The sequence below is a fragment of the Parasteatoda tepidariorum genome, chromosome 5 (genome assembly GCF_982258835.1).
Source record: "Parasteatoda tepidariorum strain Cologne lab strain chromosome 5, Ptep-v5.0, whole genome shotgun sequence".
NCBI lineage: Eukaryota > Metazoa > Arthropoda > Arachnida > Araneae > Theridiidae > Parasteatoda > Parasteatoda tepidariorum.
In genome coordinates, this window is record NC_141759.1 from 115277801 (window position 1) to 115349889 (window position 72089).

General features: G+C 28.0%; 1 protein-coding gene across 24 annotated transcripts; it reads left to right on the top strand.

Annotated features, from left to right (window-relative positions):
* Positions 1-455: 455 nt before the first annotated feature.
* LOC147810038 (uncharacterized) lies at positions 456-57706 on the top strand. Of its 24 annotated transcripts, XR_015434065.1 has the most exons (12): positions 456-609; positions 1577-1676; positions 6354-6461; positions 9459-9542; positions 16938-16999; positions 28307-28493; positions 31286-31403; positions 33385-33473; positions 39222-39351; positions 41335-41436; positions 51515-51658; positions 56671-57706. XR_015434065.1 is itself a non-coding variant. In XM_087164858.1 (11 exons), exons 9-11 carry the CDS (start codon positions 33468-33470, stop codon positions 45554-45556), a joined length of 324 nt encoding a protein of 107 aa, XP_087020984.1. In that variant the 5' UTR covers positions 456-609; positions 1577-1676; positions 5015-5312; positions 6354-6581; positions 9459-9542; positions 16938-16999; positions 28307-28493; positions 31286-31403; positions 33385-33467; the 3' UTR covers positions 45557-45565. The 24 variants fall into 24 exon arrangements, 16 of the variants coding, with proteins under 16 accessions (XP_087020984.1, XP_087020983.1, XP_087020988.1 ...); XR_015434066.1 differs by lacking the exon at positions 39222-39351 and having other exon boundaries at positions 33385-33477; XR_015434068.1 differs by lacking the exon at positions 31286-31403.
* The last annotated feature ends 14383 nt before the right edge of the window (positions 57707-72089 follow it).

Genomic DNA, 72089 nt, shown 5'->3' on the forward strand with positions numbered 1-72089 from the left:
TACGTTTTATAAAATTTGAATTCCAAGAAAAAACTGTCCCGCAGTGGACTGATCATTAAGACACGGTTCCCAGCAGATCACCGAAGTCAAGCATCACTGGCTGCTGTCAGTGTGCGGGTGGGTGACCCACTTGGATCAGTCTGCGTAGGGACCGAGGGTGTGCGGTATTGGTCCTCGTTAAACTGTGCTACCGTAAAGTGCTCGACTTAGCGTGCAGGTCGTCGGGCTACCGACGCCGGGGTGCAATCCCCTCTGCAGAGGATCAAAATTGTGATGGCATGTCTTCGGATCATCCTCAGGGATGTTTCCCAGACCGTCGCCAATAGCCCATTGTGCAGCTCTAGTGCGACATAAATGAACTACAACAACAACCAAGAAAAAACTAATAATGGATAGAAAACTAGTAAGCTATAAGCGTAAAAATATTTTCTCACAATCCTTCGAAACTGGCTTAATGTAAACAATTTTTTTTATTTATTAGCATTTGAACATCTTAGATACTCTAAACTCCATGCATTTGAATTGTTGATATTATTACGAAAAGAGAATTTTTAAATTAAAAAAATTCGACTAAAATAAAAAAAGTTCTTTGAAACTACAAATTTCGGGGTGCACAACCTTTTTTAATACTTGCTCTGCATGTTGACTAGTGATAGGTTGCATGTTCTAGTATTTTGTTATAGTAATTTTTATATAAATATTGCATCCAGAACCGAAATTATCTGCAGAAAATAGTATTTCAATTTTTGCTTTATTTGGGTCGATAGTTCACTTGTTATTATTGAGCTAGTTTTAGTTTAAAATATAAAAGCTCTCTTTTATTGTGAAGTTTTATTTGGAGAAAAATTATTGAATTGTGTAGGATATTGTAAATGGCGTAAACCTATTTGGTGTAGTAAATATATCTTATATAGTTCTGTAACGAAGTAAACAAGAAATTTACTCATTAGTAAGAGTTAAAAAAACTGAAATAATTCATTTGCTAGTTTAAAACAGTGCTTAACATTCAAGAAACCAGTTTATTTATTTTCTTGATAAATTTGTGTATATTGTGTAATACTTAGCTTTGTTTATCTGAAATATTCCAATGTTTTTAAACATTACTTCTCAGAATTCCAATTGCTGTTTTCAATTGGAATATTATCTTTATTTCATTGTTTTGTAACTTTTGTATTAAGATATAAAGTCTGTGGTGCTCATTCTAGACCTTCAAAAGGGCATTAGAAACTGTATAGAGCCCCTAAAAAAAGGGCACCCATCATACAAATATTTGCTTGACTTTTAAGACACCCAAATTATACAAAGTTTTTAATTTTATCACTAAAAATTTTTTTCTTTGAGATAATTAGTTTAAATTTAAAAAAATTATTCCCTAGTTAAATTGGTACATTCCAAAAATTGGTTTTAAAGTGAACTTAATTATCAAAGTTTGAAGCTCATGAAAAAATGTCTATATGGTTTGAGAGTTGCTGTGAAATTTACATTTTTGTAAAATCATCATATTGTTTTTCTTTTCATGTTGATAACTATGCTTATTCCTGCACTTAATTAAAAAAAATTTTGCTTTCTTATCTAGAACATCCTTGAAATATTTTTAGAAGCTGAAGATTGCAAACATAAAAGAATTGATGGACATTGGTAGTTAAAAATCTAAGAAGCTATCAGCTGATCTAATGGTAATTAAAAAATAACCTAAGCCAATAATTCTCTTTCTTGTGTGTTTCAAAATTTATAATAACTACTGAAACCAAACTTTAAGTTTATCAATTGATAAATCATGTCAATTGATCATGTGCCTACAATATGAATTTTTAACATGTGGTGTCAGCACTGTAAAATACATATTTATCAACTAGCTTAATTTAATAGAATATTATTACCCCATATCTGTTAAATATGCTACAGCAGATACGATGCTGTAAAATTTGTATTTCACCATTTGTTAGGCTAAATTTTAGTGTTATTGTTTTATTTTTTAATTGTTTATTGCATAAACTAATGTTAACAAATTTGTATTGTAATATAAATATTTAATATGCATAAAATGAATATTTATCAACTAGCTTAAATAATTAAGTAATTTCAGGCTTGATCTGTGTACTGTAAAATTTCTATTCAAAATTAGTTACTTATAAGTTGTATTTTCCTACATTTAGATATTATATTACATTTAGATATTATATTACATTTAGATATTATATTACATTTAGATATTATATTATATAATACTCTGGATATTTACCCAGGTAAATAGTTAAAATTCATAAATACCTGGGTATTTCTGAATTTTATTGAAAATTCTATGATCATGTTCTTTTGGGTGTTAAAAAATTATTTATATTTAAGGTACAATTAAGTTTTACTTAGATGGTCAGAAGTTAATTAGTTCTTAACTAAGAAGAAAAATTCCTTCATAAATTATTAAAATCATTGTATTTTAGTTTTTATTTGAAAGTGGCTATGGTTTAATCATCCTGAAGTTCACAGTTTGATTAATAATTTCCAATATTATTGGTTTCTCATCTTAGAAATATATTTTTAAAATGTAAAATATTTTTCAGATTTTAAGTAATTTATTTTAGAAAATTTATCATACAAAAATTTCTCTGCATATGAATACTATGCAATCTAACTCCGATCTATATTTAGTTGTAAAAAAAAAAAAAAACTGTTTCTTAAAAAACAGCTTGAAAGCTTTTTTCTATAACTCGAACAGAAAATTATTAGAAAATAAGCATTTAGTGGAGCATTTTTTAAAAATAAAGTATTTAATTAAAAAATAACTTTAAAATCGCATAAAGAAAGTCATTAATATTCCCTATTCGGAAAAAGAGATACTTATACAAATTTTACCATTGTGTAATTGTCATTTATTTCTCTTTAAAATGGAATATGAATAAATAGGCAGTGCTTTTAAGGGATGGTGGCTATTTTTACAGAACAGGTAAAGAGGGTGCATTTATAGAGATCAAAGGGTAGACAGGGCTTCTGAAATCGTTTAAGGAAAACACTGCATAAATCCTACATACTAATATAAATACATACTAACATGAGATATAAATATATACGGATCACATGACACCCCCTAAAAAGTGCATCCCTAAAAAAGTGTTAGACTTCCATAATTCTATAAACAAACATTGAAGAAAAACTTATCTTAAAAAACTAATTAAATTTTTAATATTGTCCATTGCACTGTATTTTTATTACAACTCACCAAAGAGTTTAATTTAAAGAAATATTTAATTAAAACTTAATGCTGTAAATTTAATTAAAAACTCATAACAATGTTAATAATCAATGTTTTATATAAAACTGAAAATTAAATGAAAATGAAACTTATGAAACATTACCTCACTTGCCCAGACAGCAGTGTCAGATGCTTAAATATTTATTAGTCTAAATTTTTTTTTTTTTTTTCATTAAATCGCATTAAGTTTTAAACTTTTAGTTCTATTGACCTGTACAAATTAGAACAACACCTCCCCATCTAGAGAGCAAAGTTATAAGTTTTGCACCACTCTGTAAATTTAAGATAGCTGCAAAAGCTCACTTTGAAATTAAAATATCGACATTTTGCTTTAAACTATATCTTCTGAAACAATTAACAGCCTTCCTCTAAATATTTTCCTGCTCACTTATTTTGATAGATTTTTTTGTATAATTTTTTTCTTCAAATTCTAAGTAATAAAGGCTCATAGTTTTACTAGTTCCTTAGTTTTGTGATTAAAGGAGTAAATGAGATGTAAGTACTAATTTTTCCATACATGAAAGTTATTTTAAATTTGTTATTATATTTATATAAATGAATATGAATGTCTTTGGGCTAAGTCTGTGTGCCAAATACGATGAAATTTGGCATAATAATTCAAAGCACTGAGACGATCATTGTCAGTGTTATAGCATTTTGTGATGAATTGTTCAAGCAGGATAGGCAAACAAAGAAATAGAATTTTCTGACTAGTTAAGCATTACCCATTATTTTGAATTTAACTTTTGACAGTTCGACTTTTCAACTATTTTAAATATGACACCTGTTGTAATATTTGTACTTAAGGCATATCAAAGATAATTTCTTTGATTTGTAGCTTACAGATCTATTTGTAAGAAAGAATAAGGAGTTTACTGCTAGTACATTGAATTATTTTTTAATTGCTATAGAATAATCATTCAGAATAAATTTAATCATGACTAAAATTTTTGAGAATGATGCCCATCACTCAAACCTTATATGCTATTAGTTTATGTAAAAGTGAATATTAAATTTAGTTTATGATTTTTATTCTTCATAACATGAACTACTCATTCCATCAGGGTATGTAAATGTTAAAATACTTGTCTGGATTTTAGTGATTTGATTGAAAACTATAAGTATAAAGTCTGTCTTCATGCTGAACAGTTTATAATAAAATCTGTTATGTACTTACAACAAACATCAACCCTATTTAGGAAATACAAAGCTTATTAAACATGAACTATTCCTTGTTATGTTAAATTCGAAAAGTGAAATTTCAATGCAAAAATTTAACATTTAAAAGTTTATTTACAAATACCTTACTATACAATAATGGAAGATAAACAAGGCAATGAAATTGATCTTGTTTATCTTCCATTAACTGTTTTTTCATATTTCTTAGTTTACATGAATTAAGTACATTTCATTTACCTCTATTTCATTTGGTATTTCTCATATTGCAGGTTTTATTAAAAAAAGAATTTTAAAAAAAAGCATGTTTTTTTTTTATAAAATTTTAAATTAGATAACTTCTGGTACTTGTATCAGAAACATTACCAACCATACCATCGATTTAGTTACACTTGAAATTCATGTTTAAGAAAGTATTTTTAAAAATGCTTGACACATCTCTATTGGAATCACATTACACTTTTTGAAGTAAGTTTTGAAACAAATGTTTTTATTTTATTCACAAAATTTACATTATAGTTAATTTTTTAAGTATTTATTTCTTTGCTTCAGTTAACAGAATAAAAATTTTACTATGGTATGTTTCAGTTATTGTTTCCACATGAAGAAGATGAAATAATATCCCGTGCAAAACTTTTAGACAACTTAAAAACTGCAATAAGGATGCAACTGTAGGTAAAAGTTAAAATCCTTTTTGCACAAGTATTGTAGTGATATGTAATGGCCCAGAAGCAGAAAGTGCCTAAAACTGTGACGTACAGTGCAGAACAAATGAAGTCCTGCAGAACAATTTGTATCTTGAATACTTCTGTAACCATTTTTATCAAGAGAGCTTCTAAAGCAAGCCGTAGAAGAATTAAATTCAGAGATTTCAAATTTCATAAAGGTTATGAATTTTTATATTTTCTATTCCCATTTCAGAAACAATTTGCGAATCGTGGGGATCCACAATTGACGGAATTGTTTCTAAAAGACCAATATAATACCATTAGTAAAATATAATAAGTATTTTAATGATTAACTAGAGCATCTTCAATAAATCCCAAAAGGGTGTTTGACCTCTTTAGTAATTTTGTTCTAATTTTGAAAATTTATGGGTTGTAGCACATTCTTAAATTGCTCCAACGTGGATTTAAATTCATTTCATTACATTTTTTATTCTTATGATTTATAATTTGTTCCCAAATGAAAATGTTTTTTGTGAATACAATAAATACATAGTAAAAGCTTGATTAGCCAGAATGTGTGTGAATTCTGAAAATTATGATTACTTGAGATAAATTAAGGTAAGTAAGGCAAAGTCCATGTATATAATATGAAACAAGTTGTTTTGCTACCACCATCCTTAATAAATTTGTACATATAGAATTCTTACAAGAAATTAATTGAAAAATAGAGGTTGAGATGGGTTAGGCTTTTGTGGTTGGAAAGTAATAGTATTTAGTTCGGAGAAAGGAAGATTGTAATCAAAACCTGACAAATTATTAACAAAGAATGCAAGATTAAAGACGTAACTTGTTGAGTTAACAGAGAATTTATAAGAAGAACGGAATTTGAAAAATAATTTTTCAAATTTCATCAAACAATGAAACTACTTGTATTTTTTTTTTTTTATCCTGCCTTCATAAACTGTTATTCATCAGATTTTTTTATAGCATTTATCAAGAATTCCAAAAATATGAATTATGAAGGATCATTAGATAATACTGTTATCAACTACCTTTTAATTTTTCAAACTTTCATTAATTTAATTTTTTTCTTTCAATATTCACTATTGTAATATTCTTTTATAATCTCATAATAATGGTAATACAATCTGATAATAATGCTAATATAATCTGATAATGATTTATGTTTATTAAATTGCTTAGAAAAACTAATTTTTTTCTAAATTATCATTTAGTTTTAAATATAATTTTATTTGCAGCTTTGTGATGAGGTTTTTAGAACAAAATGGATTGTCTGGATTATTGAACTTCTTACTCAGTATGGATTACAACACAACAGAAAGTCTTATTCACACCTCACTAATAGGGCGAGTGAAAACACTCATGAATAATTCTAAGTATATTGTGTATTTTAACATTTCAAGAAAGTTGAATAAAAAGTTCAACTGCTGAAGAGACTGGAGCATATTTTTTAATACCAATCAAAAGTATAAATAAATCTATAATATTTTACAAACAGATCATCTTTTCATGAAATGTTTTACGGAGCTTTTTGAGTAGGCATGTGGAAAAATCTTATAACTTATTGACTAGAGTTTAGTCCTCTAAAGTGTTAATTATTTTGGAAATAGTCATTGTTAATAAAGGTACCTAAATATTAAGGCAGAAATACTTCTTTTCCACAAAAAATATATAATTTTGAAAGTATTGGATTAGTACAGATAAATAAATTTTCTTCTATTGCAATGAAAGCAAAAAAAAAGAAAAATTTATGTTTGCAAGTGATTGTATTATTTGATAATTTTAACAAGCTCTTAGTAATTAAAACATGTTAAAAATTAAAATGGTTTTTACTATATAATAATTGATTTAAACAATCTATATGTAATTTATAGAAAAATTCAGAAATTGAATTAAAAAAAATTTTTTTGTCTGAAAAGACTAAAAAAAGCAACTATTTTCAGGAAAAGGAGACTATTAGGAGACTTTTCTGTACTCCTAGCAGTGTTTTTAGCATAATTGGGTTGAAAACCTGCAGCCTGCAAAATCTTCTGAAGACACTGAGTTTCTTTTCTTAGGAAATGTAAAATAAAAATAATAAAATTAAAAAAAATTAAATAAATAATTAAAGCATTAAAAAATAAAAAGTTTTCGATTGCAAATTTGAGTCATCACTTTTTAATGCGTTCAATTTGCATAGATTCTAAGTCTATTTCATTTCTCGATTGCCTTTTGAACGGTTATTGCTAAGAAATTCTGCATGATTTGAAAGATCCCAATTTTTAATACAGTGTATGAATTTTGAATTTGAGTAATCACTTTTCACAATATATATATATATATATATAAATATATATATATATATATATATATATATATATATATATATATATATATATATATATATATATATATATATATATATATATATATATATATATATATATATATATATATATGAAATTTCTTAGAAAAAGTGTGTGTGTTTTTTTTAATGAAAAAGTTTTTTTTGAATGAATTCTAGTAATTAAAAGTATTTAATTTTCTGCAAATATGCAAATTTTTTTATATGAAAATTTAGTGCTAGAACACTAACGTTGACATAAAGATTATCGTATTTGCCACCAACTTGACTAAATGTATCATGGAATATGACAATTAAGTCATTTAATAAAATTTTAGTCTTATTTTTGCTGAATTTTTGTTCTTATTTAGGCAACTATTTTCATGTTTTAGGCTACTAAAAGCAACTATTTTGTTCATTTTTTTCTGTGGCAACCCTGTTTTAATAATTTAAGAAGGAAAATACTAAGTATTAAAGTTTCTATTTAATAATTTTGATGCATATCTCTGTTGGTACCTTGAAGCCCACCCAGCTTAAAATTGAAGGGATCCAGATTGTCTAGGAGGTGAATGCATGCGCAATGCTGTCCAAATTGCCTCCATCATGCTATCGATCACAAAATTTTCGATTCTTAACAATCATCATCGCCTTGTTCACGACCAATGTCAGTGGAAAATGTTTTTTAATTTCTTATCTTAAATCTATTAAGTTGCTATTGTGTGTAATTTAAGTTACCAAAAAATCTAATTTTTAAGATGGAATTTACCTCCTCCCCCGAGTTTCATGGTGTTCGGAATGTCTGAATTTGTAACAACATCCCCGCTCACATATTTGATTAAAATATAAAATGTTTTTATCTGTGTTCTTTAAAAATTATGGTGTTCTTTCAGAAAATGAAAGAAAAAAACTTTTCTAGAGGGAATTATCTTTTAAACTTCTGATTGCAGAATTTTTGTTATTATTTTTTATTCCGAAACGAGAGCAGAAAAATCAGGAGTATTTCTTTCCTTTCCAATGAACAAGAAAAGTATCTGCAGAAAAAAAAAATTGCTTTTGGATTTTTTTGCAGTTATTATATTGCTTCAACTCTTTCTTTACTATTTTTTTAATTTCAAAATCTATAAATATTAAGATGCAGAGTGTAACAGTTTTATTTTTGTACTATAATTTTAAATTTTTGAAAAAATGTCTTTGTGATTTTGTTTTTAAAAGAAACAGCTACTAATAGCTATGTAACTATGTCAAATATTTTCACTGTACACTTTAACTATTATTTTTGCATAATACTTTGAAGAACTTTAATTTAAACCTGTAGTTTTTTTTAGTTATAAAAATATTGAGAATATTTATTTAGAACATTTTTTTAAAAAAATTTCAGTTATGGTTAAATAATGTAATGAGCAGTTAGTTTTTTTTATTTTGATTTATTATTGATTAATGTTGATTTTAAAGTATTAAGAGTACCATGTTTCTAGAAAAAACAACTATTTCAATAATTTTGCCTATTTTTTTATAGCTGATATATATTGTGAATCATCATGTATATAATAAAAGTATTGTGCATGATTTAATATCTAATAAAATTTACCCAATGACAAAAAAGAACTTGCCACAGGTTTTTGACAGTTTATAATGCTTATTAATTATGATAATGCTTTATATCACAACGGGAAATAAATATATCTTATATATCTTAACTAAAATATTTATTGAAAGTAAATTAGTTTGAAATTTACTGTTTTCCTCTTAAATAATTTTTCTCTTTTATATAACCATAGCTTGACACTTTTCCTTAGGCCTTCATAAATGTGCTCTTCAAATTACTTTCACTGACTAGTGTAGTTATTGTTAATGCTATTATCTTTAATTACTGCAAATTAAATTTTTATTACTTCTTTTATTATCCTAGTAATCTAATTTTAAGGACCTTTTGTTTTAAATAAGTTGCTTAATAATACAGTCAAAGTTTAATTAGGCCTTAGTTTTGCTGGAATTGAAACATTCGTTTATTTTGTTTTAGCTGATGCAACAGAAGAAAAAGATATGAAACTCTTAAGAATGAGTTTGTGAAAGTATCTGAAGAAGAGTCTCTATATTCAAAAAGGTAATATTGATTAAAATTGCATTGCTTGCATAATGACCGCATTTTATCATTGTTCATTTAAATGAGAAAATTTATGAATCATATTTTTATTCATGAATTGATCCTTTTAGTTTGTGGTTTCATTGCTATGTTAATTTTTTCAGTCAAAATTTTCAGTCTTGAATTAGATGGATACTTATTATTTTGAAACTAAGATTTTTCCTTTTCTAATTGTTACAATTGCTGTAAATATTTTGGGTTCTTCTTTATTTATTAATAAGCATGTTATAACTGAATAATTAAGGAAGAGTTGAGCCAGTCCCACTTTTACTTGAAGAAACTGTTGATGTCAGAATAATCTAAGACCTGATCAGGTGCTAGCAATTAAAATAAACCCTTTTATTTCACTTTCTATTTTTTTCAGTCTTTGCTCGAAAAAGCCACCAATACAATGAAGTGAAATGGTGGTATTTTTTAGTAAACTTGTTTTGTTCTGAAATTTATTCCCCTGTGCCATTTTTACTTGCAACTTTCTTTTTTCCTGTTTGGAAATTGAACATAGAAAAAAAATTAATTGTTGTGGAGTTGCATTGATTATGTGATTGAATTTTAAATTCTTACTTTTCTAATAGGATTATTGGGAAGTTTTTAAATTTATTTGAAATTGTTCCTTAAAGAAATGTGCATTTATCTTAAGGCCTGGCTTTCAAATAAAATCCTAGATTGGCGCTTGAGGTTTTTGTTTCTTTCTTGTTTTTGGTTTCTTTTATTTCTTTTAAAAGTAAATTATCATTTTGTAATATTGCTGTTTTTGTGGTTGTGTGTTTAATTTTTTTAAATAAATATTTAATGCCTTTTGTTCAAGGTTAAGAGGATGAGATATACCGCAGAATGATTAAAGAAATTGTATCAACAGGCTTGTAGGGAGAATACACCAATCGAGAGTTTTAGGAAAAGTTTAATCTGATACAATGTATTTAAAATATAAGGTTTCAGTATTGCACTTAAATTATTCCGCAGGAAGGCAAAAAGCCGTTAAATTTTTCACATATTGCTATGGAATAAAAAATGAAATATGTAAATTGATGCTCTTGAGTTATTTGCAAATAACAGAATTTCTATTTTAAATGGGTAATAATTTTTAAATCCTCCAATCAATTTTAAAATCACTTAAGTTAAGGTATTGTAAAACAATTTATCTATGAAAGTAACTAGTTAAATTGACTTCTCTCTAATTGTTAAATGAATTATGTAAAAAAAAAATTATAAATTTTTTTGTCCTACCAAAAATGTTATTTACAAACATAATTCAAACTTCTGTATTTTAGGAAGGTTGTTTGTAATTTCTTTATATTTTGTAAGTCTTTTATTGTTTCTGAATGAAGATAGTTGTTTTGAAACTATAAAATAAATAGTTTATGATGATAGATATGTTTATGAGAATGAAGTGTTTGCATCTTTAAACTTATTAATAAAGTAAAACAAGTTTCTTAATGATAATGTTTGCTAACAAAAAGCAGTATTGCCATTTTGTTTAACTAACATATTCAGCTTTTAGTACCTACCACAGGTATTATATACAGTTATTTAAGTTATGAGTTTCAGTTCTGTTGCTGTTATTTTTTATCCATTTCTTTTACTTAAAATGAAGTTGGTATCATTTCCTTAGTACTAAATTTACATTTATTTTTACCAATTCTTATAAGATAAACATGAAAATATACCAAGCAAAAGCTCTGATTTTTTTAAAATAAAGAGTGGGGTAAAAACACTTTGTTTCTTTTATTTATTTTTTAAAAATAACTATTAATTTATATCATAATTTATAAACAGAATTGTGAGTAACATGGTTTTACCACAATTTAAATTGTTAGTTGCATTTGATTCACTATCTTTTCTTAACCATTAGTGTTGAATTATTGTTTTAGGATTTTGAAATATAATCTTATTTGTGGTTCATGAGCATTGGAAAGTAGATGAAAGAGTTTTTTTGTCTTAAGTAATTACAAACTCTTTTGACTATTTCTGTTAAAAGAATGACATTGAATGTTTGAAAAACATATTGATACTAGCTAAATTAGAATAAAACATTTAAAAGCACACCAAAGGCTTAAATCATTGATTTATTTTTACAATCTAAAAGTACCAATATAATAAATATATTACATTGCACCCATGTTCATAAATTACTAATTAAAAAGAAGGATACTGTTTTACTGGTTTGCAAATATTTTGCTTCTCCTACAGTCATATATTTTGTAAGTAGATATGACATAGCATGGTTGCTATTATGAATTTGTTCAGCTTTTTTTCTTAATGGATAAAATTATTTTTCAAAGGTATTTTTGTAGTTCTTAAAACTTAATGAGAACAATATTTGATTATCACTATATTAATAAAAGAATTATTTGTTCAGAACAATAAGTGAATATTTATATTTCATTTCAGTGTTTTATTTTCAGAAAGTTTTTCTTTCGATTTAACTTTTAATTTTTTTAAGAGATATTTAAGTCATATGTTCCGAAAAGTCAAAAGTTCATCAATCAAAGTTTTTTTTTTGTTGTTTCTTCTAAATATTCTTTCATATTTTCTGTTTATGGTTATGGTTTGATTTGTTTAGGTAATGTTCTCTGGCATAATTTAGAACCTCTAACTCAAAACTTTTAATAATAATAAAACATTCCTTATTTTATTAAAAAAATATGCATCACAAAAAAGTTTCTGTTTTATTATAAATTTAAATTTATGTCAAGGTGTTGGTCTTAGTTGTAAAATTTGCAAATCCGTGTTATTGTTTCTCAGTTCACAAAATATTTTAAGAGTAGAAGAAAGCATTCTACTTTTAGTAGGATATTAGTATATCTTCAAACCTTTATACATTTTTGCTTTAGAATCTGTTTTTTCAAATCAAGTCTATAATTTGTTGGCATTTCTTTCTTTTAAAGAATGAAGGTGCTGACAGTAACTTATTAAGAATATGATGTTCTGACTTAGGGTTGCACAACCTGTGGCCTCTAACTGTTGATGTGTAATCCGTTCCCCTCCCCCAAATTTCATGGCGTTCTGAATATCTGAATTTGTAAAAGAATTTCCACTCACAGTCATGTTTTATTAAAATATAAAATGTTTTAATCATGTTCTTTAAAAATTATGGTGTTCTTTCAAAAAATTAAAGAAAAAACATAATTTCTAGAGTGAATTATCTTTTAAACTTCTGTGATTTCAGAATTTTTATTATTATTACTATTTTTTTTTTGTCAATTTAAAATTCTAGTTGAATCAAGCCAGTCATTGGCGAATTTTTTTTAAATCCGAAATTAGAATGGAAAAATCAGGAGTATTTCTTTCCTTCCCGATGAACAGGAAAAGTATCTTTAGATTATAATTCTGTAGAAAAAAAAATTATTTGCTTTTGCATTTTTTTCAGCTATTTTATTGTTTCAACTATTTTTTTTATGTTTTTTAAATTTAAAATCTACAAATATGAAGATGCAGACTATAACTGTTTTGGTTATACCTATCATTTAAATTAATGTTATTATAATGCTTTTTAAATTTATTGTTCTGTTTTTGTCAGGAGAAAATAGTAACTTCCTTAAGTCATGAAAAGTTCTTGGAATTAGTCATGAATTTGAAAATCTAAAATGTAGCAGATACCTTGCAAATACTATTTTCAGAAAGTAATCACAACATTTATTTTTGTTTAAAGCAAACCTATACCATTGCTTGTAATTTGCTCATTTGAGATTGTGCATTACAAGCATTGTAAAAAGGTTTAAAATAAAAGGTGTAATATGTAAACATTTTAATGGGGCATTTTAAAAGAAGAAAATACAAAAATTGAAGAGATGCTAAAGTTAAATTTCGGATATTGATGAATAAGCAATAGAAAAAGCTATATTAAGCATTTACAAATCTTGTTTTTACAAAGACTATACAGGACCTTTCAGATGAAACTTTATACAAGATTCTTTTCTACAGTGATGTAATTTTTTTTCGTTTACCATAATGTAGATGTTTTTCAGTTAAAATTTAAACATTAAGTCAATCAAATAATTTTTTTGCTATTATCATTATTTTACTGTTATATTATTTTAAACATAATGCGAATAAAAATTTAGGTACTTGTCTCAAATTTCAGCCAAATAATTTAAATTTAAAGTAATAAACACAATTCTTATAATATAAATATTGTTAAAATATTGTTTATTGTCAGTGCTAAAAGGAAATTGCTTCTAATATCATATCCTTTCATTTTGATGCAATTAAACGAATACAAAACATTTTGTAACAAATCTATAATTGCAATGAATAGTGACCTTTATCATCGTATGTAAGAGAAGAAAACAAATGCAAGGAACAAATTAATGAAGGAGGAAAATATCAAAACGAAATTTTGAGAAAAATGAATCTTAGAGCACATTATTATTAGTACAAAAGTCTTGTCATTTATTAAATATAAAAGAAAATTCTTGTTTTGTATCACACTAAAGATAAAAATCCATAAATTCTTGATAAATTAAAAGTAACCAAATTTTAAATACATTCAACAGTTTCATAAGGAGGAACCTAAGTACTATGAAATTTTTTCAACATAATATGTTTCATCAATGCTCATGTATCTACCAACCCACTTTTTCTATTATTCTAAAGATTTATTGCAAAGTTGCAGAATAAGTACTTGACCTTATTTCTTTCTGAATTTTTAAATTCTTATTTGAGTTAATAATAAATAAGAATAAAAAAAAATCCTGATTAACATTACAGCTATTTTGCTAAACAACTATTTAATTTGAAAACTAATCACACTAAGAAATAAACCTCATCTAATTATAAAAGCAATATGTTCTTACCATTATCTTTTAACATAAATATCTCTATAATCTTTTGGTAAAACACAATTAAAAAAAATATTTGTTATTAAATATGTTTTTAAATGTTTACAATTTTTTTATTACTTTTGTTGTTAAGAAAAATTTTTTCTTTTAATTAAAAAAATTCTTGTCTCTTTAATATATCTCTCCATAAATTTACCACCATTTAGAGTTTATTCTTTCAATTGGAATTCTTTGTTTATATTTTTAGCTTTCTATTTGTTAGATTCTAAAATCTTAAACAATTAGGAAGATTAAGTTTAATTTAGAAACCTTAGATATTCTTAGTTTGAAATCTGAAATTACTTGTGGGGTAAGTTTTTCTCTTTGCATGATGTCTTTGAAACATTCATTTTAAATTCATGTAGTGCTCACATTATAATTTGTTTTTGTAATTTTTTTGTACCATTTCATTAGTTTTTAAAGCAAAGGAAAGAACACTAAAGTTGCAAAGAGGATCACAGGTTTGCTTGAAAATATGATTACTATGATTTGAGGCATTAAATAATTTCTTTTTAACTAAATTTTTCAAGCTAGATAAATGATATTTGTTTACATTTTAGTCAATTTTAAAAGGTTAATTGCTTTAATCATTTCTTTAAATTTTAAGATAAATGCACTAGTGTTCAAAAATAAGAGAATTTTCATATTTGGTAGCCTATCTCCATTATAACAGACCAGATTTTAATACACTATTAAGTTTATATCTGGCTGGAAAATTGATTCAACAAATATCCCCTCTTTTTAAAGTTTAAACTGGGTAAGCTTGATGGCTGCCCAAGTTCCATTAAAATGAAATCGCCACCCGATTACATTCTGTAAAGGTTAACATTGAACTTTAAGGCATCAAATTCCTGGTTCTTTTCTTATATAATTATGAATTATTCAAACCAGGCACTCACTATCTACCTACCAACTAAAAAAAATCAACTGCTATAGCAGAGGAAGTTTGATAATCTTGGCAGGCATTATACTAAGTAATTATAAATCTTTCTATGTTCTTTAGAGAGGCAAATTACCTAGTGTGCAGCATATGAGTAAAATCTAAAACTCTATGATTGCTTTGATCAACAATAGACACTCACTTAGAGCTGTTTGCTCTCACAATTTTCTCGAAATTGAAGATATACGCCAGATGAATTGGCCACTCAGATCTTGGAATTGGCCATTCGAGCACATAAAAGCAGTCTAATAAAATCGCTCAGCAAATTCCTCGACATTTGTCCAGATACTGGAAGATTGCGGCTTCTTTGAATGCTGAACCACTTTAGTAATGCTTTTTCAGCATCCTTGGGATCTGCTTTTCTCAACTTTTTTCTGCCATTTAATTCTTTTTCATGAGCAGAAATTGTTAATTGCCTATTTTTCCATATGTTACAAAGTGTAGATTTGGATAGTTTATATTCCCTGCAAATATCAGCTTGATTACATCCTGATTATGCCCATTTTATAATCAATGAAGAACATTTTACGTTTACTGTTCGCCATAGTTAAATTTGAGACACTTGTTTGCAAGCTTTTTTTAACTGAACTGAGAGCAAAATGGAGTTGAAATGAGGGCCTTATCAACACATATTAGTGTCCAACCCTTTGACTCTTTCCCTCTGACAGAAAATGCATATTGATCCCACTGACACCTTACAGGTGCATCATCTGCCTGGGTAGGAAACATCTACTTGATTTGTTTAGGGATGGGAAAGTAAGATAAAGGAAGCAAACAAGAAAAAAATGCTTACCGCTACCTTCCCCTCAACAGATGGCTTTAAAAATCGGTATATGTATTTATTTTGAAGTAGAAATTTTAAAATTATTACAAAAAAATGAAGAAAAAAATCAGTCGGAAGACAGAAAAAGTTCATTTTATCCAACAATCACTTTTTTGGTTCACTATATCCACAAAAAATAACATTATACGGGTATAGCAGGGCACGGAGCCGAATATTTCATTCACTATATCCGGGAGTTCACTATAGCGGGGTTTGACTGTATTATATCAACTTATCCAAAACGAATTTCATTAAAATTTACCAGTTCACTAAGTTCCAGAGATTAATAACCAAATCTGTAAAGTTCTCCAAATTTTTAACAGCGTAGATTTTGACTTTGTCATGATTGCAGCTGAATCTGGCATTTCTTTTAAATAAGCAATTTTTTTTAATGTATTTTATCTGGTTTCTAATGAATGCACAAAGCTAATGCATTAATAACTTTTGATCTAATGATTGAATTTTCACGCATAAGACAGAGTTAAAAATAGCAAATTTTTTCAGTGCCAGAATGTAAGGTACATTTTTCGATAATAACAAATAGAACTCTTTTGAAACTTTTGTTTCCAACTGATTGGTTTAAAATCATATTCAAATTAAAGTAAACTTTTTATTTAATTAATTCATTTATTAATTATTTAAGATTTAATCTGTAGTCTTCTTTGCGTTCGAAAGTTTTTTTCATGTAATTAGCAAAAGAAATAGTATTAAGAAAGAAATATTCCCCCAAAATTTGTGAAACCTTTAAATAATTAAAATAATTTTTTCTTTTACAGTTTAAAGACGTTTTGAAAATTGAAGGAGATATTCATCATGTTCGACTGGCAGTGAAAGTCAAGTGCGTACTACTCATATATTTTATTTTAATCTGTGCAAAATTTCTTAATTTTATTAATTGAAGATGCTTTCTTTTAATTTTAAATTCTTTAAAACCTTTGTGTTTTCTTTAAGAGTTATATCAGTTTACAAATTATATATAATTTAATTTGTATGTCAAAATGTATTTTACTATTGCTTATTTCATTCAAAATTAATGACTTTAAAGGGAGAGTAAGAACATAATTATTTGATATAATAATTCTAACATTTCAAATGGTTTTTTGATAAATAAATTGAGATATTTCAAGATAATCACTCTGCAGAATTCCTGTCATAACAAGAAAATTAATCTACTAATTGTCTAACTATTCTCTTGAAAAGCAGATACACCATATTTCTGTCCTTGTACTGGAAACTGTAACTTCAAGGTGTGCTCTATTAAAATATGTTGATTTTGTTTATTAAGAATAAAATTATCCACAGAGGCGAATAAGAAATTCAGAAACAGTAGGCTGACAAGGATATAAAAATTTAAAATTCATCTTTAAATATTTGATGGGAAAAAAATGAAATTCTTGTTTTCAACTACTGGATCACTGAGGAGTTTTGTGCAGGGGAGAAAATTTCTAATTTTTTCCATTTCTCTAGTGATTTAAAACAGAAGACATACTAATTGAAAATAAATTAAGCTATAAATCTACCACAGTATTAATTTTTACCATCTTGGATAATATGAGATTAAGATAAACTTTATAAATGTGTGAAATGGAAATTAGTGAGTTTCAAAACTAATTAATTTAGTTATTAATTAATTTTATGAGCCAAAACTAGTATGTTGGTTTAAAATGAAAATAATACCTATTTTATCTAATTGTTACAAATTTTATTTTATAAATTTTTTTTTTAACTACACGCTTTGAAAATGTTTATTTTTGGTAAAATAAAAATAATAAGTATCCTTTTTTTTTTAAATTATTTTATTCCACATTTTCCATTATTAGTAAAAAATAATTTCATTTTAATTTTTGATTTTATCCAGGGTTGGCAGGTTTTTGACATGTGACAGTTTTTGACAGTTTAATCCATGGTTTAAACCGTCACGTCAAAAACCTCACTGTCAAAAATGTCAAAAACCTATATTCATATGTGAAATTTAATTAATGCATAAAATTTATATATTTTTATAAAGGATAGTGTTTCTAAATATGTTCTAGAAAAAATAAATTTTAAATTTTGAAGAAACACTTATATTTTAAATAGTAACCAAAATCTTGTAGTTTTGAAAACTCACATCTTTTGTAATATTATGTATTCATTTTCATGTGTTATTGAAAATCTGCAGTGATATTATTAAGAAATTTATTTATAACCAAATTTAGTGTATAGTATAGATTATACTAAAAATTAGACATTTTTAGAGATAAACATTAGCAGTTTTGTACATTAGACATCTTTTAAAGAAAAATCTTTTAAACAGGTTGGGCACATGCAACATTCACAATCAGGGAATTTTTGTCTATTTTTTGCTCTTCTAAAGTAAACTGGGGGGAGGGGGATTAGTGAACTGCTTTCTACATACTTTGTTTGGTGGTGGAAAAATGTTCAAAACTAGTTATGTGCTACCGTATGCTGCGAGGAGCAAATGAACTAGACTATTGAATTTTGAATTAAATTTCTACTTCCATCATTTTCATTTTGATTATGTAGTGTGATGCATGTTCGAATTTTTAAAATCATTATATTAATAGGCTAGCAATATTTTGTCTCGCTAAAAACTCCCAAACTACGCAACAGAATTAAACAAATAAGGTGTCGTTTTAAAGGTATTGTTATGTAGATGTGCAATAAGGTCTTAAATTATGAAAATTTCCTTTAATTAATTAATAAAATTCATAATTTAGTTTCAACCAATGAGAATTCAGCAAATCATTTTTCGGGTGGTTCGCATAAGCATTGTTTCCGTAAGCATCGTTTGATTTAAAGCATATCTGAATTAATAGATTGATAAACAAAAATAAGAGTGGATAAAAAAAAACGGAATTGAATTTCTTAAAAAAAGAATTCAATATCTTTAGTTCCTTTGATAAATTTTTAGTTTCATGATAAATTTTTTGTTTCGTTACAATAGAATGGCAATGGCATCGTGCGAATAGTCAAACCAAAACAAACTTTCTACAAACAATTATTTTGATTTGAGATTTAAAACGATATCTTAGTTATTTAGTTCTATTTTTATTTATTTAGTGCCTGCTGCCTAAATAAAATGCCTGCTATCAGGCGTCGAAATATCTCTGGCAGACGTCAGAGAAATGAATGGCGGAATTCTAAACGGGAAAGCATTTCTCGCCGAAGGGAATCGCCACCTCTACAAATTCGAGATTTTTACAAACCTGCATTGACTGTTCATGACGATTGTGACCCCTTTACTATTGGATCTATGACTTTTATTTGTAACTTTTGTCATGCTAAGCATTTTATGTTAGAGAAGACAGGAAGTAGCAATGAATATGGTATTTGCTGTCAGAAAGGCAAGGTTGATCTTCCTTTATTGTCGCATTCACAATATTTTGAGAATTTGATTACTGGTGTAACATCTTTAAACCATACTGCAAAGAAACGATCCCAAAATTATTTGGACAATATTCGCTCCTATAATTCTGCATTTGCCATGATAAGTTCTGAGACACACTTAGATGAAAGTGTAACCGGTGGAATGTATCATTTTAAAATCCATGACACATTTTACCATCGTGTTGGTTCACTTATACCAAGTGAAGGCTGTCAGCCAAAGTACGCTCAGAATTACTTTCATGATGTAGATACAGCAGTTGAACACAGAATGCGTGAACAAGCTAATGTCAAATGCGATGCGAACATTATGCATGAAATAGCTGTATACAGACGTGCCAACTCTCCCGCATTTTGCGGGAGTCTCCCGAATTTTGAATTATTCTCCCGCCCTCCGGAATTGATTTGAAAAACTCCCGAATTTTACTGCGATCGACGGCCAAACTCAAAATTACCTAATTTTTCCGCGAGTGCGAAGGTAAGTTTTTCTTTCAGCTTGAATTCCATCCCCTCTTATCAAACTACCATCTGCCTGAAGCGTAGCTGAACATGCTTTATTCCCCCCCCCCCCTCTTCAACGTTACCTCTAAAAACACTCCTATTTCACCCGCCCCCTTACACTGGGGGCGGGTGAAATCTTCCTCTTCTTTCGTGTGGAGTTGAATGCAATGACGTCACATGTCGTTATCGAGTGACGTCCGTTCAGGAGTGGGGAAACTCGTACTCTCGATAGTTGGAATTGATATTGTATCTTGCTGTTTTTATAGTTTTTAATGCGTATTTTTCCACGGTTGGCAACAAGCTCGTAAACTAGCAACGTGATATCAATTATTCGTTTAGTCTTCGTATATTTAAAAAAAAAAAAAATTCAAGGATGTCTTAAGTCGAAACGGAAGTATGGATCAATTTCAACAAATCATGTACCAATGACTTTAGCAAGACTTAATTGCGGAGAGCTAAGTCTGCAACTCTTTTTTTCATGCATACAGTAGAGAACCATTTATCTGTATCCAGATAATCCGGAAAAAAAATTTGCTCGGTTCTCCCGCCATTTTGAACTAAAACGATATGGAAAAAAAAAAGCGGAAACTGGACTAATCCTTGAAGTTGAGTAGAGGAAAATGTGAGGAAGGGAAGAATTTTTTTCCCCGTTTACCCAGAGAAACGTCATTTCTTCCGCGACCTTGAAGATTTTAGATCTTTATTCTCTTTTAGGTCGTTAAACTCAAAGGAGTGGCATGATTTCGTTTGCTAGTTTGATTTACGAGGGGGTGGGGAAAATGCATTGCACATGCATATCAGTGAACAGAAGATGAAAGAGAAAAATATATTTATCTATTTGACATCGATTAATAAAAATAAAATGTTTTTCTTTTGAATAAATTCTGATTCTTTGGAAGTGCGGTATCATTCGCAAGTTTTTCTTGATGTGGAATCACACCTGCTTTAATTAAAAATCGCGTTTTTTTATAAAAAAAAGGAGAATTGTTTATTAATTTAAGCATACAATTATTTTATGAAGCAGATTGCAGTTTCGTTTTTCTGATTCCACTACGTTTTTTTTTTCTTTTTCATGATAAATTTTGCACTCAATAAAATTATTTGTATTACCAAATTTTTTCATTAGTTTTTTTTTTTTTTTTTTTTTTTTAAAGTCCGTTGATCTTGCCTTGTTCTAGGTTTTAATATTTATGCTAGTGCCGTTTTTTAACTATCGTTTCGGTTCGATAATTTTCAAGTGTTGTTTTTATTTAGATTAATAGGTTTTCCTTTTATTTTCGCCCCTCCATGAAATATATTGCGTTATTTAATCATTGGTTTTGTTTATTAGTTGATTTAGGAATCGTAATTATTTTTTAAACTTGTTTTTCTTGTCTAAACTTGCAAATTTTTTTATTCTTTTAAATTTTATTTTTCTACAATTTTTTTCCTTTTTAGATTTAGGAGTGCTTTTCTTTTTTCTCTTACTTTAAAATGTGTTTACATTTTTTCCTTGTAATTTGGGTTTGATAAAACATCGATTAACGACACTTTTTTGTCGATCCAGGAAACCGGGAAATGAAGACATCCGGGATAGCGATGGTCCCGAGCATCCCGGATAATTGGTTCTTTATTGTACAGACATTAGTATTGAATTGGTTTTTTAAAATAAAATACTTATTCAATTTGTTTATTTTTTAAAAGTTTTTGTGTATTTTTATTACAGTGTCGGGTTTTTGAATAATGTTTTATTAAGGAAATGGTATTTATTTAAAGAGTATCTACCTAATATAGTTTTGTGTTGCTAAATCTGTGTTTAATTATTTTATTTCCATTTAATATTTTTAAACAATTATTGCTCTATTAGTGTGTAAAATTTCTTGCATTCTTATATTTAATAAATTTTTTACTTAAAATTCCTTAGAAGTGCCAAATGTTGCATACCATGCACCTTTTTTTACCCCTCCTGAAATCTCCTGAATTCTTGTTAGGGAAACTCCTGAATGTTAATTTTGCTAGGTTGGCACGTCTGTGTATATCTGAACAGAGTGAATTCATATGTCCAATCTTTTCAAACAATGGGTGATCTTTGTTCTGGTCGCGCAGGAATAGTTGAGAGCTGTGTGAAATCCTGGCCATTTTGGTCTCAAATCATAAAAATGACGCTAACTCAAAACATGCGAGCCTTGCCAAGTGAACGTGAATTTATTAAATTTCTTAAGGAAATTGGCAATGGTACCCCTGATGATCTTATTGAGATACCAAACTTTCTGATCAGCTCTGCTTCTATCATTGATGAAATTTACGGTAATATTCCGGAAATTGTTCAAACTCCTGAGATAACAAATCGAGCAATATTGGCTCCGAAGAATGAAGATTGCGAGGAGATTAATCACCAAGTTTTAAGAATGATGCCAGGTGAAGAAAGAACTTACATCAGTTGTGACTCAGTGGTTACTGACAACGAACATGGACAGACTCTCTATCCCACTGAATTTTTAAATAGCCTTTCAGTGAGTGGCTTACCTCCTCACAAACTCACATTGAAAGAAAATGCCATTGTTTTACTGATACGTAACCTTAAAACTTCAAAGGCACTTATTAATGGTATGAAAATGCGCGTCAAAAGGTTGCACCGGAACTGTTTAGATTGCGAAATTTTAACAGGTGCTTCATCTGGACAGCGAATTTTGATTCCAAGAATAAATTTGAGAAGCTCTGGAACACTACTACCATTTATTTTAAACAGAATTCAATTTCCGGTGATTCTTGCTTTTGCTATGACAATAAACAAATCACAAGGACAATCAATTAATAAGGTTGGTATTTACTTACCGCAACCAGTTTTTGCACATGGACAGTTGTATGTGGCTGCCAGTCGAGCCCGATCATTTGATGGCTTAAAGTTTTTTATTGCTGATACAGATGAGCAAGGACATTTAAAAAATGATCAGAGAGTCTTTACAAAAAATATAGTTTTTAAAGAACTTTTGTGAACAAAACTATTTTGTTTTATGTTTAATACCCATCGGAAGTAGGCAAGGGGACCTTCCAGAATCAAAACTCCCCATGAGAAATGAGATATGGCGACCTCCTCGCGGTATTTCTCGGGTAATGCTAACAGCCATACATTTAAATTTAACAATTAGGTATAACACATTTTATTCAAAATGGACTCAAATCATTAAAATGATACTCACCCAAAACACTTGAGCCTTGCCAAGTGAACATAAATTTACTGAATTTCTTCACAAAATTGACAATGATACCTCTGGTCATCTTAAAGCCATCATTGATGAAATTTACCGTTATATTCCAGAAATTGCTCAAACTTCTGATAACAAATCGAGCAATATATCCTCCGATGAATGAAGATTGCGAAGAAATCAAATCCAAACTTTTAAAAGATTGATGCCCGATGAAGAGAGTGACTATACATCAGTTATGATTTGGTGGTTACAGACAATGATCACGAGCAAACGCTTTATCCCTCTGAATTTTTAAATAGTCTTTCTGTGAGTGACTTACCTCCTCACAAACTCACATTGAAAGAAAACGCCATTGTGTCGAAAATTTTCATCGGAACAGTTTGGTTTGCGTAGTTTTAACTGGTGTTACGTGTGGACAACAAATTTTGATACAAAGAATACATTTCAAAAGTTCAGGGGCACCACTGCCATTTATTTTTTGACATAATTCAATTTCCGGTGATTCTATTTTTCGTAATGATAATAAACAAATCCTCATAAAAATGACGCTTACCCAAAACATGCGAACCTTGCAAAGTTAATGGGATTGTATTAAATTTCTAAATAAAATTGGCAATGGTACATTTGGTGATCTTATTGAGATATATTCTCTGCTACAGCTCCAAATTTCTCAGCTACATGAAGAAAAGATAATCAAATTGTGAAGGGGGGGGGCAGAGAAGTGTATAAATTTCATTAAGTAATTGATTTCAATATCTGGCATTTTTATTTTAAAATTTAAATTTGTTAAAATGTCTTTATAAGATTGCGAAGCAATATGCAATGGAACTGCGAAGCAGTTCTGGGGGTTGGCGAGCGTAGCGAGCAGGGGGCGGAGCCCCCTAGTTATGTATTAAATTAGGATAATTAAAAAATTTCCATTATAATTTGTTTAAATATTTCATGGATCAGTGACTGTAATGTTCTTCTGTTTAGTTTGACTTTTGTGATTGGTTGTTAGTTTTTCAGAAAAATCAGTAATTCTGAATTTTAAATCTTCAATTTTTTTAAATTCATAGTTAACATAAGACAATACAAATTTAAGTGCTTTCTGTTAAATACACAGAGTAGTTAGTGTCGATTTACAGTATATTTAGCCTATTCATTTACTATGCTGAAAATTTAGCTTATCCAAATACTTGTAAATTTCATTTTGCTGAATACTATATAGTTTTGTTGAATATCTAAATATTCAGCTGTTGAATAATTACTTCTTGCTTTCAAGATATACATTATTTGTATTCTTAATACAAGTGGAGAAAAAAAAATTAAGAGATAAAAATTGTTTTAAAATGATAAGTGTAATAATTATAAATAAATATAATAAACAATATGAATTATATTTATCATTATTCATAAATATAACTACTTTTAAATTCAATTTAACATACAGGATAATAAGGATATTCGGTCTAACATTAAGAATTTTTTTTATATACTTGTATCAAGTTTGTATTTATACAACATAACTTGTAAGCTCCTTATAAATATAAATATTAGTTATATGTTCCTTATATGTCAAAAATGCATGGTAATAAACTTTTAATTTTCTTAAATATCAAAAAAAAAATTTTTTTTTTCTTCAAAATATAAATATTTAAACAATTTTTGTGCAAAATTTTTCTGCACATGCATTTGAATATAAATTTCTGAGATTTTAAATCTGTTATTTTACCTTAAATTTAATTAAAAAATATTTTATAACCTGCTGATTACCTATAGTATAATTAAATTTCAATGTAATGCATGGCAACTGTTGGTAGTTTTGAAGTTTATATATTTTCTTGGCAAACTTCAGTTTTTTGACGTTTTCGACGGGTTTTTGACAGTTTAAACCAGTATTATACCCTTGTCATGTCAAAAACCACTTTTTGACGTCAAAAACCCAACCCTGATTTTATCATATAAAAAAAAAACTGTATACCAGGCAATATTTGAAATTTTGGAATTTTTTTAATATTAACACTTTTTCTTTGATAAAGTTGCTTTTAATTTATAAAAATTGTATGAAACATTTAAAGAAATTTATTATTTCTTAATTTCAGACACTTGCAGAAAATAATCTCTGTTGAATGGTAAAAATTATTACTTCTCAAAACAAAAGCAAATCATTCCTTAGTAATCCAGCTAAAAAAACTAAGTACTAGTCAGTACCTTGTCTCAATCTTAATTTTATATAAATTAATTTATATAAAATTATATTCCTCTAAATTCTTTTTTTATTAAAAATAACCACTTTTACTTTATATTGTAAAAAGTTTTTGGCATGCAGTAATTTTTTAGTAAACTCAAAAATATTAAATATCGTAAAGTGACAAAAAATAAGAAAATGACAATGAGAGGAAAACCATTGGCAAATCCTAGTCCCGGTAATGACTGGTTCAAAGCTGTTCACATTACTGGTTTAAAATATTTTCAGTGATAGACAAATTATGAATTAGAGTTGCCCTCGAGCTAAGCTTAAGAGTTTTTTTGTGGATTCCTTTCTATATAACACAAATTTCATTTAAAATGTCTTCTATGAAGGCATATTTGTACCTATGTTTGGTCCAGGAGTTAACTTGTCTTCTGGCAATTGTTCAATTTTTCAAGGTATAGTTAATTTATGATATATAAGGAAATCTTGGTTAAGTGGACACTCTTGGGACAAAATTGTCCAAAGGGAAAAAATTGTCTGCTTACAAGGGTTCTCCATTTATAGGAAGGGTACATTAATAACTCCATAAATTGTTTTTAGAATAACAATTGTTGAGAATGTTTTTAGAATAACTCCATAAATTGTTCTTAGAACAATGACATAGAAATAATTATATAAACTTATTTGCACATTGATATTTATTTGAACTTTAAAAATTAAAATATTTACAATGCAAAAAGAATAGATGAAGAAATTTGATACTAATTTCTTTTTAAACCTTCATCTGACATATATCCCAGGCTCTAAGTAATCATATTTATATCTGGCTTCGGTTTTCTTGAGCTGATTCCAACCTTCAAAAGTGAGCTTGAATAAATCCTTCATGAGAAACCTTGTTCCATCTCCTCTTCTTCCCATGCTTTGCTCTATTTTGACATTGGAAACTAAGAATTTTTCCATCAGTCAGCAAAAGGAAGAAGCCTTTGTGGGGTATGAGTAGGGAAGGATTTAATAGCAGTTCCAGTTGAGGAAACATTAAAGTTCTCTTGAAATAGTGTTTTTTTTTTTTTTTAAATTTTCTTTTAGAATTGTACAAAAAAAGGATATTTAAAAATTATTTTATTTTACTTTATTTATTAATTTTTGCATTTCAAAGATAGAGATTGAGATTTAAGATAGAAATTCAGGTGTACTAATACACACAAAATAGAAATATTATATGGAGATATGCAAACCGTTGTTTTAATTTTGTAAAAGAAGAAATGTCTAAATCTTATGTGTACTGTACATTAGAAACCAGAAAAATAAATCAAGTAATAATACTATATATAAATCCCATATTATAATATTGGTCATTAAATTTCATATTGTATTTACTTACCTTCTGTATGAAATCTAAAGTAGGCGCTATATATAGTTCAATTGACACACTTGAAATCAAAAGTGTTTGTCAGTGCAAAACAAAACTTCATATCACTCTCATAATTATATTCTATTGGTTAAAATTCATATATTGGAAATAGAGATGAGATAGGCTCAGCCTCTAGTTTGTTTATTGAAAAAAGATTTTGGTTGGGCTTAATAAAAATCAAAAGAATCGTGATCTATTTTTTTTTTGTTGGTGCTTTTGCTTTGTGAGTTTAACACTAATTGTCAAATGACTTTTGATCTTTTATACCTTATGTATAGTGCACAAAGTAAAAAGGACCACTCTGAATAGATTTTGATTTAATGATCGGATCTTCACCTTTTGGGACTCAATCCTAATGGTTCAAGGGGGTGACCTAAAATATGCTGATTAATTAATGCAGACGATATTTTAAGTCACACACATAAATGTATTTTCTCTGTATAAACATACTTTTTTTGTTGATGGTTTCGAATTTCAGATCCCCAGAATATAGGATCTAACGGTATTCTGGAAAATATAGTCTCTATAGGCTGGTCAAGAGACCCTTCCTCAGTTTAAACCCCTTAATGTTAATTTTACCTTTTGCCTATTTCACCATCAGTCTGAGAACTTTTTAAGCAAATTAAAAAGTTTTTACTTATAATTATAAATTTTTTTTATGAAGGTTCCATGCAAAATAAAACTTTTAGTATACATACATTACTTTTGTATAATAGTAATAATCCAAAAAGTATTGGATTGTAAGGTATTTAAGTTTTTAGATCATTTTTAAAGAATGCAGTTGTAAATTTCTAAATGCAAAATTTTAGCGAAATCGTTTGAATAGTTTCTGAAAAATCTAATTTTGAAAAAGATGTATTTTTTAAATTTAATTTCTCTAGAAATTATTTGACCAATTTTGCTCAAACTTTTTATTTTTCCAGGCAAAAATACAGTCTTCAAAATAATGTTAAAATTGTATACCATGCAATTCAAATTTTTCTACTACTAAGTAAAATAATAAAAAATAGTAAGTAGTCACTAAAAATAATTTTTGCATGGAATTATTTTTGGCAAAATTAAGTTAATAATTAATTATAAGTAAAATTCTTCAATATGCTTAAATTTTTTTCAATATATGGCGAAATACACTAAAAGTAAAATTAACACTTAAAGGATCTAAACTATTGAGACCATATTTCCTAGGCTGCTGCCACTCCTATATTTTAAGTATCAGAAATTCAAATCTTTCAAAAAGTTTATTCAGAGACGGTTCGTTTTTGTGTCTGATTTCGTAATTTTAAATGCCGTCTGCACCAAATCGTTAGCAATATTTAATGTCCCCCCCCAAACCCTTAAGTCTATGTTCTTGAACTAATCATTAGATAAAAAGTTATTCAAGGTGGTCCATTTATTTTTTTGTGCATTGTACATATTTATCATCTTTGTAATTATTAAAATAAAATTAAGTAGCTTAACAATCCCTGAAACTTTATTTTACAGATATTTAATGGCAATAGAATGAAGATGTTTCACAGTCTGTAGAATTAGGCAGCACTTGTTTTTGTAAGTTTGAAAAGTGGGTTAAAGATGATGTGTATTTGATACCTTTCACTATGACTGAATTGGCATTGATCAAGTTAAAGCAGGGAGATAGTGTAACTGCTAAAGAACTCTTGGAACCAGTTCGGTATGTTGCATAACATGTTAAATTTATTGTTGTAACTTTCATACCTGTTTGTTCTTCTTATTATTATCTGACTCTAAATAATTTTCTTTAATAAATTTATGTCTATATGCATACATTTATAGATATTTTTTTCAAAATAACGCTAACCCATTATTTTTGTGTGTTATTCAGAATCTCCCAGTGCTTAAAAAATTTCAACATTTTTTCATAATACATGTCTTGCTTAGCATGTTGGATTAAAGAATACATGTCTGAATTAGACTTTTGCATGCACCAACATCTTTTCTTAGCGCCTATTTAAAATATATGAATGTGCCAGTTTAATATGTTAAAAAAATAACATTATTGTATTTATTTCAGTACAGATCAGAAATATCCAGCATTGTTAACAAGGAATTATTTAAAATGAATAGGTATTAAAAGAGGAAAAATCATAATTTAAGCCACTTGGATTTTTTTTTTAAATGTCACTGATTTAAACAAAAAAATTTTTTTATCTAATATGCAACTAGTTATCATTTTTGAGTAAAATTTAATGCTTCTTAAACCTATTTATCATTTATCTAAAATCTGTATTTATAAGTTTATGTATTTTTGGAAGGTAGGAAAAACCATTTTCAAATTTTTTATGTTCAACGGCAACAAAATACCTTTCTCTTCATGTGTTCTATTTCAGCAGTGCCGGAATTGTTCCTTTTCTTTTGTTGTTATCATACCAGAACTACTTGTCACTACAAATAAAAAAGAAAAAGTGATAGAACTTCTATTTCTTAGTCTTTTATTATAATTAGTTTACATTTCAGAGTTAGAGGGAAAAAATTTTTTAACGAAGTTCACAACAAATATTTTAGTAATTTCATGACATTAATTATGACATCACAATAACATTAATTATACCGATCTTTTCTATGAATATTCTTGAGGACGTTGTTGCAACTCAAATGCTTCCAAATTAATGATGAGCCATATATTTAGCCATCTAATATTGAACAGATAACAGAAGAAAAGCTTACTTATGTCTCTCTGAGAGACTTGCTTTTTAATTTTGGTGACTGTCCTAGTATACTCAGATGAAAAATAAACTGGAAAATGAAAAAGCCAGGAAGTTAATATTTTTAATTTAAAGTCAATTATTTTTAGAATAAACTAAATACACCTGAATTATTTGATTTGCTTTGAATTATTTGATTTGCTATGAATTTTATTTGATTTGCTAGGAAATATCAGACATATTTTAAACAATATATCCGTTATTTTAGGAACTTTTTTTCTCCTTTTAGGTGTTTTTTTAAATTTTTGTAATTTTCTTCAAGAGCTCAATGCAAAAATTTTAAAATTAATTCAAATTATGCTTACATTTTAAGTTTTAAACTCTTATTCGGACGAAATAAATAAGATTTGAAAGATTCATTCAAATATATTAAGTAGAGAAAATTTGGGCGTTAATGAATTAAGGGGTTCACACTTTTTTTTAGCTTTCCTGCTTAAACTTTTGAATTTATATTTCCCAGATTATTCCTAATCCAAAATGTGAGTTTTAGAAATTCAACGAAAAAAAGGATACTTTTATGTCTGATTTCGTAACTTATAGAGCAATTAATACTATTTTATAATCACTAATGTTTCATTTAATGACTCGCAAATTAACCAAAATTTTTATACTTTATTAGCAATTGTAATAATCCGTATAATTATAAGCTTCTTAATTTTTATTATTTTGCTACTTCAAAAAATGATTACTTTTTCAAATAACATTTTCCTTTAGTTTAATTTCCAAGATTGAGTAATATTTATTTCGACATAGTGTTATTTTCGTTTTAAAAAAAAAAAAAAAAAAAAAAAAAACAGAGCATCATTTTTGTAACCATGTCACATTTGAAAAACTTAAAAATTTAACTGTCTTTCATTAAAGCAGCTAAATTGTCGTTACATTTCTTCATCTGATATAGTAGTGAATGACATAAATATTTAGTAACTATGACTTAAAAGAAAGTAAAAAGATCTTTAATTGAGTTGGATTCTTTGATCTACTACGTATTTAAAGTTTAAATTTTTTGGAGACCTATCTAGATTTTTGTATTGCTCGGATGTATCGGTCTGTAGCTTCATGTTTGCATATTTTATTCTAAGTCTCTGCCTCATATTTTCACACCCTGAGAACAACAGGATTAAGATTTTGGACAGAATACATGGGTTTTACTGTCTTAAACTCTTAAAGTGTCCAAAAACTTTGGTAAAAATTCTATAGGTGTAACCATTGTGCACATAATAGTTACACATATTAATAAATATTTAATGTTTTTTATACAATATGCTTTAACTTATAAAAGAAAAATAATATAATCTGAAAAAAATTTAAGTTTTGAAGCTCCACAATTCATTGAACAACAAAATTGAATACCTTATCCTTTGAATATGAATAAATATGCTTTTAATACAGATAAATTATGTTTTTGTATAAGGATAAATTATGCAATGTTAAAAATAATAATAAACTTTTTAAATAAAACAAAAACTTGTCTTCATTTCGTTTCATATTCAAAAATTAACTTTTTATTTATCAGAATATTTTTTTTTTTAAATTGTGACATAATTTTAATAAAAGGATTTTGGACAAGACGGTTTAAACTCTAGATTAATCCATTCTGTTCTACACCTTGCCTGGGAGTGGTATATAAGAATTTTTTATTAATAATTTTGAAAACACATTGAAAATTCAAGAAACTGCTTTTTGGATCTTAAATTGAGTTGTTGAATTCCCGATTAAAAGGATTTTTTTTTTTTTTTTTTAGGTTTTGTTCATGACTTCCCTCCCTATTTCAGCTCACCTTCCTATGAATGTTGAAAAAGAATTTGTTCTTCAGTCTGAACAGTAACCACCTCTGGTCAACCCCATTGACGATAAACTTGGTATTATCTTTTTATCTGATCTTGAAAATTCCCCTAGCCATTCATCTAGTCCAGTGTCAGTGACAGTGGTATTACTATCCCAAGTAGGGGTGAGGGGTCACTGCTTAGACAGGCTTTTGGCTTTGGTAGGGGGGAGAAAGGGAATCTTTTTATTCAGTCTATTGTATTAGCCCTAGAGAGAGGAGAAGCTATCTTGTTCCAGATGTGCTATTCTTGTTTCCATAGCAGCAGATGGCCTCAGACTTTGTGGGGGGGAGTTATTACCATAGACAAACTATACTTGCCACCTATTTTGTTCCTGGGTGACTATGGCGACTCTTTTAAGCAAAAAAAGTGTCTAAAGTCTTTTTTTTTCTTCAAAAATAGTGACTTTTTTAATATTTAGGCGACTATTTCTTCATATATTGTGGCATATAAATATAATAAGCGAATGATTTTTTGGCACTTTTCCCTTTTATTAATTTGTGAAAAAAACGATCTAGTTTTTTGTGTAATTTAAAAAGTGAATGTTCCTATTCGTATTCACACGTTCGAGAAATTAAATATGGTGATACTTGTATTCATTCAATTTCAAAGCATTGCCGAGCAAAAAGAATAAGTTTCGTCTCTGGTTTCCTCATAATTCAAAACATAACTTGTCACATAAATTCAAAATTCATACAGACAATAAGAAAGTAATTTTAAAAATTTTTACATTGTTTTCCCGAAGTCAGAGATTTTTATTTTTTTAATACTCACTTATCCAAATCTGTGCAAAGAATCTATATCTATATTAGCAATATTGTTATAAACTTATATTACTAATATAGATACAGCGTTTTAATTTCTGATAATGATAGGGGAGAGTGGGGTCAGTTGTAACATTTTTTACTTAACTATTTTTACCTAACAAAAAATCCAAAAAAATATTAGTATTAATTGACAGACGAGTAAAGTAGACTATCCTCTACTAGAAAAAAAAGTAAATACATTATTTTAAATGTTATTATATTAGTTTTCCACAATTTTTGACAGTCGTGCACTTGTTACAATTATCCCCACTTACGGGGTCAATTGTAACAGCTCATAAATTCAACTAAAACATAGTTAATTATACATATTATCATAGTTGTGATATATTTTTTTATTGATCAAAATAGTAGTGATATATTAGGAGTAAAAATAATAATGAGCAGAGACCTAAAGGGTTAAACTTTTAACTTTAAGGGGTTAAAAATTTCAATTTATGCTGTGAAAGGTGACAAATAAAATAATGCACATGCAACATAATATAAATGATGTAAGAAACTATCGGTGGTTCTTAAAGAGTTAAGTAATGGTTTGTGAACGTAATATTATTTATTTTCAGCTGTTACAATTGTCCCTTTACTTATTGTTACAATCGTCCCCAAGACGCCATTTCAGCTTCATTTGTTAAAAACAATGCTAGTTTATTAACAAAGCTGATCTTTTTTTTAAATGTTAATTAAGGTGTCCACTTACATATTTGGTTAATAATTTTTATTTGTTTAAACAAAATTACTTTGTTACAATATAATATTCTAATGCCAAAAAAGCACTTACGTTGCGTGAAAATATCTTTTGTGATGTGACTCTTTCAAAATTACATGAAAATGGTTGCCAGCAGGGGTGTGCATGTAGATTTATTAAATACACCTTGTGCGCCACCTAGGAACCAAATCTAGAACCAGACACTCAAAATTTTTGCTCTGTTACAGTCGTACCCTTTTACAATTGACCCAACTCTCCCCTATAGCTTATAATTTTGATTTTTATTCAGTTATGCTTTAATATGTAAGAATCAAAATTTCATAAAATAAGACAATGAAGGAAGTTTTTAATTTTTTTTTCTTTTGTCACAAAACTGGAGTTTATAATTTCTTAATTGCAAAAAGTGTTAGCAATCTGTAAATATGCTCCTACATACACATTGTTCTTACCATAGACAAACTATAATGGATTTTGTGTTTTCCTTTTATAGGTTCGGATAAATCTCTCCAACCTAACGTGAACTTTGTTCTGTATATCCCTTCTAGACATCAGTCTCTACTCAGGATATCAGATATGAGGGTGAGTTTCCTGAATTTTTTATTTTTTTTTTAAATCAAGAAAATTATATTTTATTTGAATTAATTGATCTTTTCTTTTAAAGAATTTTATACACTTACCAACAAAAACTCAGATAAAATGTATAAATAATACCCCCGTGGCAGTGACATTGTCACAGTAGATTATAGAGTTTTGTGCAGCAGAGCAAAATGTAACCTAAAGCAAAAAAGGAAGATAAAAAAGCACTTAAAAGTGCAATAACTTTCAACAAATTGGAATTTCAAAAAAAAAAGGAAGAAAAAAACGCTGTGCATAAACAAGCGTGGCCTTTTCAACATTCCTAGTTTCAACTCTGAAGTTGTATTCCTGCTGTCTGTAAAGCGGCCCACATAGTATTTTTTCCTACAAGTTCACCTATATAATTTCAAGTTTCTAAATTGTTTAGTTTTTGCACAACGAAACAAAATTTAACGTTAAATTGTACGCCCAAAACAGTAGCCTTTCCGATTTTTTAATAGAGAGAGAATTGAGTGAAGCCTTGTTTAAATGCTTCACTGGTCTCCTAAGTGGTAAATAATAAATGTTTCATTATTTGTATTAATATTGAATAATTCTGCATATCATTATCCGTATTCTGCTTCGCTACTAAAAACAGATTTATGATATCAAGATTCCCTCGGGTCTAGGAAAACCCAGAATTCTCAGGGAATTTTATTTTAATTTTAAAAAGCAGGGAATAGTCGGGAAAGTCGGGAATTAAAAACTCTGTTTTCTAATGACAAATTACATGGTATAGATTAGGGGTGCACAACCTTTTTTGAGTGAAGGGCCACATGCTCAGCAGATTGACCAAAAAATGGCCGCAGGCCAAAATTTTTAGACAGACATGTTGGCAGCAATTGTTGGTAGTAATTGTTATGTAAACATCATTGTTCTCGGGATTAAATTCTTTTTGTCAGTTAACCTTGTAATAATTTTGCATGAAATTGAATAATTTTAAATGTTTAAAATGAGTAACTGCAAAACTGATGACTTAGGGGGGAAAAACAGAATCAGAATCAATTTATCAAAAATTGTTTTTTAGATAAATTGAAATAATTAAAAATTTTGGAAAAATAATTTTTATTTTTATAATATTACATAATACAAAAGTCCATTTAAACATGAATTTTAACATTAAAAAATTTGTTCACAGAATTAAATTTAAAAAATAAATATTTTGTCCATAAAAAAAATTCAATTTAAATGCTTTGATTTAAAGAAAGATAAAGGTTAAAAATGATTAAAATTGAAACAAAACCCCTTCAGCTAAAAAGAATTAGCATTTAGTAGGGAATATACTTTAACTTTAAAACAATTATTTTAAATTAATCATAAGAAGCAGGGTCTGAGAGAGGGAAGAAAAAGAAGAAGAAAAACATTTATTTTGAAGGAATTATTTTACTTATTAAAAAAAAAAAAACTATTAAGATACTTGTTTTCAATTCCTTATGACCAATACTTTTTTAAAATGACACTTACTATTTACACATATATATTTAAAATCAATTAAAATTTACATTACTTTTTGAAACTTATTTTGATTAAATTTTTAAAGTTAAAATTTAATGATATAGAAATCATTTCCCAGCATATGATCATAAATGATCTGAAATGGTTATCCTGTAATTTGCAAAGTTTTTAAATATTGTGATAATTTTATCTACTTGATCATATGGTAGCTTTTTCGAGTTATTAAATAAAAATTTTAATGATTTTGTTTGAAGACTGCTCTGTAATTTTTAACAGGCCAAATTCATTGTGGAAAACTGCCTTTCGACAGAAGCTGGTGTAGGCAGTAATAAACTTAGGGTAAATAACTTCATCAGTTTTGGAATCTATCACAAATGGTGTTCTTCCTTTCCTGATTTTTAAATCTCGTGAATACAAATAGCGATGTGTTATTTATTTTTAAATAGCTTGAATACAAATTTTTATGCGTGATTTTTAAATTGCGCAAATAAAAACCGCTATGCATGGTTATCAAATAGCGCAAATAGTGATATGTGGTTTTTAAATTGAGAGAAGACTCATAACGTATGATTTTTGAAACGACTGAATACGAATCGCGATGGATAATTTTTAAATCTCGTTATTGTTAAAACGAAATGCGATGTGCAATTTTAAGATCGCGTAAATACGAATTATGATGTCCGACTTTTAAATTGCAAGAAGAATCATAACGTATTATTTTTAAAACGCCTAAATTCGATTCACAATATGTAATTTTTAAATCACATGACAGCAAAAAGAATAGTTTAAGTGTGTGCTGTTAAACTTCCACATGTTCATGGGGCTGAAAAAATATGCACATGTTTTGAATAATTTTTTTGCAAATGGGACCGTGTTTTATGTAAATTTACACATCTCGTTTTTTTTATTTTTTATTCTCTTCAGGAAGGTGTCGATTTTGATAAGATACGTAATTACTTTTCGAATTACAAAAAAAATAATAAATAAATAAACACAAACTAATTGTGTGATTTGCAATATTGTGTTAAAATATCAGGATATTCTAAATCACAATAATGGAAAAAAAGAAGAAAAAAACACTTTCGAAAAACCTCTTATATTTATGTTAAAATCAACGCAAATAGCACACGCAAAAAGTAATTATTTTAATGCACGATTCAAAACTTGCCTGTTGTCTGACTAGTATTAAAAATATAAGAATTTTCTTAATTCACAGAGTAAAAACTACCAAACAAAACTATCAAAATCCTTTCATATTTACAATAAAATCGGCGTAAATAAAGCGTGTCAAAAAGTGATGTACTTAAATGCGGGATTCGAAATTAAGACGTCGCTATAGCGCATAAAATATATCGGGACTTTAAAAACCTTGTAGCAATAGTACCAATAGTTTCCAAAACGACGATTGAAAAATAACATGACATGCTATAATACTGGCACAAATAAACCACGTCAAAAAATTGTAATCTAAATTAGCGAATCTTTACTCATGATTCGTAATAATGTCCTGTTAAAACATCGAAAAATTAAAAACCATGCATTAATGCTAAGCAGTAACTGCCGAAAAAGGAACAAAAGTAATTTAGATTTGCTATGAAGTTTGCGCAAATAAAGCGTTTACAATTTTCAAAAATCGCGATTTCAGAAACTTCGTGAAAATGGGTAGCAATAACTACTTAAAAGTCATTGGATTAACGATGAAATTGGCCTACATGAAGAACGTCAAAAAGTGATAACGAAAATTCGAAATTTGTGTATCGTAATAATGATGTATTAAAAATGTTAGGATTCTCAAAACTATGCGCAAATCCGTAGCGCTAACTATCGGAGAAAAAGCGATCGAAAAACTACATTGATTGAGACTGGGTGCATCCAAAACTTGAATATATAAATGTAAAATTTCCAAATTTTTTTAAAGGAAAAAAAAAATTGGAATGAATTTTTTTCATTTCGTTCAGATTTCTCTGGTTGTGCACCCCTATTATAGATAAAACATGGTCTAGATTTCATTGAAATTTACTTGAAATGTCTGGACAAGTCAGGGAAAAATTTTAAGTGGGAACCCTTTATATTTTGGAGGAATATGTTTTAAGGTCATTATTTATATGTGTACCTGTAAAGAAGACTCCTGTATTTTACGACTATCTCCTGTTTACTCCTATATTCCCAAATTTCTCCGTATTTGTCGAAGAAATTTAAAAAAAAAACTTTTGGGCGATCAAATATCCACTGATGGCAAAAATAATTCTTTTATCTCAGAACAGGTTACCAGTGTGAGAATATGGCCAGTGCTGCAGTATGTTGAGTGTTAATAGTTTAAGTAATTATGCATCATGGTTTAAAGAAATTATATTTAGATTAAGATTTATATGCATACTTTTTACTTCAATGAATGCAAGTGCTTATTGCCAGCTTCTCCTGTTTCAATTCTCCCAGTTTTTGTATTTTTTAGAAAATTCACTAAAATTGATTCAGTTTCCTATGAAATAGAATTTTTGTACAGGCTTGATTTAAATAAGTATTACTTATACACAATGAAGCGAACCTTATTTACAGAAAACAGTTCAAAACCCTTTTATACAGTTCATTTTTATTCAGAACTCTCTTTTTAAATTAATTTAAAATCTTCTCACAATGTTTGATGAATTAAATGCCTATTGATATTTGAAATAAATACATTGAGAATGCAGTTTTAATGCCTTATCAAATAGTTCTATTGATAAAAATATACTTATGTGGCCAATAACTAACTCTCTGAGTTTTTAGTCAAGTATTTCTATTTTATGTCGATTTAGGTCTTTCTTTTCGTACCAAAAAAAAAAAAAAATCTCAATTCTGAACAAAATTATGCTAAAAAATTATATTAATTCTATGAAAAATTATTTTACTAATTGGTATAGTTTGAATCTATATGTCATGTACTTTTTTAATTAATATGAAAAAAAAATTGTGCCTGTTAATGTATTGATGTACTAAAACAATTTCCTTTCATCCTACTGTTAAAATATGTTGTAATATTCCTGAATTTTCCCTCTAAGTATTTGACTTTGGAATAAACTTACAAAAATAAATAGTATGCAGAGGAATATTATCATTTGAAATAATAAGAATTATACAAAATTAAATAAGCTTATTTATTCTCAAAAATACAACTCATTTCTGTTGCTTATGATAACTCAATTTTTAAAAACTATTAGGTTCCAGCTTTAAAAAGCGTGATTTCTGTTGGTGTTGCTTCTTCATAGTTTTATTGTACCATGAGTACTCAAGATGGGTAATCTCTCTTTGAAAATAACCATTTAATGTACAGTATCTGATGAAATGATATTTTTATTCATTTAGAATGATCTAAAAATTCTAATTCTGCAACTTGAAATTAGAATTGTTATAATTGAAGCACAAAGATCATTACTAGTGTGATGAAACTAAATCACTAAGTAACATTTCTATTTCTATCAATGATTTTTCGACCTCATTAATTTACCTCCGAAGTGTTTAACAAAGATCCTAAAAATTAGTTTAGAAAACACTATACCTTAGATTAGAATTTATAGTCATCTTTTTAGAAAGCAAAATCATTCGTATGGGAAACTGTAAAAAAACGTTTGGTGGAAGACTGCGGTAGATAGTTTCACACCTAAAATACCTAAAAAAAACTAAAAGTGTTTAAAGTAGGGGTGCACAATCTTTTTAAGAGAAAGGCCACTTGGACAGCAGGTTGACCAATTTGCCTGTCCAAGTATTTAGACAGATATTAACAATTATAGTATTTTTCATACAGAAACATCAATATACTAGATACTAAATTTTTTTTTATTAGTTAATTCAATAAAATTAAATTATTTTAAACATTAGACATAGAATTATAAATTAAAATTCAACAAATGCAAATCTGATATTTTTTTAAAAATTTCCTTTTCATTAAAAAAAGAGAAAAAATACCGATTAAACAAAATGAAAAAAAAAAAAAAACGCTGGAAAAAAATTAAATTTGCAATTCAAAATTCTCAGATTTTTTTTTTCTAAAAAAAATTTTTTATTTTTGATATTGTCTTGGGCTGCAGATCAAGAGATAGCGCACCCCTAGTTTAAAGTATTTTTTAAATCTATTTTAAGAAAGGTAATTCTGGAACTTATTGAATAAAATTTTTAATTCATGTATTTAATTATTTTTTTAAAAAACGTACTATCATTTATGTGAAAAATACAGTAATTTCTGTTTTTAGAAAAGTAATAATCATTTATTTTTATTCTTAGAGTGTAGCTAACTTTGAAAGTAAAATGACAGCTCTAGAAAGCAATGTGAAAGAGCTCAAAGATCAACAATCTAATCTACGAACAACAGCTTAAAATTTCTCAGGAGAATTAGATGTTGTAAAAGGGAGAGGTTATTCAATTATTGTCTTTTAAATTTAAATGTCTCTTACTCATTTATTGTGTTGATATTGACGAATATTTTTACGAATTTCTTGTCTAATAGCTAAATAATAGTTAAAATTCTGATTATTTAACATCCACAAAAGACTGCAGATATATTGGAAAATCAAAATCCATGGATTATCTTGGTTGCCTTTTAGATAAACTTTCTAAAAGATTATGATTTATACTCTGAATTAAGTTATTAAAAGTAAATACATTATTGCAATAATAAAATGACAGTTTATATCATGTTTGTATGACATAGTGCTGGACTTCGCGTGCAGATCGTCGGGCTACCGCAGCGGGGGTGCAATCCTCTCTGCAGAGGATCAAAATTGTGATGGCATGTCTTCGGATCATCCTCAGGGATGTTTCCCAGACCGTCGCCAATAGCCCATTGTGCAGCTCTAGTGTGACGTAAATGAACAACAACAACAACAGTGCTTTTTAAAAAAAAAAATTTCAAATCTATGTGAATGATTTAATAAAGTTGTTACTTTTGTTACGCTGCATAGGTATTTACAGTTGATCATCATGGTTTGCTTTTGTACTTATCCGAATCATACTTTATGAATCACAATTAAATTATGTGATAATGTAATTTTGTTGAATTCAGAAGGAAATATAATTTATATTCATATGATGTATACATCATATGATCAGTACTATTACTAATTATGAAGAAATGTTATATGGATTTTAAAAAAATATTAAGATGGCAAGTAATTTCCTGTGATATAATTGATTGAAACTCTTAGAGTCATGTCAGAATATCAGAATTATACTTCTTCTTTTCCAACTCAAAAGCCCTGTGAGCTTTCTCTACAATAAAGTTCCATGTTTCTCCAGTTTAATATTTTTTTCTGGTTCTTCCTCAACCTGATCCAGCCATCTTAACTTTGATCTTCCTCCTTTCCTTTCATGATTTTCTAAGGCATGTCTTATCCACTATAATCTTCTAGCTTTGATAAATCATATGATGTTTTTCCTTTTTAATTTTTCCATTAATTGTTACTTTAACTAATGCTTCAAAAATTCTTCTAATTATACTATGTTCAAAATTTCTAATATATGTTCATATTGTTGAAGAAAGCCTAGGTTTCAGACCCATATGTTACTATTGGGTCTTATTAGGGTTTTATATATTATACATATTCTCAAAATTAATTTCCGTTTTAGTAATCATTATTTGTAAATATTTCCATTTTGTGTCCTTGGAATTTCACATTTATTGTTCATTTCTTGATAAGTAAAGGATACCCTAAAAGATTTTATCAATTTTTAGACTTTGTGTTTGCTCTTCTGTCTTTGTCATGATCTTTATTTTGGTTATTTCATTTGCTTTTCCTGTAATTTCTTTTATTTGTTCTATTAGTCTACTTTTTTTTCTTGCATTAATTCCTATATTGTGTGCATGGGCACAGACTTTTGTTGACTTTGTGAATATATTGCCTAGTTGTCGAATGATGTGATTCACAAAAGTAAGGTGATATTGAAAAGCATAAATAATAGGGATTCACCTTGCTGAGCACATTTGTTAAACTCAAACGAAAATTTAGCTCTTCCACTTATATTTAAGTCTGTGATGATGGAATTATAGCATTTGTTTCCCTATATTTCAAGAAAAATGCAAATATACTAAGAAATTTATTTGCTGTATCTGTGCGCAATGCTTTCGACATTAATGATATTAAAAATTTCCAGAACCAGACTTTATATTTATTAGACTATGTATGTTAAAATATTTTTTCTCTAAAAAAAGCATGAATTTATAGTTTAAAGCTAAAATATTTTCATGAACGCAAATCAATAATAACTATACATATATGCTTAAACAAATGTTTTTGAGTATGTTGCTGGTTATTTTTTTCCTTATTCCACAAAGTATGGGGATTTTTGTAGATTTTTGAAATTTGCTAATATTTTTACTGTTCAATTTTATTTATTTTAGGTTACAGTTCAAGAATTGTCTAATTCTTCTGAATCAACTTCAAAATCATCTGTAGATACATCAGGGAAAGATGCTAAAGTCCAGGCTGCTGTTCAACAAGGGGTAAGTTGAATTTGAAAAAAAATCTTACTTTTTTTTAAAATTAGAACTATCAAACATCAGTGTTTCTCTTCCTAGGTTCAGTAGAAAAAAACATCGAATTTATATACCAGTATAAGCTAGACGTAATATGATGCCTCCTAATTTTCTATACACTTTATGTCCTGAGTAGATTAACGGTAGAGCTGCCTATTTACCTTCAAATCTTTGGCTAATGCATGCATTTTTAAAAATGTCATAAATTGAAAATTATCTGTACATTATATGTATACATCTGTACATTATATGTACAGTTAATAAAATGATGCTAGCCAATCAATTATTTATTTACTTCGCTTTCTGGCTTCCATAGAAGAATGTGTATTTTTTTCCTAATTTTGCTTAACAGGTATAAGCAAAATTCAAATCAATATTTGTTTAATTCCCTCTTGTCACACCATTTGAAAAATAAAATGATATAATTAAAACATTTATATTTCAGTTACTTCACGATATAAAAATTTATAATAGATAAAATGCATAAGCTATATAATAACAGGATATTTGCTTCTGTTTTTAAATTCTGTCCATGGGCTGAATCTATTTAAGGCTCAAGTTTGCTCCGATGCTTCTTTGGTGGTAATTGTTTTCCATTTTGATGAAATGATTCAAAATGTTTTTGTTTTTTTAACTTTATAAAATTCTCCAAAAATTAGTTGGTTATAATTTGATAATAATAGATTTTATATTGCATTCTTTTTCTGGAAGCTTTTGTACTACCATTCACAGAAATTTGTGAATTATTTTTTCTCAGCAAACCTACTAATCACTCATTTTTTTTTACAATCACTAACAGCAATGTTTGTCGACAAATTGTTACAATTGTTGCATTAATGCTATTTTTTTCTGTTTCATTTTAACCTTTTATAACATATTTCAATTTTTAAAATAGAACTCTTTTATTTCCAAAAATAGAACTCTTTTACTCCAAATAGGACTCTTTTTATTAGAAAATAACTAGTACTCGCTATGTGGCAAGTCCAAAAAAGTGGCGAAAAGTGTTAAATGAACAAGTGCTTATTTTAAAAATTGTTTAATATAAATTATGTCTATGTAAAAAAATACTCTGGGAATTCAGAATCTATCAATTCATGGTTGAAAAAATCATGTAAAAGGAGAATTCTATTATAATTCACATATTTCGATGTTGTAATATATGTTGCCCCTCCCCATAAATATTTTTACTTATCGTTCTTTAAAAGTCACTAAATTTTGTCGCATATATATATTTTTTTTTATTGTTTAAGTAAATTTTTACAACCTTAGATTATATCTAATAGGAATTTTTTTTTGAAAAAATAATTTTATAAAAATAAAAAAAGTTAGCAAAATGTGACTTTTAAATGTCTTAAGTGGCATATTTTTGTATCCATTGATATCAGTCAGCAACTCAATAGGTTTAAGGAAAAAGCAGCTGCTAAGACATTCTAGTCTCCCAGAATACTAACTAAAAATATAAATTTTCAAGTATACTTTTTAGTTGGAGTAAACATTCAGGCATATTTTGATACGAAAATGTATTTACAATTCAGTGCTTCTAATTTTAATACATCGCAAAAGGTTATATGAAGCCAACAGAAAATTTTAGAATTTTTTTTAAACGTCCGTAATAAAAATTGAACCAACTTTCCAGCTTTGCTCTTCGTTCACCATAAACACCCTTTTGAATAGACGATATTATTGTTTATTTTTTAATCATTTACAAATTAATATAAATGATATATAAAAACATACACATCAGTCTATATTTAAGGAATTTAAATAAAAATTATTTATTCATTGTTTTGCAATAATTTAAACATGAAAATTTAATACGGTAACAATATTGTTTGTATTAAAGTTTAAACATTCTGAAATGTAAAATTTTAGCTGAGCTAAAAGGACCAGATAATTTCATTTTTAATTGTTTTAACATGGCAAATTTGTTAACAGACAATTATTTTTTTAATCTTTCTCATTGTTACAGAAAAATTCTGTCACAGACGAAAATTCTAACTAAAGAAAACAGCTGTAATGTAAAGCTAAATGTAAAGTAGAGAAAACAGCTAGTGAAGTAAAGTTTAAAGTAAAAAGTAGAAAGCGTAATGTGGAAATTTTGCTAACCAAAAAATTAAATGTTAAAGAAAATGCCCCTCTCAGTAAACCATAGAATATAAATTATAGAGTAAATTAAAATATAATGAAAGTTCTGACTAAAACCAATATAAGACCAAGAGTAAACTATAATTCAAATGACGTGTGAAATTTAGTTGCCTCTTTTTCAATACTATTAAAATAGTCATCCACATTATTTATGTAAAGCATCTATCAAAATCTCATGTACACTGCACGATTCATTTCTAACTTGCTGTATGATGAAATGGTGTCTCTTGTTTAAGCATTGTTAGGGCGTTTTTTTAAAGAGTTTTGCTTTTCTTAGTTTGAATGGGAAGGACTAAAATCTTTAGATGTAGAAAACGCAGAAATTTACCAAAATTCAAATTTAATACATGTTGGACTAGATATCACAAATAAGATGACATCCTTATCTTCTTCAGGAAAAAATTCAATGTATTTAGGTGAAAGGTCTATGGCATGTGTAGAAAAGTTATTAAAGGCATTGCCTCTTAAAAATAGGTTACTGTACCATCTTAAAGTGTTGCATCCTGTAATGAGAATGGAAGACACTTCTATTAAGTCAATAAGATATCTAGCAACAGTAACTCCATTCATTATAAATCCAGATTAGGCATCTTTGTTACTGTTACGTGGAGAACCAGAAGGTTATTCTTCTGACTCAAATGAATATGCACCAATTGATGTGTTTTGGAACTATTTTGTGACTTGTGATTTGATGTGTTTTTGTGTGTACTTGGACTATTTTGTGAAGAAAGATAATTTGGAAAATATCAAATATCCTCTTATAACAAAGCTTTTTAAAGCTCTTTTGTGCATACCACATGGGAATGACGATGTTGAAAGAGGTTTTAGTTTTGTTCATATGTGTGAATAAAAAGCTACTTGACAATAGGGCAAGTTTAAATTTGCATAGTGTTAATAGTTTGAGACAAGTTTTCACATATCAGCTGGGAATTTAAATAACTTTAAAGTTGACAAAGATATGATTAAAGGGACCAGTGCAGAATTGAAAAATTATTCTGCTTGATTAGAGGTTGAGAAAAAAGAAAGCGAATAGAATGTGAAAACACTGAAACTGAGGAAAGCAGATTCAAAGCTGCTGAAATTGATTTGCTAAAAAAATTGAAGGCTTCTCAAGATCTCTTAGCCACAGCTGAAAAAAATATTAAAGATGAGTTAATAAAGACATGTCGATTATAGAAAGTGGACAGATCCTCTTATCTGAGGCTAAGTCGCGGATAGCAGAATATTTAACAGCATTGGAAGATACCAAAAAGAAACTTAATTTGTTTATGCAGGGACCTTCAAAAAAGTGATAAAAATTAAGATATGTTATTAATGAACAAAATGAAAAACTCTTGTTATTAAGTTATTGTTTTAATTCCTTTTATTAAATATGCTCCAAATCTTTGTTTCGCTGCTCCAAAATTGCTTTTTTGTTGCTCCAAAGACGCTCCAAAACAATGTTTTGCCACTTGCACCACTTCCAAAAAATCTAATTTTTAAAATACAGTCCCCTCTACCCAATTTCATCCTGTTCCAAATATCTGAATTCCTAACAAAATCACCACTCAGGAATATTTTATTAGAATATAAAATTATTTTATCATGTTCTTTAAAAATTATGGTGTTCTTTCAAAAATGAAAGAAAAAACATCATTTCTAGAGGGAATTATCTTTTAAACTCTTCTGTGATTTGAGAATTTTTATTATTATTTTTTTTTTAAATTTTATCAATTTGAAATTCTAGCAAAAGCAAACTAGTCATTGGCTTTCTGCCAATGACTGCAATTGTGCAGTCGTAGTCGCCAAGGGAATCAGCTGGATGACATACGCTGGATCAGCAGCCTTGTACCCTTCTTCAGTATTTAAGAAGCTTCGAACTTTGCTCTGTGCACACTCATACTTAATTTTACGTTTCTGTTTTTATCTTGTTACGTTTCAGTTAGTAATAAATGTTGTTTGATTTTTGTCATAGTTGTCTTCGAATTAATATGAGAGGGTTCCTCCCCCTCAATCTAATTTAAAAGTTATGTTATTCGTATTTTCACAATTTAAAAATCGTGCATCGCAATCTTATTTCACGTGATTTCAGAATCTAATATTTCAATTCGTATTCACATGAGTTAAAAATTTAATGTCACGATTCGTATTCACAAGTTTTTTTAAGTCCAATGTCAAGATTCATATTCATGAGTTTTTGAAACCCAATATCATGGCTCATATTGACCCATATCAAACATCTATTTTTGTATTTAAAGGTGATTTGAAAACTACGCAGTGCGATTCATATTAGCAAAATCTAAAAATTACATGCATCATGGTTTGTATTTGCACAATATAAAAAGTATAAGTTTTAAAATCCAATAGCTTGATTCATATTGCACATTTTTAAATTCCAATATCGCAATTCCACTGAGAAGTATTTTTTTTTTCTTGAATTAGTTTCTATAAAGGTGTTATATTTTCCATTAGTATTTCATTTAATTATTAATGTCAGTTAAAAGGATTATTATGTTAAATATGAAACATGTATGGCATATAAATTAATATCTCACTTTTGTGCAGAGAAAATTTTCAGGATCTTTTACTTTGTGTCGCAATCACCTCTTCTTCATGTTGGATGTACTCAGAAATTTCTGATACCGTCTAATGGCCAACATCTTTAACAGTAATGCATTTTTAAAAATTTTATATGAATGGAAAAACTTTTGATAACGTAAGGCATTTCTTTTAAACTGTGTTCAAATGGGTCAAGGAGACCAGGGAATACCTGGAATTATCAGGCAATTTGTTTACAAAGACCTGGAATATTCCTACATAGTACCTAGAAAATAAACAGTATTAAAATTGTCAGTAACAGTAACCAGTTATTGAGATTCAAGTTAAATAATTCTGACATCTGTTACAATTATTTGTTGTAAAAGTTTCACATTTTAGTCAAACTGAAATGTTCCCTTTGTTCATTTAATAATAATCTTTTACACAGAAAATCTAATATTTCACATTATAAATAAAAGAATCAAAGTTTTCTGATGAACGTAGGGCTCAATTTTCATTTGAATTTACAAGGGAATTTTTTTCTGAAATTTAGTGGGAACCCTGTTTAAGCATTCTCAAAATATGAACAACATTACAAAATTCATTTTTAAAAATTTAAAAAAAAATTTAAGTATGAAATAAAGTAATTTTTGAAATTTTACAAAATACAAAAAATAATCCCATGTTTATTTTAAAATATTATAACATGGGGTGCATTGTAGAAGAAAAGAGCAATTTGGTGTCTACTGACTGACAATTTTTTAGAGTTATATTTTATCACCCTGTGACCGATTAGCAACCGTTATTCCGCTACGCTATTTCATTTACTGTAGCATTTGTTTTTAAGTAGTTTGTTGAACTGTTCCTTATTTCTGAGTTTTTCCTGCAATTAAAATCTGTATAGTTATCCTAATATAGATCATACATGAGCATAGTGATTGTGTATTCCCTCTTGATATATTGTTTATAATATGTAACAGGGAATTTTTTGTTAAGATTTGAGTGGCAATCCTTAATCGGTCTTTATTAGTTTTCTGTAGATTTTTAAAATATGTTGAAAATAAACGTAACTGAGCTTAAAATCCATAATGATAAATTGGTATTGAAAACATTTTTCTTTTAATTGTATGTCTTAAAATTCTTAACAATAATTTGAACAATATTTAATAATTTAAACCAGTGATTCCCAAAGTTGTCTATATCGTCCCCCAGGATTCGATGACAACCTGCAAGGGGTCCATGTCGAGTAAAAAAAAAAAAAAATTGGGGGTCAACGATAGTGGATCTCATATAGGCAGGTAGTGACTTTTAATTTTGGCATTTCATGAATGGAATAATCAACATACAGTGATAGTACTTAATTACTTACATTATATTACCTTATAATATAAAAGCATATATCTATCTACATTCTACATAATTTATAAAAGTAGCTATGAAGTAAAAATTTTATGAAAATTTAAGTTATTAGGATTATTTTTTTGATGTCTGAAACTGAATTATTATAAACTAGCAGTTGCCTGCAGCTCTGCCTGTGTACTTTTGTATTTTCTCTGCATGTAAGATTTTATTTTGTAACAAGAAAGTATATTTCTGTGGTAAATTGTAGTCTAACCTGTGTTAACTCTTTAGCTAGCTATACTGCTAACTTTATCTACGCACAAGATCACGTAGATTTGCTGCCTACTTTTTACATGAAAACGTAATAAACAGACTGACAATACCCTACTATGGTTTTGTATACAAACTCGTTTCCGCAATTATAATATTTGTAGTGGACTACGGGTTATATAGTGGAATTATTTTATTCCATTTATATTTTAAATTAGATTGAATTTAATTAATAAATGTATAAAATAACATGTTTTTTTCTACAATATACTTCACTACAGCTAGAAATTTAAATATTTCACTGTGAGTAGCATTGTACCAGCTATCAAAAATACATTACAAAATTAAGTTGATGAATTTACAAAAAAATCAATATCAGGAAAGCAGGGGGTCTATCCAAAATGGAAAAACATGGCAAGGGATCTGCGAAACAAAAAGGTTCAGGAACCTCTAGTTTAAACAATATTTTACTAGTATAAAATAATCCTTTTTTCTTGAATAATATCTAATTTCATGCTTGAAATTCATACAAACCCATCAGTACAAAGACCAAGGATTTTAATTCAAGTATGCCATAATTTTATAGTTCTCCAAATTTTAAAGGTTTAGTTTATACTGTTGTCTAAATATCTCATTTATCCTAATGTCTAATTTTGACGTATCTTATTTATTTATGTCATCTAAGAAATTGATTAAATCAGATAATGATTTGGATATGTTGTTAATGGATATGTTTGGATAAGGAAAAGTAACTGAATATAAAATTTAAAGACTCATTACTTTAAAAAAAATTATTTTCTAGTGAAGGCAAATGAATGATCATGTTGTATTTTCCCTCTCGCTTTCTGAATGTACTATTACGCTTTCCCAACCAGGAGATACACAACTGCCAGTTACCTAAGTGCAAATAGAATTTAGTTTAGGTGTCTCATTGAAATATGTTTGATCAATATTCAAGTAATCATCTCTATGTACAAAAAAAAAATTATCGTAACTTAATGTTGCATTTTGCTTTGCTGCCCAAAAACTATATCACTTAGAAGCTTAAATTACTAAGGCATGTAGAAGACTGTTCAGGAATTATGATGCTATAAAAAAATTAACATTCCATTATTTGTTCAAGAATTATTAACTGTTGAACTTGTTGTAAAAAATACCATACAGGCCCCTCTACAGTCCTTAAGAATTCAACTACTGAGTTGATATTTGGCATGCTGAAAGGGCCACATTTATATATGAACTTAACACAAAGTTTTTTTTTTCTAAAATTCCAATTTGATTAAATGGCATTGCAATGTTAAGTGCCTTTTTTGCAAATTCTTTTTCTACTTCTCCCCATGTTTTTGTTGTTGATTTACCTTAAATTATACTGTGTTGCCTAACATCTAGAAGACTTAGAAACTTAAAATTACGAAGGTGTGAAGAATAGTACACAAAATGTTCTAAGGAATTAGGTATATATGATTCCACTGTTAGTTTAAGAATTATTAACTGTTAAACTTGTAGTAAAAAAAAAGAAGAAAAAAAACCACATGTTCGTCAATCTACTATCTGTAAAACGTAACTACAGAGGTAAAATTTAATTAGCTAGTTGTACCATTTTATACTTTGATTTATTCTCAGCTTTTTTAAAAATTTGCATTTGTTCAAAAGCTATTGCAAACTTAAGTCAGTTTTTTTTCAGCTTATTTTTCTTTAAATATCGACTATTTATCCATTATTGTAAAGAAAATTTATTTAAAAATTCTTGCTAGAGTCAAATCAATCTGAAGTAGCAAAAGAAAAAAAGAGATTGTGTGTTGCCCATTATAAGTCTTAACATTTATAGTGACATTTTTTAAAAATAAAATTCAATCCAGAGTTTCCTATTTTAGTTTTAGGACAAATAAAATTACTTCTCATTTATTTACATGTTAACGAAATATTCTGTGTTTTTGTGGAAAATATTGATGTTTAAGAAATAAAAATCAATTATGAGTGTTTGGAAAGCGGAGATTCCCAGTTTATTAAATTTGTTAAGTGTAATCTCTCTAGGTATCTTAAATATAAAAAAAAGTTTATTTTAAATGCATGTAAAATAAACTTATTTTTAGTAAATGAAAAGTTTTTTTTTTTTTTTTTTAAAGGAAAAGTTTTTTTTAAAGAAGTATTAATTTAACAGGGGAAGAAATCTTTATTTCAAACCCAAAGCTTTCGTTGTTTTTCTGGAGAGCATATTTGTAAAGAAAGCACATTTTATGTCATCTTTAATTAAACAATCAACCTCATAAGTGTCCCAGTTATTATTATCATTCGAAAAATTGAGAATATATATATATGTTTAAAAGAAAGTTTTTTTCTGAATTCAATTAAAACTTTTTCACTCCAAAAATACTTGGACTAACAAAATCTTACCATTTAATAAGTTATAAATCTCAATATTTATAGTAAAATTTAAAATAAAAAAAAAAAAAAAAAACTTAATAGATAGTTATAAGTACTATTCCCAATTTTAGTTGTGGTATATTTCATCCACAAATAAAGCAAAGCCTCCTAATATATTAAATTTGTTAAGTGTAATCTCTTTTGATATTTTAAATTTTAAATATATATATATTTACTTTAAATGTATGTAAAAAAACAACTTATCTGTGTAAAGGAAAAGTTTTTTTAAAAAAAAGAAGTATTAATTTAAAGTGGAAAAAAAGAAATGCATCACCTTTATTTCAAACCAAAAGCTTTAATTTTTTTTCACTGGAGAGCATATTCGTAAAGAAAGCACGTTTGATTAAACAATCATCTTTGTAAGTGTCCTAGTTTTTTCCTTTAAAAGCAAAAAAAAAAAAAAAAAAAAAATAGTTTTTTCTGAATTCAATTAGAGTTTTTTTCCACTCCAGAAATACTCGGATTATCTCTTAGTACATTTATCCACTGATATTCCTACATTTATTGATTTTTCAAAAGAAATCAATTAAACTAATAAAAGAGAAAAAGTTAATAAGTAAAAGATCCTTTTGCAATAAATTTCTGACTAACTCCCTGGCATTACAGTCCATGTTGGACCATGGTCTTACTAACAATTTTCCTCCAAAGTCGCCTGTCTTTAGCTCTTTGTTTCCAGTTTTGGACTTTTAGAGTCTTAAGGTCTTTTTCTACCTCGTAACCATCTCTTGGCCGATCTTCCTCTTTTCCTCTGGCACTGCCCCTTGAATATTTTCTTAATGCCTCTGTTTTCCTCCATCCTTTCAAGGTGTCCTAGCCATTGACTTCTCTTTGCTTTTATGTAATTTATTATACCTTTTTCTTTAAATGGTCTTGCAATTTCAAAATTGTATCGCCTTCTCCACAGATCACCCTCTTTGACCGGTTCAAAAATAGTTCTAAGAATTTTCCTTTCCGGGTAATCATTATTTTTTCTTGTTTCTGGGTTGGAGTCCATGTCTCTGATCCATAAATAAAGGTTGGTCTGATTATAGTTTTATAAACCTGAAGCCTCGTTATTACTTTTGATGTTAGCAATCTCTTAAGTGCAAAATAACTGCGATTTCTAGCATTTAGTCTTTGCTTAATCTCTGGCATAATATCATTGCTTTCAGTGACGACTGATCCCAAGTACTTAAATTCCCTAACTCAATAAATTTCACTTAGAATATTATTTGACATGTCTTCAATTTAATATCGTAAAAACAATTATAATTTTAATTGCATACTTTATTAGTTATTTATTTTTATCTTCTAGGCTTACTAAATATTTAGCGTTTTATCTGCACATTTTAAATTTTTTTCTTTTTAGGGGTTCTTCTTTTATTCAGTTGCTGAAAAATGTCGGACCTGACAAATGCTTTAAAATCCTACTGTTTGCCCTGACTGAACAAAAGATACTTTTCCATTCACAGGGCCTGATGTTTTGACTAGTGTAGCTGAAGCTGTAGTAATGGTAACTGTTATTCTATGTAGATTTATAAGACTCCTTTTAAGCATGGTTAAGATCAGAGGAAATTTTCTCTTTTCACGATTGCTATTAAAATGTGTATTACCGAAAATTAGACCAAATTAATTGTTTTGTTCTTCTAAAAATTATCTTGACATGTTAGGTGTGTAGTGATTGGCTCTCGGCTAGAGAGCGAGTTGTTTACGCCCCTAATTAAATAATTAAAATGAAGAGTATATACATATTTATATAACCGTCATTGTACAGCCGACCCAATTTTTGGACTTACGACTATTAACGGTCACCTCTGTATCCTAAGTATAAAGTTAAGTAAAGGTTTGTCAACAGCTCACAGACTGAAAATTTTATTTTCAATCATTAAAAGAAATTCACTAATTTTGCTTTCTAGAAGCATAGTATCCTTTTTAGGCTAATTATATTATATATATTATATTTAGGCTAATTATATTATATTCTTATTTATATTAGGCTAATTTATAAACTTAAAAATTATTCTATCAATGCACACACATAAAATTAAGATGGAAGCAAGTTAAGACAAACCAGAAATGGTGAAAATCAGAACTCATTTGTCTTGTATACAGTTAAAAACAAATTTTGTGATTACAGTTAAAATATATTTTATAGTTGCCCCAGTTAATAAATATGAACCGTTATTTAAGAAAAGTCAATTAGCTATTTATTAGCAATTTTTTATACTATTTATAAGAAGAAATGACAATGATCAGGAATTACCCCAGTGATCAATAATTACCCCATCTATAAGGGGCAACATTTGATAGTTTCCTATAATCAATTATAATGTTTACAGTAGAGGTGAAACAATTAAACAAAAGCTTACACTATTTTTATATCAAAGAAAAAGAAAGTAACTCAAAATATTTATTATTAAGAGAAGGAGGAGGATCTTTGCAGAAATGTACACATTTTGAAACCCATCTTTGAAATAAAAAATACAGAAAGCAGTTTAAAAGATACTTATTTTGTTAGATTAAACAAAAAACTATTATTAAGTAAATGTAGTTATACTTTAGGAAAGTGTACAAGCATTCTTGTCCATGTCTCAAATTAAAAAAATATATTTTTATTTTTGTAAATAAAACTTAGGTGATCATTATTTTCCCTAGAAGCAGAGTGATCGTGAATTACCCCGTGTCACCCTATTTCACAAAATATGGGATAAAGTTCATGTCACTGAGACAAAATAATGTTTCACTATATGTTCTTACCTTTTCTGTTGACTACTGGATTGGCATTTCTTGGATCTTTCATCCTCTCTTTCCATAAAAGAAAAAGAATTAATTAGAATATGATCGTCATAAAAACAGTTAAAAATCAACAAAATCAAAACTATTTCTTATATTTTATAATTTTTGTTAAAAATAATTTTTTTACTTAAATGAAATTAATTTTGATTTAAATGAAGGAGAAAGATCATGTATTAAAATTATGGCAAATATTTTTATTTTTAGTAATAACAATAAGTTGCATGTCTAACAACTATCTTTTTTATGCTCAATGCATATTGTATTTTAGCATAAACTACTGATGATTTTGATTAAAAATAATTATCAATGGAAAAGACTATAAAATTTAGTCGTGAATTGTAGGGGAAAATTTAGAGGACAGGTCTAAATCTAAAGTAAATAATTAGACTTGAAATTTTAACTTATTATGCATCGTTTTTTGAAGTTGGATAAAATATGTGAACTACTAAATATTTAATAATATTATAATAAAATTACAAAATAATAATAAGTTAAATATTTTTCTAAAATAATGAAGTTGTTTTTAAAGTAAAAAATTTTCTCCTACAATTTTTTTGATTCTAATTTAGAAAAAGAATAAGATATGTATTAAAAAATAAGACATTAGCCAATTAGAATTAAAATAAATGGATAAATTCTAAATAAAGCTTTTGTTGTTCAGGCTTCCCACTCAATTTTAGAAATAAAATTTCCTGAATTTTTGAGGAAAGTTTCCAACAATTTCTGGATTATATATTTCATCTACACAGTTATCATCACAATTAAATTTTAATTAAACAATTAATTAAAGTTACTTTATTGTTGAAAATATGTCAAATATAAGTTTCTTAAAAACAAAATTTTTAAAGGTGAAGGCTGAACGGTATATTTTAGAATTAACAACTATATAAAAACAGATAAAAACTCAAAATAGTAAATTAAAATAATAACCATGAAATAATATTCTAATTTCAATTCAAAATAATTGAACCTTAATTTTGAAGTAAATTAATTTTATAACAAATTTAATTTTACAACGTAATAATAGTTTTATAACAAATTAATTCATTTTATAACAAATTTAATTGTAAAATTAAACTTAATATAAAGATTTGAAATGTTCTTATACCTTTACAGCAATTCATTAAATGCAAAAAAAATAAAAATAAAAGCAACAAAATAAAAATTAGAAATAAGGTCCTTCTATATAATATATCATTTTGTTATTCATTTATTTAGTAAACAAAATATATTATATTGAGTATCAAAACAAATAAATTGTTTATAAATATTTGTTTTATTTATTTATTTTTTGGTGGTTTAAAAATTATTTAAAATTACTTCTCATATCTATTCAAAAGTATTTTTTGAAACAATAATTGACACCCTCGGTTTAGATTATTCAAATAATATTTTTTTACAGTCCTTCAAAGAAAAAAAATGGCTACCGAAATTAAGCAAATTATTAAATTAAGCAATGCTTCTGAAAAATGAAAGAAACATTTGTTATTAATGACTAAGAAATTATAAATTTTTTTGTTAGATAGAGTTAATTGAACTTTTATTTATGAAAAAATCTTCTAATTCATTTTAAAACTAAACTAGCAGTTTACAGGAGAGCATAAAATGAAATAGCCAACTAAAGAATTATTGTTATAAAACATAATTTCTAAAAACTTAACAAATACAATTAAAACGAATAAAACTAATTATGAAAAGTATGTGACTAATAAAATAAATGCATTAGCTGAAGAGAAAAAACATTTTACTTACTTGCTCTTTTAAAGTGTTTAATTTTCTCTTTTTGCAAAAAAGAAAGTAGACACCTTTGGGACTAGGGACTAAGCAAAGATTCATTTGGTGAGAAAGTTTTAAAAAAAGGAGTATTCATCTCCTTTTTTTCAAAAACTTTCTCGCCAAAAGAATCTGTACAATCAAGGACCACCTACTGGGCAGATTTTCGCTACTTGAAAAGAATGTATCTTAGAATTGGGGGTAGGGAACAAAATGTGCTTCCTTCCCGTCTCTCTCCCACATTCTTTTTACTTCAAGAACTTCAAACATTCTTATCTGGTGATTTCAAACAGTAATCAAGTAATCAATATCTATTTTGAATTATTAAAAACTATTTCTGGTCCTCATAATAAAAAACAAATATGCACTGAAACCTTTTATTAACTATTAGCGATAAGCAAGCTTACTAAATTAAAAAATTATTGAAATTAAAATTCATTTCAGTACTTTTCGTAAGCAAATTTTTTATACATATAAACTGGGAAATAATGCTTACATATATGTTTTGATTGGCGGAGCAGTAAATTAGAATATTGTTTCTTTATAATGAACAGTAAAGCTGCTATAATTAAACACATTTAAGTAAATAAACCATTTTTTTATTTTTCATCAGCTTTTCAACAGTTTTAGTATATAAAAAACACGTTCTCTTTTTATGAAATATTTTTTATAAATAATTAAGTATCTTTAATTGGGCAAATTTATTTACATTAGCAAACTGGCTGTGCAAAATATAATATTAGCATTACAAAATTATAAATTAATAAAAAATATATATATTTTCGTCCAAAAGTCTTTATAAATCTTTTCCCTCGTTAAAAAAAAAATTATGTTTTTTTATAAATGAATGCGTGAAGACTGTTATTTTATATCATTCACTTACATCACTTCATTATTCACTTATATCATTCACTTACCACTTCAATCACTTCATTATTGACCACAGCAAGCTTATGAATTGTAAAAATATTAACAACAAAATGTCTTTTTTTCCACGTAAGTTGATGATTTACTTAGTCATTTATAATTCAGTCAAATACATTTCATTTTCATTTGCCAATTAGTAGTATAAATTATCTTACCATATTAAGTAATGCTTTATCATTCTGTATTTATACTCATTTAAATTTTGAAATTGAATAATAGTATTAGAACAAAACATAAAATTTATATTTAGCTTATTGGTTTTGTTTAACTATTTTTTCTTTATTTTATTTCAATAGCATGTTTTTCTTGTCAGACAATATATTTGATTTTTTATATATCTCAATTAATTATTAAGATTTTCTTCAAACTTCAATCTCTGTTTTTTATCCACGCATTCTGTTAAATTGATTTTAAATAAATCTTAGTTCTGGAACTAGGTTATTATTATTTTGCAGATTTAAACTTATTTTTCTTCAATAATGTATTTTTTCATGGTATACATATAAGTAACTAAAGTATACCATTTACTAAGTAAGCAAGAAAGGTTTAAGCAATTAAAGTATATCTTGTCCTACGTTTAAAGCTCTTGATTTTAATTTTTTAAAGAAAAATTTTTTCCCCAGAGAATATTGTTTTTATTTATTTATATTTTAAAAAAGAAAATTTTTTTTATGGCAGATGCTTGAATTCTTTTTTTTAAAAAAAAAATTTTTGTAAAATATTCTATAGTGAGAGAATTTGTTATCATGAGTTATATTGAGAAATTTTAAAAAGTTAGCTTTATATTTATTTATTTGAGAAATTTTTAATAATTTTTTGTGTGGCTTAGTTGTTTTAAGAAGATTTTATTAGTAAACTTTAATTCTTTAAGTAAACAAGTTCTCAAATATTTTAATATTTGTTTGATTTTACGCATCCTTTTAATAGCGTGAAAGGTTTTAATTCTAATTTTTTCCTTAAATTGAGTGGTTTCATTCCTTTTATTTAAGAGAGTATGTTTTTTTATAACAAGACTTCATTTATTTTTAGCAAAAATTATATGGAACACAGTGAAAGAGCGTCCGGCAACCTAATTCCATACATTTCCACATAGAAAGGCACTGCCACTCGTGTTTCGGAAACAAGGATTGGGACCCTTGACTAATCCTTTGCAATCAAGTTTATTCTAGTTTGATTTTCCGTAAAAAAATTAATTCAATTTTAGGTCAGAGATTGTGAATTATTTATTTTTTTGTAAATATTACTTTTATTTTACAAACCTACTTAGCTAGCAGTAAAATATTTATTTTCAAAGATCATATTTTAAGTTCCATGTATTTTAAATTTGTTTTCTTTGTAACCTATTTATAATTCCTGATTCCTCTTTTTTTATTTTAGCATTTCTTACCTTCAGTCACCATACTTTTACATAAATGAAATTAATTTATTAGGAATTTTGCATACTTCGCCCTATTTTATTTGAGTGATTATAGGTATTCTTTAACCCTATGTGTTTATATATTATGTGTTATAAATTATATGTTTATTGACGAATGTAAGTTACTCAAAATTTTCACAAGAATCAACTTTCAAAATGTGTAATTCTGCAGTATCATGCCATGACATGACATATCATTAAATTTCCACCATTATTCAACTGTATCACAACTTATGTTGGGATTGGCTTTTCACCAGAAAATTAATTCTTGAAAGCATTGATAGCTCAATTAAAGATATAAAAACTAATTTACTTTCATTTTATGATTTAAAATTTATTGTGAATATTAAAATGAGAAAAACTAAAACAAAACTTGACATGTAATAAATTTTTTGCACCATAAGAAATACTCAAGGACAAGGATTGACTAAACACGAAGTCTAATTGAGAGTATTGACCTGTAGTGCACATATAAAAGAAGTATTTAAATAATTTCTGAAATTAAGCTGTACTCCATGCTACACAATTTATTTTCTCATTTTAAAATGAGCTGAAAATTTGTGATTTGTTTATTTTGTTCAGCTTACTTAGTATGTTGCCTAATGTATCTCTTATCTTTCATGAAATAAATACTTATAAAAAGCAAAACACTATTTGGTCTTTATTTTTTTAAATTGTGTCTTTAATTTTGTTCAATGCATATTAAGTCTTTAATTTTGTTCAATGCATATTAAGTCTAATGAGTGTTCACATAAATTAGTTGGTGTGAAATATTTATTTATACATTTTAAGAAAAATGATGTAGAGAGAATTTCAAAATTTCTGAAAAAATGAATTTATAAATCTTACAACATTTGCAATACAGCTTTTTCTGGAGCCTGTAGTGTGAGGACTAATTAGTATATATTTGTACTGCTTTTCACGATGGAAGCATGTGACAAATTAAATAATTTACTTTTAACAAAACAAGGTCGTTTTTGTTTTTCATAAACCAGGAAATCTCTCATAGGAGAGAGTGTTCATAAATGAGTCAATTTTCAGTTAGTTTTGTAATATTTTCGATTTGATTTTATGTTTATTTTATATATTTGGTTATCTGAATACTGAATACTTACTGTGAATAATAGATAAACAAAAAATAGAAATTTAGCCCATTCAATTCCAACACGTGAGGTTGAATGTGCCATTGATAGTTATGAATGGGCCACATGAAATTCTATTAAAAAGTAAGTATCAATTTCTTTTATTAACTAAATATAACAGATAATGATTTATCAAAATTAATTTTACATCAGTTAAAATTTATATCCTTGGTCTGTTTTTGACTTGAAAACACTGTCCATCTGAAACAAAAACTTATTTTAATTAAATTTCAAGTAATCAATTTTTAATAAACTAATATTCTGAAGAATTTAACATCAGGCAACATTTTTCTTTAGAAATGAATATAAATTATGCCTTTTGAACTGCCATTTAATCTAAAATCTTTAACAGCCATTTTAATAGTTTCATACATCAAAAAAAAGAATTCTAAATAGGAAAAAAAACCAAGCAAAAGCAGAATAATCTTCATAATCAGGGCAAAGGAGGTCCATTCAGTCGAACGTATACTTATTGCACATGTATTCAGAATTCTGAAGATCATTTAAATTCAAGCATTGACACATTTAAAGTTAGTCTACAAAGGGTTTTGTAGTTGTCATCAAATAACAGATATTTTTTAGGCAGTATTTTGTTCGGAGAAAAAAAAAGAAGTCACAAATTTTTCACATTTGATGTGTTCGACAGAGCAAGTAACTCCACTTATCGGCAGCATTTAAATTTATTTCATGTAAATAAAAATACTTTTTCGTATATTATGAGTGGCCAATTCATTACCACACTCCCCAATTTTTTATGTATATTAATTGTCACTTCAAAAGTGATATCTTGGCACAAAAAACAGAGATGCAAAAATATAGATTTTGTTATATTAATATACCAAGTGTTTTTCATCAAATATTTAAATGCTTGTATAAAAAATAATCTTTGTTTTACCAAAACAGATTTTAAGAATAACAGGTTTAAATTTAGAAAACTGTATTTTCATTTGAAATCACAAAACAGAAGCAGATTACATTAGTCTAATTATAAATTTGCAGCAAGTAATATGTATGCATATACGTATAGTATATATGCATATACAGATGTGCAAAAAAACTACATTTTTGTACTTAATTACAACTACTTTATTATAAATATAGTTAACTACAACCACTTATTTTTTAAAAATATAGCGATTACTTTCCTATCTTTAGAAGACGAACTTTGCTGGAGAACTTAAATCACACACTTGTTGAAAATGGTTTTGAATAAGGAAATTGTTTATTAAACATGGTAGCCATTTCTTTATATTGCGGACAATTTTAGTTACAATAACCAGATATTATAATAATAATTTTTATTTTTATCCAACTTTTATCTGGGGTAGAAAATTCTTCATTGATGATACCACTACAATTCATTTATCAGTAAAAAAAATTGTGACAATTTATTACAAGTTTCCAGCCAACATTAGCTTCTATAAGTACGTCTTAGTATAAAACAGGACCTAGAATAACACAACAATAAAACAACATATTAATATATACATAATCACATATATTTGATAAACAGATTAAGACTGCATCTACTAATCAATAAGCACTATCTAAATCATTGGTTCTCAACGGGGGCGATACCGCCCCCCTGGGGGCGTTGGGAGAATGCTGAGGGGCGGTGAACTTGTTTTGGGCGGTAGGGGGGCGTTGGGTATGCTTTGGGCGGTAGGAGGGCGATGAGCATGTTTTGTCATTTAAATTCAATTTTAAAGCAAAAAAAGTTATTAAATTAAGATTTATTTAATAAATAAAATTGATCTAAAATTAATATTAAAGAAAAAAAAAGATTAAATTAATATAATAAATAAAGATTATCCGATACACCATTTGTACCAGCAATAAAACGAACTTATAATCCGAGCCACACAGTTTAGCGCATGAGTCAGTAGTTTTTGCCTCTGACTCATTCAAGTCATTTGGTGGAAATTGAAGTGCATGCGCCTTCAGTATGAATTTTTGTTTTGACCCGTGTTTCTTATGATGGTTTTCGTTAGCTTCCTTACGGTTTTATCTCCAGTTTTGATTAGATCTCATAGTTTACTTGACCAGGCACGTGCACGAATTAATTTTTATCATAAATTATTTATTAATTTTGAGAAATAGTTGATTTTCTTTTAGGCTTTGTATTTTGCTGCCACCAGCAATATCGGTTAACTAAAAGAAGTGTCATTAATACAGTGCCACGTTCTTGAAGTTGGGATTTGTTCAATCATTGTTGAACTCTCAACTACCCATGTGTTTACTTAATAATAAAGTTTTATCTAATGAGGTAATGAAATCTTACCGTTAGCAGGAGCATTTGAGGAAAAACGCATCCTGACAAACAAAATAAAGATTTGTCATTTTTCATGAACATCTTTTTTCATGTTTCTGAAGGCATCTTCGGTCTCAGGGTTACTAGCAACCTCATCACAAAAATGCGACGATGGTTTGATAGCTTCTTATAATATATCAAAATTTATTGCTAAATTTGGGAAAGCTCATATACCATCGGAGCAGAGTTAATACTGCCGGTTGTCAAGGAAGTTTTAGAAATAGTTTTACACCATCCAGCTGCATCCACTGTGATAAAAAAATATCCCATAAGCAACGATACAGTGCAGTGACCAAATGTTGAGATGGCCGAAGACGTTGAAATTTCTTTATGCAAACTTTTGATATCCAACGAATTTTCCCTTCAAGTTGATGAATCAACCTTGCCAGGTAATGTAGGCTCTACTGTAGGCATAGGTCCGGTTTGTAAAGGTAATAAAAATTATTCAAGATACGCTTTTTGCAAGAAGCTTGATTGTAGATATCAAAGGTAAATCTATTTTTAATACTGTCAAAGACCATTTTACAGAGAAAAACATTCCTTTTGCGAATATTATGTCTATTGCCACTGATAGGCTGCTGCAATGGGGGCCGATATCGCCCTTTTGGAAAGGGAGGTACCAGATATTTTTAGCTGTTCACTACGTGATTCACAGATAGCATTTAGTAGAAAAAAATCTCAGCGACCGTTCGCATAAAACATTGCAATATACCATGTCTGCTGTGAACAAAATTCACAGTAATGCTCCCTACGATTGATCATTCAGACAGCTGTGTAAGAAGAACAATGAAGAATTCAATCGCTTGCTACTATACGCCGAGATTCGCTGGTTTTCCAAAAGCGTCTGTCTCAATAGGCATTGGAATCTTTTCGACTCTATGCTTGAGTTCTTCGGAAACAGAGATGTAACTCTGAGAGACAGATTGTTGGAATTTAAGAAAGACTTTGTCAGATTTATCTGCAAAATTTAAGGGTAATAATTTACATCTTCAAGACAACGAGCTCAATTTGATCCCTACAAAATCAGTTATTTCTGCCTTCTTAAAAAAGCTCATTTTGTGGAAGCAGAATTTTGGTTGGAATGAGTTCATCCAAGCAAGAGAAATTCGCTCTGATGATGCACAAGAATATTGTCAACACGTTGACTCTTTGCACATGGGCTTTTCTGACCGTTTTAAAGATGTTTTGTTCCCTAGAAGTGCCTCAATGGGTTTATGGGTTCTGAACACTTTTGTGAATATTGAAACAGCGGTATTGAGTATGAATATTGAATTTTGTGAATATTGAATATTGAGGTTCAGATTTGGTCGAACTTTTAACTAATGCAAATTTGAAGTGGTGATCGTCTCACAGAAGTTTTGCTTAAAGGTAACGTCAGTCGTCTCTATCCTGGACTGTAGACTACCATTAAAAAATTTTTTATTGCCATTCCTTCCTCCTAACTTATAGAACGTGGATTCAGTGCTACTACAGATCTTGTCACAAAAAGGAGAAATCGACTCGAAATTGTGCAGCGAGTGTATTTGCGTCTTCATCTCACTAAAAGTATTGAACCGACTGTTAAGAAATTGGTTTATCCCACCAACATAGTTACTTGAATGTTTCGTTGATACTTCTTTTTACGGTTAAAAAAATATTTTGGGTGTTTTTTTACTTATCTAATTAAGAATAAATCATTTTTTAAGCATAGGTTTCTTTGTTGTATTTTTTTTCCTTAAACGTATTTATTTTGATCATAACAAATAGACTGCGTTTACTTGCCATAAGAAAATTATCGAGTTAATGTACACATTATTTTTTTAAAAAAAACCAAGCAAATTTAAAGCGTAAAAAATTGCTTAAAGATGTTGCTTCCTATAATTCAGCACACCTCCCTCCATCCCCATGCTCTAAATAACTAGATTTTCACGAAGGGGGCGTTGAAATGCTTTTTGCTCCTTAAGGGGGCGGCAACGTTAAAAAGGTTGAGAATCTATGATCTAAATTAATTTGATTTAAATTGTTCGATTTTAAATATCAATGAAATTTTCTTTCAAAGGACTAAGCTTGATAAAAAAAAACTTGTTTAAAGAATGAGAAAATAAATATATATTTTTTTTTTTTTTAATTAGGAGCAGAAAATTGTTTTAATCATTTATGTACTTCAATATCAAATTTATTTTCGAAGTTATGAAGCATAGAACAATTTTAAACTATAGCTATATTAGATAATGGACATAAAGAACATATAGCAATTATTTTATACCAATTAGTGCAAAGCAACTCGTTAAACCTATATATTAAATAGAAAGATCTAATGAAAAAAATATGCATGCTTCAAATTGTCTGATCCAACTTTATAATTTTTTTTTCGTCCTATTTTATACTTTTTACATATGCTGTACTCTTACTTACCACTAAAAAATAAATAAAAATTATCAAAAGAAAATATCTCATTTATTTATCATTTCTTGAAGATGCATATTAAGGGAAAGCTGCTATTTTATAGAATATCTATCCAAGGTACTTAATTCACTTTATGTACAAGCTTACTACTATTTCACTGCAACTGTTTCAGTTTAAATAAATTTCAATTTCGAATTTAATGCTACTGTATTTAATTAAAAACTTCTTAAATTTAGAAAATATGTCCAATAGTACATTAGTAGAAGTCATTTGATTGAAATACTGATAAGTATTGAGCAATAGAAACTAGCACTTGACATGGGCAACGACGTTAGATATATGTTACGGTGAATGACCGAAGTCTCGACAATGTCGACATTCACCGGTGAATGTCAACAATCATATAGTCGCTTTGGTGAATGTCCGAAATATTTATTACATTCGATTTGATATGAATTTATTCTTGGATATAATTACATTTATTCGATATTTTAATACTTACTGACGATAGATCAGAAGAAACATCAGTGTTTGGAGTATCGGACCAAACATTTACATTTGCCCGGTATACATTTGCTCGGTATACCCTACCCTGATGTTTTATTAAGGTTAAGTGCCACTGCCCGGTATACCCGACACTGATGTTTTTTTTAAGGTCAAGTGCCATTGCCCGGTATATATTTGTTCCCGATACTCCAAACACTGATGTTTCTTCTAATCTATCGTCAGTAAGTATTAAAATACAGAATAAATATATCAAATAAATATAATATCAACGTATAAAATTGGATATAACAAATACTTCGGACATTCACCGAAGCGACTATGTGATTGTTGACATACACCGGTGAGGGTCCGAATGAACAACAATGTAATGAAATATTCGATCTGTCACCTAATTATTTGGTGTTTCTCGACATTCACCAGTAAAAGTCAACAACCACCTATTTCGATCATTCGCCGTAACATATATATATATATATATATATATATATATATATATATATATATATATATATATATATATATATATATATATATATATATATATATATAAAAGAATGCATCAACGTGACACATAAAAAAAAAGAAAGATACTAAAAGAAAGAGCCAGAACAGATTTACAAAGACATATTGTTAGCTCAAAAGACAATATAAAATTTATCATTTAATTCAGTCAATTAAGTATAAAAATATTATACAATCGTATAAACTTAAAAAACAATATTCTGTTAATCTTTAAAGACATTCTAATTTATAAAATTTGAAACACAAGAAAGATTTTTTTTTTTTAAAGTAGCTGACTCAATTTTAACTGTTAGTCATTAAGATGACTTTGATGTGCAAGACATTCCAAAGATTAATATTTTTCAGAATTATTATTTCAATGCCCACCACTTTTGGCAACATATGCACGTGACAGGCACTATTGTTTATTTCTGTTTTGTGGGTCCCATTAAGGTAGATCAATGTCAACCCTAAAAGGACAGATAAATTACACCTATGCACTAAGCGGGATTCGAACCCAGTACCTTCCAGGTACAAGACCAATTACAGCGTGGTCAACACTTTAAAAAACATAAAACACCATATTTGAATTAATTGTATTAATTTATTAACACAGAAACGGTTCTACACGAACAGTTTCTGTGTTAATAAATTCGATTAAAAGCACAATAAAATTGGACATATATCCAAATTTTAGTACAGTATTTATTTCAAATCAATGCTTGAAATTGGTTAGGATCAGTGACTTAGATTTTGTACCAATATGATATTTAAACATAAAATGCCAATTCTATACATGTAATTATATTCTTCTCAACAAAAACTACAAATTCAATAGTATACAAATCTTACTTTCTGTTTTAAATTAATTATAGTAAAAAAAAAGTTGTGATACCTGTAGGCAAAAAAGGAACGAAACTTGATTTACAGCATTTTTGAAAACAATTTACAAAAATAGCTCCTTTTTTTAAATTAACTTTTATTGAGTACACACTTAAGTACATTAATATTGATAAAAATGATTCAGAAATTAAGCATTCAATGTACTTTTTATTCCCATTTAAATTATAATTGATTTATTCTAAGAAGGAAGAATACAGTTTTTCACTTGATTAAAAGAACAAAGCACTATTAATTCAGGTTATAAAGTAGCAGTGAAGCATAAGCAACTAATTCATATAATGAGGATTAAACGGTTTAACTCTATTTAAATTGATTTGAAATGAGGTCAGCAATCTCCAAAGACAGTATTTGGCCGCTTTTCATCAAATAGTAAAGAAATAGAATAAAAATGCCCTTTTAAAACGAAAAAGACAGTCTTACAGTAACAATATTTTACGAAATCAGACAAAAAAATGCACTTTCTCAGAGTAAACCAATCTATTTTTTTTAGTGATGTAGATGTCTGACCCCCAAGTTATTGGGGCAGTCGGAACTCTGGAAATACGGTTCCAATAGTTTGGACAGAAGATAATTCCAAAATTTGGATCCCTTCATGTTAATTTTTTTTTGTTCACTACTTTTTAAACGAATTGAAAAATTTTTGTTCACAATAGTAAAATTCGTTTATTTAAATTTAATTCCACTCAAAATATATCTTTTAGTAAATGCTATTTGTTTTTTTATTTAATATAACTTAAAATTTTTGAATTGTATAGTAGATGTTTTTTTTATATCATTTTAAAAAATGCAATTTTAAATAGGAAAATTTCAGTAAAATCAGTCAATTAGTGAAAAGTTAAATTTTGAAAAAAATTTCTACCTTGCAGTTCAATTTTTCGACTATTATTAAATAAAATAATTAGCATTTACTAAAAGTTATATTTTGCATATAACAATAAACTATTTTTTCTTTGGGAAATAGCGAATAATAGCTAATAAACGGATAAATTTCGGATAATTTTCATTTATTTATTTATTTTTACTTCCATTATTTTTTAGACTTCTTTTCAATATTTTAAAGAGAATAAAGTATTCTATATGTAAAAAAAACTTTTTTTCTTGGTTAAAGAGCGAATAATGGCTGAAAAAGGGACAAAAGTCGTGTTAGAAGGCACGCGCAATTCAGACCCAGTAACTCCCTAGAATATTAACCTATAAATTTCAAACTCCGCCCTAAATTAGAGTTTAATGTATCGAACATATATACCGAAGGATTTTTTTATACCCCAATTAGTGGGCCCACAATAGGCCAAAATAAGTTTTGTTTACTTTCCGGGAGGAGGTGTTTTAAGCTAAATATTCGCGAAGCAGGCATGTGAAGCATGGCGCAATTGGTAAAGCTGCGTGGCAAGTCAGATTTGTTGTCCCGGCTGTCATGGGTTCGAAACACTGCGAGGGTCGACGTTCAAATTTTTTCTTTTTTTTTTATTATTTTTTTAAAATATATTTCTTGATATTTTAACGTGAATCAAAGGTTCTGCATATAACAATAAACTATTTTTTCTTTGGGAAATAGCGAATAATAGCTAATAAACGGATAAATTTCGGATAATTTTTATTTATTTATTTATTTTTATTTCTATTATTTTTTAGACTTCTTTTCAATATTTTAAAGAGAATAAAGTATTCTATATGTAAAAAGATCTATTTTTTTATTAAAGAGCGAATAATGGCTGAAAAAGGGACAAAAGTCGCGTTAGAAGGCACGCGCACATCAGACCCCGTAACACCCTAGAATATTAACCTACAAATTTCAAACTCCGCCCTAAATTAGAGTTTAATGTATCGAACATATATACCGAAGGATTTTTTTATACCCCAATTAATGGGCCCACAATAGGCCAAAATAAGTTTTGTTTACTTTCCGGGAGGAGGTGTTTTAAGCTAAATATTCACGAGGCAGGCATGTGAAGCATGGTACAGTTGGTAAAGCTGTGTGGCAAGTTAGATTTGTTGTCCCGGCGTTCATGGGTTCGAAACACTGCGAGGATCAACATTCAAATTTTTTTTTTTTTTTAAATATGTTTTTTGATATTTTAACGTGAATCAAGTCTTCTGTATGTAAAAACAAACTATTTTTTCTTTGGGAAATAGCGAATAATAGCTAATAAACGGATAAATTTCGGATAATGTTTATTTATTTATTTATTTTTATGTCTATTATTTTTTAGACTTCTTTTCAATATTTTAAAGAGAATAAAGTATTCTATATGTAACAAGAACTTTTTTTCTTGGTTATAGAGCGAATAATGGCTGAAAAAGGGACAAAAGTCGTGTTAGAAGGCACGCGCACATCAGACCCCGTAACTCCCTAGAATATAAACCTATAAATTTCAAACTCCGCCCTAAATTAGAGTTTAATGTATCGAACATATACACCGAAGGATTGTTTTATACCCCAATTACTGGGCCCACAATAGGCCAAAATAAGTTTTGTTTACTTTACGGGAGGAGGTGTTTTAAGCTAAATATTCGCAAAGCAGGCATGTGAAGCATGGCGCAATTGGTAAAGCTGCGTGGCAAGTCAGATTTGTTGTCCCGGCGTTCATGGGTTCGAAACACTGCGAGGGTCGACGTTCAAATTATTTCTTTTTTTATTATTATTTTGTTTTAAAATATATTTTTTGATATTTTAACGTGAATCAAGTGTTCTGCATATAACAATAAACTATTTTTTCTTTGGGAAATAGCGAATAATGGCTAATAAACGGATAAATTTCGGATAATTTTTATTTATTTATTTATTTTGATGTCTATTATTTTTTAGACTTCTTTTCAATATTTTAAAGAGAATAAAGTATTCTATATGTAAAAAGAACTTTTCTTCTTGGTAAAAGAGCGAATAATGGCTGAAAAAGGGACAAAAGTCGCGTTAGAAGGCACGCGCACATCAGACCCCGTAACACCCTAGAATATTAACCTATAAATTTCAAACTCCGCCCTAAATTAGAGTTTAATGTATCGAACATATATACCGAAGGATTATTTTATACCCCAATTAGTGGGCCCACAATAGGCCAAAATAAGTTTTGTTTACTTTCCGGGAGGAGGTGTTTTAAGCTAAATATTCGCGAAGCAGGCATGTGAAGCATGGCGCAATTGGTAAAGCTGCGTGGCAAGTCAGATTTGATGTCGCGGCGTTCATGGGTTCGAAACACTGCGATGGTCGACGTTCAAATTTTTTCTTTTTTTTAATTATTTTTTTTAAATATATTTTATGATATTTTAACGGGAATCAAGTGTTCTGCATATAACAATAAACTATTTTTTCTTTGGGAAATAGCGAATAATGGCTAATAAACGGATAAATTTCGGATAATTTTTATTTATTTATTTAATTTGATGTCTATTATTTTTTAGACTTCTTTTCAATATTTTAAAGAGAATAAAGTATTCTATATGTAAAAAGAACTTTTCTTCCTGGTTAAAGAGCGAATAATGGCTGAAAAAGGGACAAAAGTCGTGTTAGAAGGCACGTGCACATCAGACCCCGAATATCCCTAGAATATTAACCTATAAATTTCAAACTCCGCCCTAAATTAGAGTTTAATGTATCGAACATATATACCGAGGGATTTTTTTATACCCCAATTAGTGGGCCCACAATAGGCCAAAATAAGTTTTGTTTACTTTCCGGGAGGAGGTGTTTTAAGCTAAATATTCGCGAAGCAGGCTTGTGAAGCATGGCGCAATTGGTAAGGCTGCGTGGCAAGTCAGATTTGTTGTCCCGGCGTTCATGGGTTCGAAACACTGCGAGGGTCGACGTTCAAATTTTTTCTTTTTTTTTTATTATTTTTTTTAAATATATTTTTTGATATTTTAACGTGAATCAAACGTTCTGCATATAACAATAAACTATTTTTTCTTCGGGAAATAGCGAATAATACCTAATAAACGGATAAATTTCGGATAATTTTTATTTATTTATTTATTTTTATTTCTATTATTTTTTAGACTTCTTTTCAATATTTTAAAGAGAATAAAGTATTCTATATGTAAAAAGAACTTTTCTTCTTGGTTAAAGAGCGAATAATGGCTGAAAAAGGAACAAAAGTCGTGTTAGAAGGCACGCGCACATCAGACCCCGTAACTCCCTAGAATATTAACCTATAAATTTCAAACTCCGCCCTAAATTAGAGTTTAATGTATCGAACATATATACCGAAGGATTTTTTTATACCCCAATTAGTGGACCCACAATAGGCCAAAATAAGTTTTGTTTACTTTTCGGGAGGAGGTGTTTTAAGCTAAATATTCGCGAAGCAGGCTTGTGAAGCATGGCGCAATTGGTAAAGCTGCGTGGCAAGTCAGATTTGTTGTCCCGGCGTTCATGGGTTCGAAACACTGCGAGGGTCGACGTTCAAATTTTTTCTTTTTTTTTATTATTTTTTTTAAATATATTTTTTGATATTTTAACGTGAATCAAAGGTTCTGCATATAACAATAAACTATTTTTTCTTCGGGAAATAGCGAATAATAGCTAATAAACGGATAAATTTCGGATAATTTTTATTTATTTTTATTTCTATTATTTTTTAGACTTCTTTTCAATATTTTAAAGAGAATAAAGTATTCTATATGTAAAAAGAACTTTTCTACTTGGTTAAAGAGCGAATAATGGCTGAAAAAGGGACAAAAACGTCGTGTTAGAAGGCACGCGCACATGAGACCCCGTAACTCCCTAGAATATTAACCTATAAATTTCAAACTCCGGCCTAAATTAGAGTTTAATGTATCGAACATATATACCGAAGGATTTTTTATACCCCAATTAGTGGGCCCACAATAGGCCAAAATAAGTTTTGTTTACTTTCCGGGAGGAGGTGTTTTAAGCTAAATATTCGCGAAGCAGGCATGTGAAGCATGGCGCAAGTGGTAAAGCTGCGTGGCAAGTCAGATTTGTTGTCCCGGCGTTCATGGGTTCGAAACACTGCGAGGGTCGACGTTCAATTTTTTTCTTTTTTTATTATTATTTTTTTTTAAACATATTTTTTGATATTTTAACGTGAATCAAGTGTTCTGCGTATAGCAATAAACTATTTTTTCTTTGGGAAATAGCGAATAATGGCTAATAAACGGATAAATTTCGGATAATTTTTATTTATTTATATATTTTTATGTCCATTATATTTTAGACTTCTTTTCAATATTTTAAAGAGAATAAAGTATTCTATATGTAAAAAGAACTTTTCTTCTTGGTTAAAGAGCGAATAATGCCTGAAAAAGGGACAAAAGTCGTGTTAGAAGGCACGCGCATATCAGACCCCGTAACTCCCTAGAATATTAACCTATAAATTTCAAACTCCGCCCTAAATTAGAGTTTAATGTATCGAACATATATACCGAAGGATTTTTTTATACCCCTATTAGTGGGCCCACAATAGGCCAAAATAAGTTTTGTTTACTTTCCGGGAGGAGGTGTTTTAAGCTAAATATTCGCGAAGAAGGCTTGTGAAGCATGGCGCAATTGGTAAAGCTGCGTGGCAAGTCAGATTTGTTGTCCCGGCGTTCATGGGTTCGAAACACTGCGAGGGTCGACGTTTAAATTTTTTCTTTTTTTTTTAATTATTTTTTTTAAATATATTTTTTGATATTTTAACGTGAATCAAAGGTTCTGCATATAACAATAAACTATTTTTTCTTCGGGAAATAGCGAATAAAAGCTAATAAACGGATAAATTTCGGATAATTTTTATTTATTTATTTATTTTTATTTCTATTATTTTTTAGACTTCTTTTCAATATTTTAAAGAGAATAAAGTATTCTATATGTAAAAAGAACTTTTCTTCTTGGTTAAAGAGCGAATAATGCCTGAAAAAGGGACAAAAGTCGTGTTAGAAGGCACGCGCACATCAGACCCCGTAACTCCCTAGAATATTAACCTATAAATTTCAAACTCAGCACTAAATTAGAGTTTAATGTATCGAACATATATACTGAAGGATTTTTTTATACCCCAATTAGAGGCCCCACAATAGGCCAAAATAAGTTTTGTTTACTTTCCGGGAGGAGGTGTTTTAAGCTAAATATTCGCGAATCGGGCATGCGAAGCATGGCGCAATTGGTAAAGCTGCGTGGCAAGTCAGATTTGTTGCCCCGGCGTTCATGGGTTCGAAACACTGCGAGGGTCGACGTTCAAATTTTTTCTTTTTTTTTATTATTTTTTTTAAAATATATTTTTTGCTATTTTAACGTGAATCAAGTGTTCTGCTTATAATAATAAACTATTTTTTCTTTGGGAAATAGCGAATAATGGCTAATAAGCGGATAAATTTCGGATAATTTTTATTTATTTATTTATTTTTATTTCTATTATTTTTTTGACTTCTTTTCAATATTTTAAAGAGAATAAAGTATTCTATATGTAAAAAAAACTTTTTTTCTTGGTTAAAGAGCGAATAATGGCTGAAAAAGGGACAAAAGTCGTGTTAGAAGGCACGCGCACATCAGACCCAGTAACTCCCTAGAATATTAACCTATAATTTTCAAACTCCGCCCTATATTAGAATTTAATGTATCGAACATATATACCGAAGGATTTTTTTATACCCCAATTTGTGGGCCCACAATAGGCCAAAATAAGTTTCGTTTACTTTCCGGGAGGAGGTGTTTTAAGCTAAATATTCGCGAAGCAGGCATGTGACGCATGGCGCAATTGGTAAAGCTGCATGGCAAGTCAGACTTGTTGTCCCGGCGTTCATGGGCTCGAAACACTGCGAGGGTCGACGTTCAAATTTTTTTTTTTTTTTTATTATTTTTTTTAAAATATATTTTTTGCTATTTTAACGTGAATCAAGTGTTCTGCTTATAACAATAAACTATTTTTTCTTTGGGAAATAGCGAATAATGGCTAATAAACGGATAAATTTCGGATAATTTTTATTTATTTATTTATTTTTATTTCTATTATTTTTTAGACTTCTTTTCGATATTTTAAAGAGAATAAAGTCTTCTATATGTAAAAAGAACTTTTCTTCTTGGTTAAAGAGCGAATAATGGCTGAAAAAGGGACAAAAGTCGTGTTAGAAGGCACGCGCACATCAGACCCCGTATCTCCCTGGAATATTAACCTATAAATTTCAAACTCCGCCCTAAATTAGAGTTTAATGTATCGAACATATATACCGAAGGATTTTTTTATACCCCAATTAGTAGGCCCACAATAGGCCAAAATAAGTTTTGCTTACTTTCCGGGAGGAGGTGCTTTAAGCTAAATATTCGCGAAGCAGGCTTGTGAAGCAT

Excerpts from the sequence above, each read along its gene's own strand:
- LOC147810038 (XM_087164858.1), top strand. Across the intron at positions 41,437-45,340 it reads AGGCTGCTGTTCAACAAGGG|CAAAAGCAAACTAGTCATTG; the intron begins GTAAGTTGAATT and ends TTGAAATTCTAG.